Source organism: Schistocerca gregaria, chromosome X (genome assembly GCF_023897955.1).
Source record: "Schistocerca gregaria isolate iqSchGreg1 chromosome X, iqSchGreg1.2, whole genome shotgun sequence".
NCBI lineage: Eukaryota > Metazoa > Arthropoda > Insecta > Orthoptera > Acrididae > Schistocerca > Schistocerca gregaria.
In genome coordinates this window covers 740,262,837-740,334,925 of record NC_064931.1, presented here as the reverse complement: position 1 = coordinate 740,334,925, position 72,089 = coordinate 740,262,837, and positions in this window count along the sequence as shown.

Sequence of the window (72,089 nt, the reverse complement as noted above, 5' to 3'; positions counted from 1 at the left end):
CACAATATACTGTGGAACATTTCATCAGTTACCTATTCATGGCGCCAGCCAGTCGAATGTTTTGAGAAGTTACGGAACTAAGTCAGGAAATTTAAACAAAATACAATACTTGAATCACAACAACGATAACAACAAACTGTACTGCTCGTCTAAGTACAAGGAATGAATTAAGGCACTTTTTTCCTATCTGTACTAACTCTGAAGTTTTCCTGGAGGGAAGTACGCAACTAAGTATTTCACACAAGCGAAGCGAGAGCAAACTTAGAAATGCCTACACCAAGGCTCGGCCTACACAGGGGACTGTCTACTTCAACTGACTTCCTTGAACTAACCTGAAGGATGCGCGTTGCTGCCTTATACAGGGTGTTCCGAAATTCCCGTTACAAACTTCTAGGACTTGTACAGGTGAGTGAGTGCATAATATCTTGAATAAGATCCCACTTCCGGAAACGTACCGTTTCTGCTCTGCAATGGTTTCAATTCACATCTTGAACTCATCCATTTCTGCTCGAGGAATTGAATTACGCCTGATGCAGTACAATTATTAGATAACAGTTCCAAAGGAAACATAACGAAACACCCATTTATTACTTAAGCACATTTGTTTGTGTTAACTCTCATACATTAAGTGTTTACATTATTAAAAAAAAGGCAACCCAGGATACTGTACACACGAACAGTACTGATGCATCACAACAGCGGCTCGATGTACTGAACACTACCTAACGTTGTTACAGACATTGTACCTACGAAACATGTTCTGATATACACTCTGTATCCCACGTGGTGTCTCTTCAGTTTCTAGTGCAGCGGCCAGAACTAGTGCCGACAGATTTTCCTCTGTCTCTACAGGAGTCTCGCAGCAAGGTAGAGGTGAGGTGACATCAGATGACAGTCTGAAATAGTACACCTCATCCTGTGTACCATACTGCATAGCAGGACAAGCAGCTCTGATACTTTTCTCTTTCCCTCAGCAGGCGCGCACGCTTTACACATCTAAATTGAAACCATCGTAGAACAGAAACTGTGCGTTTCTGGACATGAGTCCCTATTCAGAATATTATCACTCACTCACCTCTATAAGTCCTAAAAGTTTGTAGCGGGAATTTCCGAACACCCTGTATGCCGTGCGACTGTCACGTCGCCCTTTTCCACATTGGCTCATCACATGTTCGTAGATGGTCAGTCTTGCCACAGCCATGCCCTGCTTTTCACAGCTGCAAACTAACTTGAGTCCAGTCTTGCTACAGTCATGCCCTACGATGCACAGCCGGATACTAACTTGAGTCCAGTCTTGCCACAGCCTTGTCCTGCCATGCACAGCTGCAAGTTAACTTGAGTCCAGTTTTGCCACACCCATGTCCTGCCGTGGACAGCCACATACTTACTTGAGTCTGCGTAAGTTCCACGTCGGCATTTGGCCAACGCCCTAGGCAATGCCCTTCCTATGGCATCTTCTTTGTATTCTCAAACAAAATCGTTCGCTCTTACTTCTGCTATTTTGCCTTTTAGGCGGTATATTGTTCACATATCTGACACCAGTAAAGTCATAATTGACGAAGTCATTGGGTCAGCACTGGAACATGCAGAGGGTGCCTTCCTCATGCTCAACAATGTGCACTGAGCGGTGTGCTGCAAGACATTTGTGCCTGCACCAGCATCATACTTTGCCGTCAGATCTGCCATGGATCACCACTTATCCTGCTTTATAGAGTGGGCAAGTTTCCTACCACCTGACCCTGTGACAAGACATGTACGTCCAACACCTTTTCGCCAACTCATAGATCCATGTCCAGCCACTTTCCATAGATGCTCACTGTAGCAGCTCGTGACCAGCCGACCATCTTCGCTGTTTCCGAGATGCTCGTTTCCAAGCGCCAGGCCATAACAATCCGTCCTTTTTCAAAGTCACGGAAGTCAGTGAGTTTCCCATTCGTCTCGCCACAAGGCCGCATTCAGTCTCGTAATGGGAAGTGGCTGTAACGTTTTGGCTCATTAGTGTATTTCTCAGTAAATCGACGTTGCTGGTGGTAGAACGTGAATATATGATAATGCTAGCCACTCGTGCTGGCTTGTCATATACTTTAGTTCCTAACAGTTTGTTCTGTATACATGTCATAATTGTCAAACTTGATATCAGACAATACTTTAACCAATTTTAGGGAGTCGACGCTGTGTGGCAGCCTCCTACATGATGCCGTGATGCAACTGGCAGTTACAGTTTCATCATCTGTTACATGTGGAACTGCCATTCATTGATCTATGATATGTGCTGAGTGAGGTAGTTGATTAGGAGGTAACGAAATAATTTTTCCGTCCAAAACAAATTCACTTGATTAAGGGCCTGGGTGCAGCTTTGAATGAGCACAGCACCATACTCTATGTGTAATTAATAGGTCTTCAGTGTGGCACAACAAAGTACCATGGCTCAGAGATCAAGAACCTCTCATGTCATCATAATCGTCACTCAAGGTTTCATTTATCCAATATCCTTGCTTTGTCCACTCATTAAACAAATTCTCTGAGTCCTCCTCCATTGCTGCTGCCCGCCTCTGGAATAAACTACGAGGGTTGTCGGTAAATTAAGGTCTCCAACGAGTTCTCGGCAGGACGGAGCAAGCTAGCTTAAATCTGACAACAGCGCCGTATTCCTTGCTTCCCACACCACTGTTCTTGTCAGTCCCCACCTCTCTGCGGCGCTCATTCTTGGCATAGCAGACATTAATGATGAAAGAGAAAATCGACGTTCCCGCAAAGTCTGAATTGCGTTCTGTGATTACATTTATGTGGTTTAAGGGGTCAGCCCCTATTTAAATCCATCAGCAGTTGACCGATGTGTATGGAGAAAAGTGTATGGACGTAAATAATGTGCGTAAGTGGGGCCGCGAGCGTCCACCAGTCTCGGACGAGACAGTGGCGAAAGTCGAAGAAGTTTTGCTTGAGGATCGGCGTGTGACAGTGCGAGAGATTGCCGAACTTGGTGACGTCTCTAAGACTACCGTGAACAAGATTTTGACGAACATTTGAAGTATCACAAGGTGGGTGCCAGGTGGGTGCCGCGGAGACTCACTGATGAACACAAAAAGTGCATAAGTGCCCGCAAGTTAGTGCGTCGTTACCAGGAAGAGGGTGAGGAATTTATGGATGCAGCTGTAACTGGGGACGAGACTTGGGTCCACTACTTCACGCCAGAGACTAAGGAACAATCAAACCAATGGCGGAATTCCGGTTCTCCAGATGTCAAGAACTTCAAGCAAATGCCGTCAGCAGGGAGGGTGATGGTTTCAGTATTCTAGGAGAGGAAAGACGTTCTGGTCGACTGCCTGGCAAGAAGTGCAACAATCAACGTAGCAAGGTACTGCAAGACCAGACGTCGCCAGCACCACGACAGATCTCATGCCAAGATTCGGGTGGGAAGCCATTGACCATCCCCATACAGCCCTGATTTGGTGCCCAGTGACTACTACTTGCTCCCCAACTTGAAACAACACTTGGAGGGAATGAAATTGTCAAATGACGAAAACCTGAAGGCAGCTGTCCATTCCTTCCTGCACGGCTCAACAGGCGAGTGGTACGACGTGGGTATGAAAAAGCTTCCGGAGCGTCTCCAAAAATGCATCGACCGTACGGGAACTACGTTGAAAAGCAGCTGAAAGTCCACGCTTTCAGGATCTGTAATTGGTTTTACAATAAAATGATGTTTACTATGCGAAAAAGCATTGGAGATCTCGAATAATGCATTGTGGGCACATTCCAGTATTCTCTTGCACGGAAGAAAAGACAGAAGAAGTTCTTTTAGCCAACCTAATAACTTATCCCTCAAGAATTGACATATAGGGCCATTTACCTCTACCAGAAAGAGAAGCAAATGCTTTCTTCTTCTGCTTGTTAACTTCCTTTATATTTTCATTTGCGTCACACAATTTTTTTTATCCTCTCTTCAATATTTGTATTCCACGATGTTGCTGTTTCTCTACCTCTTCTCTCATGTCCAATGCTGCTTCGCCCACAATCTAAATCTACCTCCCTGCAATATATCTTCATTAGTCTACTACTTAATTACGCATATGAGGGCTATTCGGAAAGTAAATAACGATCGGTCACGACATGGAAACAGCAGTGAAAACCAAAACTGTTTTATTTGCAATAGTTAACTACACTTTTCAGGTGTTTCTCTACATAGTCGCCGCTCCGACTTAGACATCTGTTATAGCGTTGTACCAACTTTCCAATGCCATCATTATACAAGGCAGCCTCCTGTGCTTTCCAACAGTTTTCTACGCTGGACTGCAGGTCGTTGTCTGTGCCAAAATGTTGTCTTCATATCCAGCGGTATGGTGGGTGATCAAAAACTTCCCATCGGATTCGCTGCGGCCGAGAACGGTCACGAAGAAGGAACTGCATGACAGTTACAGTACGTGGGGTTGCATGAAATCAGGCGGAATTTCTCGTCAGGCACCCATGCTTGGCCAAAGACACTATTTTCTAGTCATTGTTACGCGCTCACTGTGGCCTCAAAACTGAGAAGAGCGACGTGACGCTATCAATCGGCATGCTAGTTACACTGCCCAACAAATCTGTGCAAATTTTCATCAGACTTTCCCTGTGGTTTCCATTTCACGACCGATCGTTATTTACTTTCCGAACAACCCTCGTATAAACTCTTCTTCTGCTGCCACTATTATTGTATTCACTATGTGCGTCATAATCACTCTAATTGTTAGGTTAATATTGGATATAAGATCCCTTACAGCACGTCTGTCATAATGTACTAAAAATTCAAAGAATGCCTCGTTAGATGTAATACAGGACTTTATGGTCCTGATATTTGTAGAATAAATAAATAAAACAAATAAAAATAATTTCCTGCCTAATATGAGAACTTCCCAGTATACGAAGTAACTGTTTGAACGTATTAAACTAATTGTAATTGCGCAATGATAGTGTGCTAAGAAATAGCAGTACAAATTCTTAAATATAATTAGGACTGAATGCGCCCATGTCGAAAGAGTAGAAACAACACAGTTTTCTGCTCCATGTAGCATCTACCATGAAGTAGATATACCTGAATGTATCAGACACCCACATTGAAGAACCAAAGAAACTGATATAGGCATGCGTATTCAAATACAGAGATATGTAAACAGGCAGAATACGGCGCTGTGTCGGCGTCGCCTATGTAACACAAAAAGTGTCTAGCGCAGTTGTTATATTGGTTACTGCTGCTACAATGGCAGGTTATCAAGATTTAAGTGAGCGATGGGACGCAGCGTCTCCGGGGTAGCGATGAAGTGGGAATTTTCCTGTGCGACCATTACACGAGTGTACCGCGAATATCAGGAATCCGATAAAACATCAGATCTCTGACATCGCTGCGACCGGAAAAAGATCCTGCAAGAACAGGGCCAACGACGCCTGAAGAGAATCGTTCAACGTTACAGAAGTGCAACCCTTCCGCAAATTGCAGCAGATTGCAGTGTTGGGCCATCAACAAGTGTCAGAGTGCGAACCATTCAACGAAACATCATCGATATAGGCTTTCGGATCTGAAGGCCCACTCGTGTACACTTAATGACTGCACGACACAAAGCTTTACGCCTCGCCCGGGCCCATCAACACCGACATTGGATTGTTAATGATTGGAAACACGTTGCCTTGTCGGACGAGTCTCGTTTGAAATTGTATCGAGAGGATGGACGTATACGGTATGGAGACAACCTTGAAACCTTCCCGTCTCCTCTATACCTCTTTTGTTATTGGTAACCTTCCCTTTTACAATAAACTATGAAACCTTTCCTTAGGATTTCTATCTCTTGCTTAATAATAACAAATGAAATCTCCCCTTTGAAATTTATTCTCTTTCTCAATCTTCGCATACAAATTTAACTGCTGTCTTTTTAAAAGTGATTTTCGGATTATTTCGACAAAACATGTGTCGTCGTCGTGTGGCCGTCAGTCGTTATCTGCAAAAACCCAAAACTGTTCCTTACCTTTTTTAATGTTACTGGGTCGCCATCTGACTGCTACATTGAACTGCGACATGAATATGCTTACTCTGTTTTACTATACTCTATTAGCTGCTGGTGGGCTTTCATAATAAGTGGCTGTATTTATTACCAAAGCTGACGTTATTCTGTAATAGCAAAGCTGACGTTATTCTTTAATTAATTTGACTGAAGTTACGTAATTCATAGTTAAACTATACCTTGACAATAATAAAATTTTGCAAAGTTTTACGTTGATGGTTTTTTGGATGGATTATAATGAGAAATGCAATATTGCTGGACAAAGTTAATTATATTCAGAAGAAATGATTTTACAAACGTTCAAATGGGACTCAATTTTTACAATAATCTTACAACTAGCATTGCGCAAACATACCTTCAAGAGTCTTGAGTTTCTCAAAAAAATTAATTCAATAATATTAGTTCCTCTTATTATAATAGTGAGCTGATGTCTCTGTACACCTGTTTACAATCTCTTGTAAATCATAGCTAGTGGCTGGCAGGCACACCGGTCCTCTCAAGCTCTCGCTTCAGACCTGCTACCGACTCGCTTCACTTCTCGCTTACTACTGACTCCTACGAACGCTAAAGTGCGGTCTCTCCTGCCAACAATGATTTCTGGTGCAGACATTCCTTGCTACCACAATTATTTCCAACATGACAAATATTAATTATTCCTACTTAATCCTATTAATAAAATATAAACATCTTTCATAAATTGTGATTTGACAATAAACAATCGAAATATACACGTCTTACAACCTCATGAATCCATGGACCCTGTATGTCAGCAGGGGACTGTTCAAACTGGTGGAGGCTCTGTAATGATGTGGCATTTGTGCAGTTGGAGTGATATGGGACCCCTGATATGTCTAGATACGACTCTGACAGGTGACACGTACGTAAGCATCTTGTCTGACCACCTGCATCCATTCATCTTCATTGCGCTTTCCGACGGCTTTGGGAAATTTCAATAGGACAATGCGGCACCCCACACGTCCATAATTGCTACAGAGTGGCTACAGGAACACTCTTCTGAGTTTAAACACATTCGCTGGCCACGAAACTCCACTGACATGAACATTATTGAGGATATCTGCGATGGCTTGCAACGTGCTGTTCAGAAGAGACCCCCACCGCCTCGTACAGTTACTGTTTTATGAACAGCCTACAGGATCTAGTGTGTCAAATCCCTCCAGCGCTACTTCAGACATTAGTCGAGTCCACGCCACGTCGTGTTGCGGCACTTCTGCGCGGAGGTCATGCACGATATTAGGCAAGGTGTATGAGTTTCTTCGGCTCTTCAGTGTCTATGCGGGACCAACGCTGTGCGTCGTGATTCTGTCAAGCACAGCCAACAACGACTGTACGCGTCTGGTGTGTGTTTGGGACGACTTAAAATAGTATCATTCATGTAGAACTTGACCAAGCCCATTGTGTATGCACACTTTCCTCTCCTATGCACACTTTCCTCGCATTATCATACGCTTTCTCAAGATATTTGACAACTTCCCAACACCATCACTAGAGCTGTCCCCCAATGCAGCATATACACAACATGAAGCGATGGCGTCTATCATTACTATCTACTCCTATTGGTCAGATGTAGCAACAGCATGAAAGCTTAGAACACTGTAGCCCAGGATGTCTCTATGATCTCCTCCATAGGCCACTGCTGGATGCCGCTGTAGCTCGCCGAGGCTACTCAAGGTATTTGTTATTCAGTAAAATCTGTTAAAAAGTTTATTATACTGTAATTTGGTACAGTCTAAAACCTGTATAGTATAGTTCTTCGTGGTGCCAATTCTTCAATTTGCACATTTGTATAACATTCCCTTCAGTGACTGCTGTGAATACGAGACGACGATCACACTGCGTAAAATTAAACTACATTTGTGGCTCCTGGAATAAATGCCAGACAAAAAATCTGATGGCCACACAGATTTTTTTTCCACTTATCGCTTCTTTCACTTCTGTCGATAATTTGTTGGTGTAAGAATTCCAAGTTTCATCGTATCTCGGAGCCGGCGCTAACTGTACGTTTGTCTGTAAGAGGCTGTGTAAGGCAGTTATATGATCGAAGGAATGAAAAGGTGTGGCAGCTGTTATAAGAGCATGACTAGTAAATCTCTGTGCTGTTCAAACCAACCATCGGCTTGACGATAGCTATAATTCCTTTACATAAACTATTTTACTGTCGGCCACATTATTCATCAATTGACCATATCCTGTGCACTCTAAGAGGCAACACGTGTTACGTAGTTTACCATAACCTCTAAGTGACTAATTTTTTAATTAATTAGCGTTTTTGTGCTCTATAAATACAATAGTAACTTATCGACAGGAATCATGCGATGCCATGACAAAGATGGCTGTTTACAGTGTGCACTGTAATAATTAATCAACTTCAAAACAATTCGTATGGTGATGAAATAGGATTACAGTAATAAAGTTATTATTATAAAAGAGTGTTAGTACCATTTACTCAAATAATAGCTGTCCCATATACTGACGACGAGTTAGAGCAGCAGAATATTTTTAGTATCGTTCGATTTGTCTTTCTTTACGATTGCACAGATGCAGTGACACTGTCTAAAGCAATGATGAGGGATCGGCGTCTGTGGGTGACGTCAGCCGCTCACACCAGCATTTGCTGCGTAGCCAGGATAATAGTAGCTCCACATTACAACAGCACTTGGAACGGCTTTCATGAGGTAAGACCGTTGCTACCATTAAAATCAGTTAACACAATGACCTAGGTATACTTATTGTTGGGAGTGTACTGCAGTGCTCATCGAAAATCAATAAACGAAATGAATTTTCTGTGTGAGTCCGTAATCATTGTGAATATTTTGTGAATAAAACCGTCTAGATCGCTTGTTACAGTTTCTTTATTTATTGCGACGTTTCATTTAGATATCTGCAATTAAGATTAAAGGAACATAAAGAGCGACATGCAGAAAAGATGAAAGATCAGAAAATCAAAAAAATTTTAAAAAATTCACCAAAAGACTTAGAACTTGCATAACAAGTGTCTGTATTAAAACTAGTACCTAATCGGGGCGCCAGCTAACAGCTAGCTCAAAAATTCGTACAAAAATGTAAATTCTACATGCCAGGCGGTGGTAGTGTGAGACATAGTATTTAAATTACAAACATTGAGAGTCAGTACATAAAAACACTATTTAAATGAGTATGGTTGCATGCTCAGCAAATTAGCTTTTCAGATGGCGCCTAGTAGCCCCAGTAGAGTTCATTAAACTAGCAGCAAGAATTCATTGAATTAATACACAATAATATCTGTGTAACAGCAGCATGAACTTCAGTATTAAATACATTTTGCATTGACAACATATTGGCATTGCGGGCACGTGACGTGTTAACATAAGTACGTAAGCGGAGTAGACACGGACGGGGGATCACCCAAGCGAATATATGGGTTGCAAGTGGGGAAGTTCATTGAGGTAAGCGACTTTGATAGAGGGCAAATTATTATTACACAGAGCCTGTCTCGAAAACGGCGAAGCTGATCAAATGTTCACGTGCTACTGTCGTGAGCATCTACGGACAAGGACAATGAAACTACCACTAGGTACTAAATGGTTGGACGTCAACGATTCTTCGCAGACCGGGGGGCTCGGAGGATTGTCTGCTCTATAAATTATGATAGATGGTGATCTGTGGCATCTCTGCCGAAAGAGCAGAATGCTAGTGCATGTATAAGTGTTTTGTTGAACATTGAACTCTGCAGCAGACCACCCCTATGTGTTCACATATTGACCCAACGATATCATCAATTACAATTGCTGTGAACACAGGACCATCAGCATTTGAGCGTCGATCAATGGATCATATTTTAGCTATACTAGGTCGCTGGTCGTCTCCACAAACGCCGCCATCGAGGTGAACGGCGGCTCGAAACGGGCAGCGCGCCACGGACGCTGGCTGGTGGAAGAAGTATTGTGCTGTGGGAACATTTTGCTGCGGTTGCATGGAACCTGTGGTAATAATTGAAGAAACGTCGACAGCTGCGAACCACCTGCATCCCTTCGTGCTTGATGTGTTTCCCGACGCCGATGGCATCTTTCAGCAGTATAACTGCCCATGTCTCGTAGCCAGAATCGTCTTGCAATGGTTTGAGGAACATTACTGTGAACTCACGATGACGTCTTGACGACTAAATTCGCCTGACGTAAATCCTATGGAACCCATCACCGCGTGCGCAACTCAGCAGCCCGTTATTTACGCGAATCACGTGACCTTTGCGTAGACATCTAATGTCATATACGTCCACAAATCTACCAACAAACTGTCGGATCTCCGATACGCTGAATCATTGATGGATTTCGTTCCAAAGACGGACAAACAAGCTGTTAAGCAAATGGTCAAAGCCTCAGCAGTGTGCAATGGATTTGAGAGCAGCATTCGCAACCTATATCAGATAAAACGATTAGTTATGCTAGCTGTTGGACTCTACTTAAAGTATACAACAATAACTTTTATTTCCATTCTAACTTGTTTATAATTACATTTTACAAGACATCAGAGACAGATAACATCTCTCCATCACGCGTTAAGATCAAACAGAAAACAAGAATATTTTCTTTGCTTTATCAATTGTCTCAGTGTCACTTTCATAGCCGCTTGTTATTACTTTCAGCCCATCAATGCACTGGCAGGTGGACCTTAACAGGAGTGCTGTAGTGTGTGTCAGTTTGTGGATAGTGTGCTGGTATCGAGTAGTTCACAGTGTGTGAGAAACACGGAAGGCAAAAGCTGTTGTGTGTTCGTGGCCACGAGAACAAAGGACTGGTCCAGACGTTTGCGGCAATGACTCTTACTCATAGTTATTTCGTACACTCATGAAGGCTGTCTTGAACGAATATCCAGCAGACTTTGGAATGCTATACATCGGACCTCAAAGTAAAATGCGTCCTGCGAAATTCTCCCTGGCCGAGTTCTTGCACTTGATTGGTCAGCTTGGACACGTCATCTCACCGGTTGAATTATTTGTTACCAAATTTTGTTGTTTTTGCATAATACCCTCTTTTGCACACTAAAAGAAACACGCACTTGCCAAAATTGAGAGTTCTAATAAGCTTTTATAAGTAATGTTTAATTTAACTATATCTCTAAGTACCTGTAGACTCTGTATCCGGTTATGTGGAACGCCTGCCGGCCAGGGTGGCCGAGCGGTTCTAGGCGCTACAGTCTGGCACCGCGCGACCGCTACGGTCGCAGGTTCGAATCCTGCCTAGGACATGGTTGTGTGTGATGTCCTTAGGTTAGTTAAGTTTATGTAGTTCTAAGTTCTAGGGGACTGATGACCTCAGAAGTTAAGTCCCATAATGTTCAGAGCCATTTGAACCATTTTGTGGAACGTCTGCTAAGGTGCTCTAGGTCACTATCTCCCTACTGTTCATTATCATTGCGCACATGCAGGGGAAACACCAACTATCTCTTCCCACATACAGTGCCTTTGGGAGCCTCACATCTCACGTCAATGTTTGGTAGGATACTTTCTCTGCTGCATTGAGGCTTGACCACCCATCAGCATGCTATAAGGTGTATTTATATTTCAGCTTTCCTTGAATACGCTTCCTCGAAACAAAAGCGAAACACCCAGAAGGGGATATGGAAACTAAATTAAATATTACGTGTTGATACAGTACGTGATATTATTCCAGTGATTACAAAATTGTGTTAAATTTACAGAGAATTTGGTAATACGAACCCACTTATTAGGATGACGTTGTATCCTCCGTGACCTCGATGTATGCACTGATTCGTTTGGGGAAGATGTTATAAAGCCATTGTATCCTCTTCTGAGTCAAACAGGCCCAAAACTATTGTAAATTGTCCTTGATATCGTGGGTAATGGCACTGGGATGGAGTTGACGTCAGAGCTGGTCCCACAGATGTTCTGCTGGGGACAGATCTGGCGAAATCGCTGGCCACGGTAATACCTCACCATCATGCAGACAGTTCGTCCATTTGTGAACGAGCACTGTCATGCTGAAAAGTGGCACCATGAAACTATAGCATGAGAAGTAGCACATATGAAGGCGGGACGCCCGTGACGTACCGTTGTACCTTCAGAGCCCCTCAATATTCCGTAACCGGGACCCGAAGACATACCTAATGGCTACTGACACCTTGACACGAGGAGTGACATTTCTATGCCTCTCCAAACCTCCCCTCAAGTCGCCGCCATACTTAGTGATGGTGGTCATCTGGAATAGTGCACAACATAATGCCACGCCATTCATCAGCTGTCCATGCTTCCCAGCCATGGCTCCACTTCAGATATAGCTATTTGTGTTGTGTTAACGACATCCTGCGCATGTGACGGTAATTCCTTAATCCGTGAGCTGCTAGCCTCTGACCATTGGTGTTGGATGATCCATAATGCAGCGTCCATTACTTGTTCTCGGGTGGCAGATGCAGAAGTAAGTCAGAATGCCTGACGACGAATATGTCGACCCTCATATTCCTATGCAGTCCAACAATGGGGCACTGCCACATCTGAATGCCCCACAAACTTTCACAGTGCACGATTCGACTAGCAACCCAAATGGGGACCCACAATGAGCCCCTTTTCGGACTCTATCGGGTGCTGATTACGTTGCCTCACACGACTACATCCCTCTCAATGTCCTTCACTGTTATCACTCACTATCTGATATTGTTCAGGCCCGTCATATACCTTACCACGCCTGGTAACAAAATTAAACACGAATAACACTAATGCTCTTTGGTGGCCATTCTACCTGACACAGAGAATTGCAGTTCTAATCATTTACGTATCTGCCAATGCAATGTATGTACACTAACGGGAAAATAAACCGTATTACCAAAACATAATTAAAGCAGGGTAATGAAATGTCTGGAATACATTCGACTAGCTAACATATTTAAGTGATTGACATTGGAAGATGACAGGTTAATGTTAGCACGAGATAAGCCACGGCAAATGTGAAATGCCGGTATATTAATAACCAGTGTAACCGCCAAATGTTGCAGACAAGTATGGAAACATGCATGCATTTTGTTGTACAGATGGTGGGTGTCAGTTTGTGTGATGGAGTTCCATGCCGGTTGCTCTTGGTCATTCATTACATGGACGGTCAATGCTGGTTGTAGATGACGCTGGAGTTGCCCGATGATGTCACATATGTTCTAGATTGGAGACAGATCTTGAGATCAAAGGGACCAAGGCAAAAGGTCGACACTCTGTAGAGCATGATGGGTGACAACAACAGTATCTGGGCGAGCGTTCGAATCACCAGATTGACGTACAATTTTGCAGTTATGGTGCGTGACATAGCCACGAGAGCGCTGCTGCTGTAATACGAAATCGCACCCACATCAAACTCCAGGTGTAGGTCCAGTGTCTCTAGCAGGCAGGTAGGTTGTTTGCAGTCCTGCAATTGGCCTCCTCCTAACCACGGCACGACCATCATGGAGCAGAACCAACTTTCACCAAAAAACACAACAGATCTTACCCTGCCCTCCAATAAGCTATCGTTTGACACCACGGAAGTCGCAAATGGCGGTGCTCTGGAGTCAATGGAATGCGTGCTAAAGGGCGTATGGGCCGGAGATGTCCATGAAATAACCGATTTGCAACAGTCCGCTGAGCCACTGTGGTGCCAACTGCTGGTCAGATTGCTGCTGCAGATACAACAGGATGCGCCAGAGGCATAGGCCGAACACGATGGTCTTCCCTCGTAGTAGTGCCACGTCGCCGTTCGGTGCCCGGTCTTCTTGCGACTGCACTAACTCATGATCACCGCTGCCAGCAGTCATGGACAGTGGTTACATTCCTGCCAACGCAGAAGGAACATTCAGCTTCAAGTAGCCCTGTTGCACGATCTCGTTCAAACTCAGCGAGATTTTGATAATGGCGTCTTAGTTGTGTTAAAGGCTTTGTTGATTAACATCGAGTCACCACGTCCAATCTCAACGGTAACTAACGCTCACGACTGTTACAGAGTGTATTAAAATAAATCCGATTTGCATCTTCATTGTGGCGCTACTATCTCCACAATGAGACTGGTGCGAAATTTGAATAAACATCATCTTTCAGATGTAGAAACACGTCCACCAACTTTCGTTTGTGTCACACAACTGCCGGCCGCGGTTGCCGAGCGATTCTAGGCGCTTCAGTCCGTAACCGCGTGACTGCTACGGTCGCAAGCTTGAATCCTGCCTCGGGCATGGATGTGTGTGTTGTCCTTAGGTTAGTTAGATTTAAGTAGTTCTAAGTTCTAGGGCACTGATGACCTCAGATGTTAAGTCCCATAGTGCTCAGAGCCATTTGAACCATTTTGTCACACTACTACTTCTTGGTGTTGCGATTTTTTTCCGTGAGTGAATGTTGTTGTTGTTGTGGTCTTCAGTCCTGAGACTGGTTTGATGCAGTTCTCCATGCTAATCTATCCTGTGCAAGCTCCTTCATCTCCCAGTGACTACTGCAACCTACATCCTTCTGAATCTGCTTAGTGTATTCATCTCTTGGTCTCCCTCTACGATTTTTACCCTCCACACTGCCCTCCAATGCTAAATTTGTCATCCCTTGATGCCTCAGGACATGTCCTACCAACTGATCCCTTCTTCTAGTCAAGTTGTGCCACAAACTTCTCTTCTCCCCAATCCTATTCAATACCTCATTAGTTACGTGATCTACCCACCTAATTTTCAACATTCTTCTGTAGCACCACATTTCAAAAGCTTCTATTCTCTTCTTGTCCAAACTATTTATTGTCCATGTTTCACTTCCATACATGGCTACACTCCATACAAATACTTTCAGAAACGACTTCCTGACACTTAAATCTATACCCGATGTTAACAAATTTCTCTTCTTCAGAAACGCTTTCCTTCCCATTGCCAGTCTACATTTTATATCCTCTCTACTTTGACCATCATCAGTTATTTTGCTCCCCAAATAGCAAAACTCCTTTACTACTTTAAGGCTCTCATTTTCTAATCTAATTCCCTCAGCATCACCCGACTTAATTCGACTACATTCCATTATTCTTTTTTTGCTTTTGTTGATGTTTCATCTTATACCCTCCTTTCAAGACCCTATCAATTCCGTTCAACTGCTCTTCCAAGTCCTTTGCCGTCTCTGACAGAATTACAATGTCATCGGCGAACCTCAAAGTTTTTATTTCTTCTCCCTGGATTTTAATACCTACTCCAAATTTTACTTTTGTTTCCTTTACTGCTTGCTCAATATACAGATTGAATAACATCGGGGATACGATACAACCCTGTCTCACTGCCTTCCCAACCACTGCTTCCCTCTGATGTCCCCCGACTCTTATAACTGCCATCTGGTTTTTGTACAAATTGTAAATAGTCTTTTGCTCCCTGTATTTCACCTCTGCCACCTTTAGAATTTGAAATAGAGTATTCCAGTCAACATTGTCAAAAGCTTTCTCTAAGTCTACAAATGCTAGAAACGTAGGTTTCTCTTTCCTTAATCTATTTTCTAAGACAAGTCGTAGGGTCAGTATTGCCTCACGTGTTCTAACATTTCTACGGAATCCAAACTGATCTTCCCCGAGGTCGGCTTTCTACCAGTTTTTCTACTCGTCTGTAAATAAATTCGCGTTAGTATTTTGCAGCTGTGGCTTATTAAACTGATAGTTCGGTAATTTTCACATCTGTCAACACCTGCTTTCTTTGGGATTGGAATTATTATATTCTTCTTGAAGTCTCAGGGTATTTCGCCTGTCTCGTACCTCTTGCTCACCAGACGGTAGAGTTTTGTCAGGACTGGCTCCCCCAAAGCCGTCAGTAGTTCTAAATGGGATGTTGTCTACTCCTGGGGCCTTGTTTCGACTCAGGTCTTTCAGTGCTCTGTCAAACTCTTCACGCAGTGTTGTATCTCCCATTTCATCTTCATCTACATCATCTTCGATTTCCATAATATTGTCCTCAAGTACATCGCCCTTGTATAGACCCTCTATATACTCCTTCCACCTTTCTGCTTTCCCCTCTTTTGCTTAGAACTGGGTTCCCATCTGAGCTCTTGATATTCATACAAGTGGCTCTCTTTTCTCCAAAGGTCTCTTTGATTTCCCTGTAGGCTGTATCTATCTTACCCCTAGTGAGATAAGCCTCTACATCCTTACATTTGTCCTCTAGCCATGCCTGCTTAGCCATTTTGCACTTCCTGTCGATCTCATTTTTGAGACGTTTGTATTCCTTTTTGCCTGCTTTCATTTACTGCATTTTTATATTTTCTCCTTTCATCAATTAAATTCTATATTTCTTCTGTTACCCAAGGATTTCTACTAGCCCTCGTCTTTTTACCTACTTGATCCCCTGCTACCTTCACTACTTAATCCCTCAGAGCTACCCATTCTTCTTCTACTGTATTTCTTTCCCCCATCCCTGTCAATTGTTCCCTTATGCTCTCCCTGAAACTCTGTACAACCTCTGGTTCTTTCAGTTTATCCAGGTCCCATCTCCTTAAATTGCCACCTTTTTGCAATTTCTTCAGTTTTAATCTATGAAGTTACAAAATTATCCGACCATATCTTCTGGCTGCTTCACTTTTTTTGCCAGGGGGTGTGTATGGAACAAACAGTTGTTCAAACTGGTTGGAGTATATATATAGGAAATAGAAAAAGTAGCATATATCAAATTATATATGATTGTGAGCAAACTTTAAATAAATGTAATTTGTTTGACAAGAAAATATCCTGTAAGTTTGAAAGATCTGCAAATGCAATTCAATAGGGACGTTCAATAAGTAATGCCACAATTTTTTTCTGAAAGCAGGTTGGTTTTATTCAGGATTCCAACACACCACATTATTCCCAATCTTTGGCTACAAAATCCTATTTTCAAAATAATCTCCGTTCAAATGCGATGGCCTTACGCCACCTTATGTGCGTACTTGTATGCTCGCATGCTATCATTCTACTGTTTGACGTCGGAGCCAACGTCTTGCTGCATCAATAACCTCCACGATCAGCTCTTTAACGAGCAAGTAATCCCACACAGATGGTCCTTCGTTGGTCTTTATGGTCTTCTATTAAGCAGCGAGGCACCCAGAAGGCACACATCTTTGAATATTCCAAGTGGGGGACAAGTGTGTCAGCATTACCAAAAGAGACCTGCAATTGTGCAGTGAAGTGCTTGATTGTGGTCTGTGGATCACCTCGAATGAGAATGTCCGCACATTTCAACATTGCAGAAGTCACAGCTGTCTGCGGCTGGCTGACACATGAGAGATCGGACAGGATTGCGCCACCTTGTTGCGATGATGAAAAATTGGAAAATTTGTGGTAAGGTCTTACGGGACGAAACTGCTAAGGTCATCGGTCCGTAAGGTTATGCACTACTTAATCTAACTTAAACTAACTTACGCTAAGGACAACACACACACCCACGCCCGAGCGAGTTGCGATGATGACAGACCTCCGAATTAACGAGTCACCATGCTTTTGTTTATTGCTAGACCTCTGTAGACATTCTGCAAGCATCTATGAATTTCTGTGACGCTCTCGATTTGCGCCAAAAGACAGGTCTCTTCTTCGTTACAGACGCCATTTTGAAGACTACATATAGCGCCGCCACCTTTCGGAGTTTCGTAAAACTTTAGGAACTGAAGGGGGAATATTCCTCTGTGTCCAACAACAAATTCTGCATTTTTCAACCGAAATTAGCCGGGAAAACCATGTGTTGCATTACTTATTGAGCACCCCTTGTATTAAGCCAAGGGTAACAAATTTCTTGTGTGAAAATAAAATAGACGCAGACATCGGATAAAAGGATTTGTATTTTCTTCATCATATTTTACGTTACATCAATGTAAAGCGACAAGTCACTTAAAAAGAACGACCAAAGGTGAACAATACTGTTAATGAGAAGCAGACATATTAATTGCAAAAAAAGGAAAGTAACAGTATAAAAATAACTTCAAATGAAGCTGAGCCTTTCGACAAGTGTTTATCTAGATCACTTTTAAAATTTTCTTGATTTATTACGCCGTATGGGGTCTGGTCCGTTTACATATTTTTGTTACCATTTAACGTGCCTGCACCACCACCAGGTGGCATCCAACGTTATGTTTTGGCTGATAAGAGTATGTAAATAATATAAATTAGCATCTCAAACTGGTAAACGTAATAAATCCATGACTACACATATTAGTTTCTTAACATAACAATTGTCCGCCGCCGGTAGCTGAGTGGTACAGTCGTGTTCCGGCAATCGGACAGTGCACATCGCGCGGTGACGGCCGGTAGCGCGGGCCAGTGTTCACGTCGCGAGCAGTGCTGGGGTGGAGAGCTGAGCAGCGTGTGCGAGCGCTGTTACCGTTTGTTTCTGTATAACTGTTGTAAGTAAGATGTCGACAATTAACAGAGCGAACAGCGTTCAGTGTGTTTTCGATCGCGCTGCCTTGCGACCGACGGCGTTTGAAATTCATGAGTGGATCTTTGAGGATTTGAAATTGCCTGAAGATATAGTCGACACTTTCCAGTTGGACTTTGTGCAGTACTCGTTATTCATCAAATTTATTTCGAGTGACACTTATGAGAAATTCGTTGAGGAGCATGTTGGTGTGAGACCATTCCGTCATAATGATGGCAGTATTAGTAATGTCCAAATCGTGCCTTCGGGATACGGAGTAAGAACCGTCAGGGTATTTAATGTGCCACCTGAGTGTCCTAATGATCTGATTGCACGTTCTCTGTCACTGTACGGCGCTGTTTTGTCAGTTACAAATGAAAAATGGTCGAGTGCCTATCGCTACAAAGTTAACAGCGGGGTGCGAAGTGTACGTGTAGACTTGAAAAAGCATATACCTTCGTATGTTGCCATTGGCGGCTGTCGTGCACAGGTAACTTACATTGGCCACCCCCCTACCTGTTCGATCTGCCATTCAACTAAACATCTGCGGATGAACTGTACACGTAGACGTCCATTTCAACTTCCACAGGAACGTCCTGCAGACGGTAGTGAAAAGCTTGTTCCACTATTGAGTGAGGTGGTCGCGGGGACTGTACCACCACCCCGGCAGCCGAAACATGTTAGCGAGGCGGAGATGCCAGTTCAGGTGGAATGCAGTGCCAAAGACATTAGCGGTAGGACGGACGTCGATTCGGCACCGTCATCCTCACCGGGGCAATTACCGCTGGATACCAACGATGCGCCAGCCACCTCTGAAACTCAAGAGGAAAAGTCGAATGATTTGAGACCCGTACACATGTCAGAAAGTGGCACTGAAACTGAACCTCAAACGTCTTGCTCCGTGCGCTGCGAGGACACCGCGAGGCAAGAACGCTTTCGTGAACAAACCAAACACCTGAAGGCACTACTGAGCGCTGAGAGGGATCAGAGCACCGTAACGGCTAAGACGAAGAGCAGGCAGAGCAGCGAGCAGCTGAAGCAGCGCTCCCGCAGGAACTCGCTGACGTCAGTCGCAGCCCCGCGTGGTGGCCAGGCGGATGCGACCACGTTGACAGACTCAACCGGCGGTGGCGGGCAGGGCGGCGCGCGCACCGCGCAGCACCCCGACATCAATGAGCCGTGGTGGCAGCACAACGAGGAGATGCAGCAGTAGCTGCTCTCGCGCATGACCATCGCGATGCGACCTTCCCCTCCCTGACCCGTTATTGGTTTTGACATTTCGTTTCGTACTCCAAACGTTACCAACGAGTTTGGTTCAAAGCCGGAGAGAAGGACGATCCGAAACTCAGAGCTCATTGTCCTCTGAACCATCATGGGTGACAGCCAAACCTACAACATTACCACACACAACGTCAATAGAATTCAAAGTGCGGTGAAACTCCGTTCGCTAACTGATTTCTTGTATGGTACCAGCGTTGACATTGCCCTCCTACAGGAGGTAGTCACAGCCTTAGAAGTGCCCGGTTACGTTCTTATTGATAACATCAATCTTCAGGATGCTGTAGGCACTGCCATCCTTCTGCGCGACGGTGTACCCTTTACGGATGTGCAGCGGCTGCCCAGTGGTCGTGGCATTTCTCTTCGAGTGAATGGTGTACAGATTGTTAACGTGTACGCCCCCTCAGGTAGCACTCATAAGAGAGATCGTTCAAAATTTTATAAAACCGAGGTTCCCATTCTTCTTAGCGCTTATCGTGAACATCTCATTCTTGGTGGTGACTTCAGTTGTGTGCTCAACAACAGAGACCAAACTCCTAACACGAACAGATGTATCGAACTTGAACATTTAATTCATGGCATGCGTCTTCACGATACATGGGAACAACTGCACGGTGAACGGGTAGCGTACACCTTCGTAACCAGTCATTCTGCCAGTCGGCTGGATAGGATCTATGTGTCCGATGCCCTCCAGCGACACACTGTGAACTGTGACATAGCTCCTTTCAACATCTCCGACCATTGTGCATATCTGTGTTACCTCAACCTACAACGCAAGCCAATTTACCGCGGGAAGGGCTACTGGAAATTGAATGTCAGCTTTTTGCAGGATGCCCAACTTGAAGAGGAGGTGAACTTAACGTGGCAACAGCTCCAGCGGCACCGACGTCGTTACGCTAGCCTTCTACAGTGGTGGATTCAGTGTGCTAAGCCTAAATTACGCCTCACCCTCATGAGCTACGCCCGACAAAAAAGCTTTTGGCAGAAACAGGCTATTGAATTTTATTATCGCTGTTTGAGAGAACTGTACAGTCGCACTAACAATCCTTCTCGCGACATCGACGTAAAGATCAAACGATATAAAGCGAAAATCACGGCGATACAACGCCAACGAATGCATGGCATCATCGTGCGAGCCCACCCCAAGGACGTTGCCGCCGAAGAACGGGCCTCTCTGTACCACATCCTGAGAACGACGAAACGGCGTAAAGCCATGTTGATTGAAGCCGTCGTTGATGACGCTGAGAATGCCATCACGAAGCAACGTGACATCATCTCGCACGTCTACGACTATTATAGTCAACTTTACAAGAAGCAACTCGTTGATGAACACTCGTGCGAGGATTTTCTTAGGACCTTGAGCTGTCGCTTGTCACACCAGGATAATGTAAAGCTGGAATATGTTTTCACAGAGGACGAAATCCGACTGGCGGTCCACAGTGCAAAGAAAGGGAAATCACCAGGACCCGATGGTCCAGCGATACTGGAACCTCCTCGGTCCAACACTCCTCGAGATAGCGAATGAACTCTGGCACCTGGAAGTCATACCCAAGGCATTTACGGAAGGTATCATCCTGCCCTTACCGAAAAAAGGGAGCAGCAGGAAGGTCGAAAACATGCGACCCATCACACTCCTGAATGCCGACTTCAAAATCATCACCAGATCGATTAAGCTAAGGATGCAAACCGTTATGTACAAGGTTTTAGGCAGTTACCAGTACAGTGCAGTGCAAGGTCGAAGTGCAATCTCAGCTGCCTGCGATTTGAGGGACATCATCTGTTCATATGCTGACACTAAAGGACAGGGCGCTCTGATCTTTCTAGATTTTGAGAAGGCTTATGATCGTGTACGTCATGATTTCCTCTTTCAAAGCATGAAGAAACTAGGATTTGGACCTCATCTCATAGAATTAATTCGCAAACTTACTACAAACGCCTCTTCACGGATTCTCATTAATGGCCATTTTACAAAAGAAGTTTCCATTGACAATCCATCCGCCAAGGATATCCTCTGTCAATGATTTTGTACACCATTGCAGTAGAGCCGCTACTGAACAACTTAGCGCATAGCGGGATCGGGCTTAGCGTCGAGTCTGTCACTATCCCATGCATTGCGTATGCTGACGATATATGCGTAACTGTGTCATCATCGCAACAACTTCTGTCAGCAGCAACTCTTCTACAAACATTCACGTTTCTTTCAGGAGCAATACTCAATAGAACTAAAACCACAGTTTTGCAGATCGGTGACAGTATCGGAGACATATCCCATGTTACCTGGTGCAAGGTAAAGGATTCACACACAACCCTCGGTGTTACTTTTGAGGCCAAACCAGACAAATTCCTGACGATGAACTTGTCACACATGCTTAATAAATTAGTGCTGCTTTGATGCTTCACTCCGACCGTGACTTTAACATACTACAGAAAGTTAAGACCATCGAGATCGCCATTACGAGCAAGATGAATTATTTGGCGCAAATTCTTCCAATCTCCGACCACCTAGCCAAGAGTATACAACAAGCGTTATGTTGGTTTATTTTTAGGGGGCATATTTTCAAAGTTCGATTCGATACCTTAACCTTACCTTCGTCCAAAGGTGGCCTTAACCTCATTATAGTACACAAAAAATGTGTCACCCTGCTCCTATATCACATCAGGAAGGAGTTTCGTACCCGGAGGACCAGTCTCATCAGACACCTCATTCAGCGGTGGAAGCCTCCTAGCTTTGACCCACCCGTTAATATCGCCGGCATTCCACTTTCTTACCGACATGTGCGACTGTACTACATGGAAATGAGCTACATTCGACACAACATCGTCGATACCGGAAGCCTGACGAACAGGAAGCTTTATGACCTTCTCATGACAACAAACCACAGGAATCGTCTCGAAGAAAAACATCCACATACACATTGGAGTATAATATGGCGGAATGTGCACAACGACATGTTACGATCACGCGTCATAGCCGACTGGTATCTCACAGTCAACGATAAAGTAGCAACGAATGAAAAGCTACATAAAATAGGCCTTCATCCAACGCCCAACTGTGACGCATGCGGAAGAGTCGTTACGCTCCTTCATAGGTTCACGTGCGGACATGCAGAAGAAATTACAACATTTCTTCGTCAACGATTGTCAGTGATAGACCGTACGACGCCCAGTGGTGTAGACCTTTTAGAGATCACTCAGCCACAAAAACTGAGGTATCCACGAGCAAAAAACAACGCTACGACGTGGATCATGGGCCACACAGCATCATTTATTATGCAGAATAGGCATGCTACTTTCCTAGACTATTATTCTTACATAGAAACTGAACACTTTAAAATAAGCCAACATTGTGACTACAGGAGGATATTTGGAAAAATGCTGAAAATCATAATTAACGGTTAAATGCTTCAAATACAATATTTGGATAGTAGAGGTTGCCAGTTGCCTGTATGTATGAATCCTATTTGCTTCCTGGGACCTTAGTTCTTGCCGGAGTTTTAAGATACTATTCAGATGCTCGCCACTGCAGAAGGCATTTTTTTTTCTTTCCCATTTTCCTCTCAACACTTCTCTCGCAGAGCAGCGGAGCAATTTTCCTTTCGACAATGAAGTGATAGTCTTTTGTGCACCTCAAGAAGGCATTTCCTTCCTTTCTTTCTTATATTGTGCAACGGCAGCCTAGAACTGATATATACTATGTTCATTCTATTCTCATTACAAATCGGAGCACATGTTTATTTTCCCTTCCTAAAAAAAAAAAGGGGAGAGAGAGAGAGAGATGGTAGAGCACTTGCCAGCGAAAGGCAAAGGAAAAAAAAAAGTGGTCAGCGTGACAGAATGTCAATCCTAAGGGCCCGGGTTCGATTCCCGGTTGGGTCGGGGATTTTCTCCGCTCAGGGACTGGGTGTTGTGTTGTCCTAATCATCATCATTTCATCCCCATCGACGCGCAGGTCGCCGAAGTGGCGTGAACTCGAAAGACCTGCACCAGGCGAACAGTCTAACCGACGGGAGGCAATAGCCACACGACATTTCATTTCATTTTCAACATAACAATTTTCTCCTTACAGCTCACAGAGGAAAATCCGTTTGTATGACAAACCACTCATAATCCAGAAATTCAAAGTTTCTTCTAGGTAGACACAATTCGCAGGCTAGCTATGACACCTCTAGTTTTTATACATTCTGGACACAACTGTTCGAAACCTTCATAGCGCCATATGTTGGTCATGGACTACAAGATGCGACAATGGAGTAATGAGACTCATTTTCTTTGCAAGTTGTAGCAACCCTGCAGTCTTGCATAGGCACAATATCTTTTACCTTGGTCAGTAAACTGCTTCTAGTCCAAGTGGCACATCGATGCAACTGCTCAGTTATGAGTTGCGCTCTAATAGGTTATCATGTGTTCGAGTCTCTCGTCATGGAAATGGAACCGTATAATATTGCGTGATAGTATGCCATTTCCTTTTGCGTTAAATTAGGTTAAAACACGACAACAACTTACGGTAAGCTTCAGAAGACTTTTGGAGAGTAGATTATGTCAAGAGCTCAAGTTTTTTGTTGGCATAAAATGTTTAGTGAAGGCAGAACGAATGTTGAAGATGAAGACCGCAATGGACGACCATCAACCTCACGGATGGATGTCAACTTGGCCAAGGTGTGTGAACTCGTACGATCTGCTCGAAGATTATCCGTGAAAATGATTGCAGAAGACCTGAACATCAATCGAGAAACGATTCGTCTAATAATAACAGAAGATTTTGGTATGAGAAAGATTTGTGCAAAAATGTGCCATCCCATACTGCTCTGTCAGTACAGCAATTTTTAACCTCAAAACAAATTTCAGTGCGACCACAGCAACCTTATTCACCAGATATCGCTCCGAGCGACTTTTTTCGATTTCCAAGAGTCAAAACGGCGGTCAAGGGACGCAATTTTCAAGCATCACAAGATGCCCAAGAAACTGTGACGATGGTCTTGGAGGATAATACAGAAGATGAGTTCCCGAAATGTTACCATCAATGCCAAAAGAACTGGAAAAAGGGTGTACAATCAGAAGGGAACTACTTTGAAGGAGACAACACTAAAATTGACTAAAACGGTAAGCAACATTTTTGTTCACATCAGTCTCATAACTGTATTGTTGCAACTCGATTTAAGTTACGGTTCCTTTCATTAATTTTTATGGTACACCACACATTGTGCCCATAAATAAATAATTTCATAAACCAAAACACTAGTATTCAAAATGTTACAGCACAACTTGTTTCTAATTGCAAATATGTATAATCACATTTTTATCCGAATTTAAAATATTTTCATAAATGCAAGGACATCTGTTAACACTCATACCGGAGACCAGTGCCCCTACATCGCGGTGGCATTGGGTTGTTGGGGCCTGAAATAATCAGTTTTGTTCTTGTGACAGAAAAATACTTCGACATTGAATATGGCTGACAGTGGAGGAAAAGAGGCGTACAATTCCTGATTGTTACTTGATAACACATCACTGTCATGGATTTTCTGTTAGCTAAATCTTCCTACAAAAATTAATTAAATTATATTAGTAAACGTTTAGCTGTGCAATGTGGAATGCAAAATTATATCGAGTATGAAAAATTATTTGGAGCACAGTTACATGTGCAACACTGAGAAACTTGAAGTTTCTTTCTGTGTTAGACGTAGTTGTGAAAACTATCCATTACATGACAAATTGAGTGGACTATGGAACATGATGCAAGTATATCATATATTGGTACACTAATGACCAGATAAATTGGACAGATTTTCACAGCAACACATAATAACCTCCTTCATGTAGATATCACTAGTTGCATGTATTGTTATGAACTCGGCGGTTCTAGGTGCTCAGTCCGGAACCGCGGGACTGCTACGGTCGCAGGTTCGAATCCTGTCTCGGGCATTGATGTGTGTTATGTCCTTAGGTTAGTTAGGTTTAAGTAGTTCTAAGTTCTAGGGGACTGATGACCACAGATGTTAAGTCCCATAGTGCTCAGAGCCATTTGAACCATTTTGTTATGAACTCGGATTTTATAACACGTATGTGTTGTCTCACCTGGCAAAAGGGGCCCACTGTCTTGTGTGCTTCATCTTCAGCCGGACTGCGATTAGCATGATTGCTCAAACGTAGCTATTCAACAACAGGATTGTTAGTGATAAGCTACACTGCATAGTCTGCAACAGACAACGCCAACATCTTCCACCCACACGTTTTCTGGTGGCGACAGTTTTGGTCAAATAGAAACTCTTACAGCACGTCATCAACGCATTTCGTTACTCTATCTCTGTTGTTTCTGTCATGAACGCCTATAATGAGAGAAATACGGTATCTTGTCTATCTAGTAGACAATTACCATGGCGAAGTTATTTTGGCAGTACGAAAGGAACTCTAGCTAGCCAACAGAGCCGGCCGTTGTGACCGAGCGGTTCTAAGCGCTTCAGTCCGGAACCGCGCTGCTGCTACGGTCGCTGGTTCGAATCCTGCCTCGGGCATGGATGTGTGTGATGTCCTTCGGGTAGTTAGTTTTAAGTAGTTCTAAGTCTAGGGGACTGCTGACCTCAAAGTTAAGTCCCACAGTGCTTGGAGCCATTTTTTTTTCTTTTAGCCAACAGAGAAGCTGGTATTTATTTAGTTGTAGTTATGTGAGGTAAATCAAGCAATGAAGAAAAGCTGGAAGAGATTTCTGGGCAGGAAATGCCAGAAATCAAACTAAATTAAGCCTAAGTAGACCTATACCTGTTCACATGATACAGTGCACTATGGATCTTCATCTGAATGGAGTAAACAACCATAAGCTGTGTTATTTTAATAATGTCAGATAGTTATGGTCAGGAAACTATGTAGATGACAGAGGTAAGCTTCGAAGGAAGTAGCAGGATTACTTAAGTAAGGACCTTTAATACGAAGGTAAGTCAATTATTATCCGCAAAGCAGTTATAAAATTTTATTGTAATCAAATAGGAAACTTAAAAGAACATCATTTTTTCGAAATAGTCTCCTTGCGTTTCGTTGTACAAGCTTATTGATGCCCTCATAAAAGAAGGTTCTCGGTTGAGCTGCGAGCCAGGAATGTACCGCTTCTTTCACTGCCTTGTCCGAGGCAAATCGATGGCCCCTTAATGCCTGTTTGAGTGGATGAAACAAGTGACAGTCAGAAGCGTCAAGATGGGGACTATATGGAGGATGGTCACGTACTTCAGATTTGAGTTTCTGGAGCGTTTCAGCAGTGTGGGTAGCAGTATGTGGACGGGCATTGTCGTGCAACAACACAACATCTTTTGACAGCAATCCTCGGCGTTTGATTCGAATTGCAGGCTTTTTAGCCTGTCCGTAAGCACCTCACTATAACGGACAGTGTTTATTGTTGTGCCTCTTTCCCCATAATGTTCCAGTACTGGGCCTTGTGCGTTCCAAAAAACCGTAAGCATCAGTTTTCCTGAGGACGTCTCAGACTTGAACTTTTTTTTTGCACGGCGAATTTGTTTCAGTTCCATACCCTGCCGTTTACTCTCCGGTTCGCTCAAATGGCTCTGAGCACTATGTGACTTAACACATGAGGTCATCACTCCCTTAGAACTTAGAACTACTTCTTAAACCTAACTAACCTAAGGACCTCACACACAACCATGCCCGAAGCAGGATTCCAACCTGCGACCGTAGCAGTCACGCGGTTCCGGACTGAAGCGCTTAGAACCGCTCGGCCACCGCGGCCGGCTCTCCGGTTCGTAATGATTGATCCATGTTTCGCCACTAGTGATGATCCTGTCTAAGAAGTTATTCCCTTCGTTACCATAGCGATCCAAATGTTTTTTGCAGATGTCCAAACGAGCTTGTTTATGCAACTGTGTGAGTTGTTTTGGGACCCATCTTACACAAACGTTATCAAACCCAACTCTGTTGTGGATGATTTCGTTGGCACAGCCGTGACTGATTTGCAGACGATGTTCCACTTCGTCAATAGTTAATCGTCTGTCTAAGAGAATCATTTCACGTGAACGCTCAATGGTTCCTTTATTCGTGGCGGTAAACGGTCGTCCGGCTCCTTCATTGTGCGTGACACTTGTGCGACCATTTAGGAATTTTTCAATCCATTCGCAGACACTCCGTTGTGGCAAAACACTGTTCCCGTACTGTACCGAAAGTCTTCGATGAAATTTCGGCTCCTAATACGTCTTCCGACCACTAAAAACGGATTACTGAACGTTGCTCTCTTTTGGTGCAAATAGATAACGGAGCACCCATGATTAACAGAGCGGCAGCGATAACGAAACTAGCCCAACAGCTTGAAAATTACATACATATAACAACACATAAAAAACCATGCGTCATCAACGTAAAACAGTAAAACCAAAATTTACAAAATATAACTAAATTGCGTATAATAATTGACTTAACCTCGTATGAAACTGAAAAACAATGAGCACAGAATTGTTCTTTTACTTGCAATTAAACGATTATTGGAAATATTTTCAATGCCATATCTCATATGGTGCATGCACAGAATAAAAATCAAATCGCAATGTGCTGGAGTTCATTGACGAAACCTATTTTCTATCTGAAAGAACGGAAAGGAATTAATGAAGTACCTTGGTTAGTTATGTTTACAATACATACTATACTATAATACATGATAAAAAAGTTATTTTGTATATTTATATTACCTATAGAGTTATAGAATCATTTTAAGTAAAACTTAACTGAAAGGGATATATTTTCACCGTAAACAAGTATATTATAAGAATTAATCTGGTGTTAGTTCGAGAACAATATGAAATATTCTCTTCACGTACTGCGATAATTGTTTTACACTGTCATTTATCGTCCTGCAGAGGCACGTTCAAGGAACTATGGATATTAATTGTTGCTTTCTAATATACCGATTCCTTGATGAAATCTGAGGAGAGGGAGCAGATTAGTGCTAACATCCCATCGACAACGAGATCATTAGACACACAGCATAAGCATAGATTAGGAAAACGGTCGTGCGCTTTTCCTAGCATTTACCTTAAACGATTTAGGGAAATCACTGGAAACCTAAATGAGGATGGCCAGATGCGGATTTGAACTGTTATCCTTCTGAATGCGATTCCAGCGTGCTAACCACAGCGCTACCCTGCTCAGTTTGATGAAATCATCATAACTAATATATCTGCTTTTCAGAACAATAGCTTAATTCATGGAATCAGTACCAATATTAATAATAACTATCAATATAAAAATTTAAAATACCTTACTTTGATTCACAAAGGTGTTTACTACACACAATCAAACATCTTGAACACTTCCCAGGAACCATTAAAATTTAGCTACTTATAAATTACGATATAAGAGGAGTATAAATGATTTACTGAACGGTATCTCCTGCCATCAAAGACGAATTCCTTACTAGAACCAGTTGACATACATGTAACAATAATAGCAGTACATGTATATGTTTGTGATAAGTATGGTACAGTGACTAAACGAAAATGTACTTCAGATTTGTGACTTATTCTGTACCGGGGAGCACTATCTCATTTTGGAACTGTGGAAAACATTAGTGCATCCTTTTTCTGTGTAAGTGCTATATGTATTATCCATTTCTGTTTTTATGACAATTTACATCGTTAATGAGCTCCTCATGATATGTCTACTGAACGACAAGCCTGTCTCTCTATCTAATATTTCACTTTTTCAAAAAAATAGCCTAAAGACTTCGATGACTTAACAACAATGCAGAATGGAGTCGGTTACATGGGTATACATGCATACAAAAAACTGCCACAACGTATTAAATGTTTTTATAGATAATATGGTGAATTTTAATACTGAATTAAAGAAACTGCTGTTAGACAGTTTCTTCTCCACATAAGGAAGGACTCATAAAATTAATGGTTTACATCTATATGATAATAATTAATACTAACGTGTAGTACAATAATACTGCACAGTGTTATGTTATGTCATTGTACTTGTTGTGGTTGGCAGGAGAGCCAATCGTATGGTAAAAGGAGGCCGAAATGCACGCGTCTCAGCTCACGCAGGCTGGCGTGAGGTCTGGAACATGACAAGGGAATTAGAATTGAGAAAAATGGACGTAGCTGGTGGAATACTTAATTTTAATCCATTAATGGAGAACGTCGCTCTTTATGGTACATGATTCACAATATCAATAGTACGGATAATGGCGCCTTGCTAGGTCGTAGCAAATAACGTAGCTGAAGGCTATGCTAACTATCGACTCGAAAATTAGAGAGCGTAGAAGTCAGTGAACCATCGCTAGCAAATTCGGCTCTACAACTGGGCGAGTGCTAGGAAGTCTCTCTAGACCTGCCATGTGGCGGCGCTTGGTCTGCAATCACTGATAGTGGCGACACGCGGGTCCGACGTATACTAACGGACCGCGGCCGATTTAAAGGCTACCACCTAGCAAGTGTGGTGTCTCGCGGTGACACCACATTCCTCCCCCGCAAATCGGCGTACGGTTGTGGTATAAGGCTTCCGCCCGCCGTGGAGAGGACCGCATGTTGACGTATGCGACGAGGTGGGGAGCCTAACAACAGGCGAGGCTGTGCCACCCGCACCCTGCTATTCGAACCGCGGGGAGCTAAGAAACGCCTGAAAACCTGCTTCAGGGTGCACGCCAACATACGGTGTATGCGCCCGTAGAGAGACAGGAGGGGCCGAAGGGTCGACCTCCATCGGGCCGGGGCACCCGACGGGCGAAGACGACATATGGTCCGGAGCGGGCAAGAGTTCCATGTCGGAGGACAACTGGTCACGGAAAGCGATCGGCGGCGCGTGACCCAGGGAGGCGCCCGGCGTTTGCAGCGTCGCGTCCACTGCGGGCGTCGCCGGCGGGAGAACAGGCGGCGGTGGCGGCGCGTCGCCATGGGGCAAAATGGAAGGCAACGTCGGTAACACCTGGGGCTGAGGCGAGGCAGTAGATGGGTCCCCAGGGCGCTGACCGGACGGCACCGTCGCTGAAAGCAGACGGCGAGCGGCAGATCCCGTGCGACGACAGAGGCACAGCTGATTGAGATGCCGACGCACCTCACCAGAGGCCCCCAAAACCAGATACATAGCACGTCCGAGGCAGCGAAGAATGCGCCCTTCGAGCCAACGCCGTGAACCTCGGTAGTGACGATGGTAGACAACGTCGCCTGGAGCAAAAGCAGGTGTCTGCCGCTGCACAGGAACCTGAAGCGGCGGATGTAGCAAAGACATCAAGGTTCGATGAGGGCGACCGTGTGGCAACTCAGCCGGCGAGCGACCATCTCGGGGCTGAGAGCGATACGAGGACAAAAAGAGCAATAACGCGTCCTCCCGAGAATGCGACTCTTTCAACTCCAACATCTGTTACTTGAAAGTCCTGACCAATCTTTCAGCGGCACCCTTTGACTGTGGCGGAAACGGCGCGGACGTCAGATGTTGAATACCATTGGCCTGGCAGAATGACTGAAATTCTGCGGACATGAATTGTGGGCCATTGTCGGAAACAATAGTCTGTGGAAGACCTTCAATGCAAAAGATAGCGGATAACGCTTGGATGGTGGCAGATGACGTCGTGGAAGACATCCGGACAACAAAAGGAAAATTACTGAAGGCTCAAATGGCTCTGAGCGCTATGGGACTCAACATCTTAGGTCATAAGTCCCCTAGAACTTAGAACTACTTAAACCTAACTAACCTAAGGACGTCACACACACACCCATGCCCGAGGCAGGATTCGAACCTGCGACCGTAGCTGTCCCGCGGTTCCGGACTGCAGCGCCAGAACCGCACAGCCACCGCGGCCGGCAAATTACTGAAGGAATCTACCACCACCAACCATCGAGCATTCCAGAATGGACCAGCAAAATCGATGTGTAAGCGTTGCCAAGGGGAAGTGGCTTTTGGCCTTGCAAAGAATTTCCGCGGTGGTGCTGATTGTTGTTCGGCACACACCATGCAAGAAGAGCACATATTCGTAATCGCGGCATCGATTCCGAACCAAGTACAGTGCTGACGAGCAAGTTGTTTCGTTCTCACTATACCCCAATGTCCTTGGTGGAGAAGCAGTAAGACAGAGGACTGTAACGAACGTGGTACCACGACCCTGGACTGATCATTATCAGAACGCAACAGTAAAACACCACGTCGTACAAAAAGTCTCTCCTTGCGAGCAAAAAATCGGCGAACCAACGGGTCCCCGATCCGTGACTTTGACAAGGGCCATTGCGTCGCAACAAAACGCAGAACGGGATCAAGCACAGGGTCGGCAGCTGTGGCTGTAAATACACGACGAAAATCAATCGGAAACGATTCGACCACGTCATCGGTTTCCGCATCAATGAACATGCAAGCAAGTTCGGAGGAATCGAATGCCCTATCCTCAGCAACAGGCAAGCGGGACAACGCATCGGCGTTTCCGTGCTTAGCAGTGGACCGATGCAGGATATCGTAGCGGTACTGCGAGAGGAAAATAGACCAGGGAATGAATTTCTGCGCTGTACGTGGAGGTACAGGCTTGGTCGGATGAAAAAGCTATGTCAAAGGTTTGTGGTCTGTGATTATGGTAAAGTGACGACCATACAAGAAATCATGAAACTTTGTAACACCAAATAGGAGAGCCAATGATTCTTTCTCGATCTGCGAATAATTTCTTTGAGCAGACGAGCGCAATTTGGACGCAAGGGCAATAGGGCGATCGTGCGATCCATCTTTGTGCACAAGTACAGCACCGATCCTGAAATCCGATGCATCCACCATCAACAAGAGGGGCTTCTGGGGATCGAATGGCGTAAGGCAAGTATTGGAAAGCAACGCCGATTTCAACTGGCGAAAGGCGCATTCGCATTCCGTCGTCCAGACGAACGGAACACCCTTACGGCGTAAGCGATTAGGCGGAGCTGAAATGGAAGAGGCGTGTGGAACATATTTATGATAATAGTTGATTTTTCCTAGCACACTCCGTAGCTAGTTCAAATTCTGCGGCGAAGGCAAGTCTTGTATGGCACGAAGGTGCGTTGGACTGGGATGTATGCCTTGGGCATTGAGTACGTGTCCCAAGTATGTCAAGACCCGAGTAAAAGACACACATTTGTCCTTTCGCAAACGAAGACCATTTTGTCGCAAGACCTGAAATAATGTTCTGAGATTGGCCAAATGTTCTTCTTCCTTCTTTCCGGCGATCACAATATCGTCCAGATAATTTTCTGCAGTAGGGACCGACGCACAAATAGTTTGTAGATATTGCTGAAACAATGCAGGGGCGGATGCACACCCGAATGGCACTCGTTTGAATCGATACAAACCAAGATGCGTGTTAACCACCAAAACGCGCTGGGATTCTTCGTCCACCGGTATTTGCAAGTACGCATCTGCTAGGTCCAACTTCGAAAAATATTTACCCGGGCACAGTTTGTCAAAAAGATCTTCCGGGCGGGGTAAAGGAAAAGTTGCAATCACTAGTTGTGGATTCACTGTTGCCTTGAAGTCCACACAAAGTCTCAATTTTCCGGAAGGTTTTGGCAAAATTACTAACGGTGATGCCCAGAGAGAAGCCTACACACGTTCAATTACATCTTGTGATTCCAAATCGTGTAATGTTTTTGCGACCTCATCACGCAATGCGTGGGGAACATTGCGCGCTCTGAAAAATTTCGGTTGCGCGTTTACTTTCAGTTCCAAGTGTGCTTTATAGTTCTTAGCGCAACCGAGACCCGGTGCAAAAATGTCTGCAAATTCTTGACATAGACGAGAAACACTGTCTGAAGGCACTGTCTGGTTCACTTATAAGACCTGGTTTACTATAGACAAGTTAAACGACTGAAATAAATCGAAACCAAACAAGTTCACTGCAGAAGAACAACGAAGGACGTAAAATGACACAAGTTTTGTTTGTCCTTTGTATGTTGCAAGAAGGCTGCACTGTCCTAACACAGGGATATCCTGACCGGAGTAGCTATTTAGCGTAACATTTGCGGCACGCAGCGGAGGTGTGCCCAGCAGTTTGAAGTGTCTTGATTGATCAGGGAAACTGCAGCTCCGGTATCGAGCTGGAATGGTATCATTTTGCCGTTAATGTCCAAGTCTACAAAAAGTTTACTGTCCTGCTGACGACAAGAGCGATTGTCTCGTGCAACGTGAACTGACACTGGTACATAATCACTTGCGACTTGACGGGAGTTCCGGGGATGTCGACGCACACTATTTTTGGGACGAACACAGTCACTGTTAGAGAGAGTGGCACTGGGCGGAGTGGAATGAACTACATGAATTTCCATGGGCGAAGTTTCGCGAGCCTGAGTATCCTTGGTTCGATTCCGATTCCGGCGCGAAGCAAAGGGCCTGGAACGGTTTTGAGCTTCCGATCTAAGCATTTTCTGGCAAACACTCTGAACATGTCCTTTTTTATTACAATAAAAGCAAATAGCTTGGCGCGACGGGCAATTCTCACGCGAATGTTTAGTAGCACACCGCGGGCATGATTTGATCACTGCATTTGCTTGCCGGCGCGACACACGTGGCTGAGAGCCTGGCGGCAGCGGCGCGGCCGGGCGCGAGGGCTGTTTACAGCTCCGTGCAGCTCGCCCAGCGGGCCGGTTAACCTGACACACTGCTGGCGAAGTTTCAAATGATTCCTGAGTAAAGTCAAGTATGTCCTGCCGATCCAATATGTCCATCACTTGTTGAAGGGAGGGATTTACTAGTTTCAAAATCTGTTCCCTTATATGAACATCAGAAACGTTCTGTGCAATTGCATCACGTACCATAGTATCTGAATAAGGGAGTCCACATTGACACTCAAAAGCACAATCCCTAGTAAGGCCTTGCAAGGTTGCAACCCACTCGCGATTAGTCTGACCTGCCGTACGTTTTGTACGAAAGAAGGTATACCTTTTGGCAACTACACTGACTGATTCTTTGAAATATGCGTCTAATGCAGACAAAATTTCTTCGTAGGACAGAGTTGCTACGTCGCGTAGGGGAAATAATTTGACTATCACACGGTACGTGGTCACCCCTAAGGATGACAGCATGAAAGCCTGCCGCTCGTTACCTTGAATTCTGTAGGCAGCGATATGGAATCCACATTGGCGTGACCACTCCGTCCAGCTTTCCAGTGCAGCTTCAAAAGGTCGAAAAGTTGGTGCAACACCGTGTTGTGGCTGCGTTAGCGGTGAAGCCGCTGCTGCCGCATCGTTTTGCATCGCACGTTGACCCTGGACGAGCTGTCCAAGGGCATCCAGTAAGGCCTGCGTGTGCTGATTCTGTAAGCGATAAAATTCGGACAGTACATCTGGAGATTGTGGCGAAGCCATTACACAAGTAAAACAGGGCAATATCGATAAGAACGCGGTTTTGCCTCGTCGCCAAATGTTGTGGTGGGCAGGAGAGCCAACCGTATGGTTAAAGGAGGCCGAAATGCACGCGTCTCAGCTCATGCAGGCTGGCGTGAGGTCTGGAACATGACAAAGGAATTAGAATTGAGAAAAACGGACGTAGCTGGTGGAATACTTAACTTTAATCCATTAATGGAGAACGTCGTTCTTTATGGTACATGATGCACAATATCAATAGTACGGAGACTGGCGCCTTGCTAGGTCGTAGCAAATAACGTAGCTGAAGGCTATGCTAACTATCGTCTCGGCAAATGAGAGCGTAGAAGTCAGTGAACCATCGCTAGCAAATTCGGCTCTACAACTGGGCGAGTGCTAGGAAGTCTCTCTAGACCTGCCATGTGGCGGCGCTCGGTCTGCAATCACTGATAGTGGCGACACGCGGGTCCGACGTATACTAACGGACCGCGGCCGATTTAAAGGCTACCACCTAGCAAGAGTGGTGTCTGGCTGTGACACCAGAGTACTGTGCTTAAACTGAACATCCTTGTCTTCTTTCCATATACTAGAGACCCTACTCCACACGATACATGGAATAGGACTAATGTAATAAACTTGCAGTTGCTGATCAGTTCCCACTCATCCATTCAGTCTGTGTTGTACAGCGGTCTTTTTTTTAAAAAATCTCATGTATTTTCCCAGTTTCTGTTTCCAGTGTTAAATATAAATTTTGCTGTCACAGCACAGATAAGAAATGGCAAATACAGCGAGAATATGCTGTGCATATATAAGCAGCAGTTAACTTACCTAGTTAACATATGGCCAATGAAATGTACAATCAAGTTTCTGTATTGCTGTTTTTGTAAGATATTCATCTTTATCTGCCCTGTGCAGCGATGCTATTGAAAACAAAGTATATTCAATTGTTATCCCAAATCGTGAGCTATTAAGTGGTTCACTACCAATAACAACAGCAAATACACTGAGGAGCCAAAACATTATCACCACCTGCTTTATAGTCTTTTCGTCCTCCATTGCAATGAAATCCGTCACTGATTCTGCGTGTCAGGGATCTGACAATTTGTTGGTAGGCTTGTGGATGTACGTGACATTAGATATTCGATCACAGGTCACATAATTCGCGTCAATAACGGGCCGCTGATTTGCCTACGCGGTGATGGCGACCGACAGCGACCCAAATGGGTTCCATAGGATTTATATCAGGGGAATTTGATCGCCGAGAAACCAACTTAGTTCACTATAAGGCTCCTCATACCACTGTACCACAGTTCTGGCTACGAGACACGGACAGTTATATGCTGAAAGATGCCATCGCCGTCAGGGAAGACATCAAGCATGAAAGGTTGCAAGTGGTATGGAGCTGTCAGAGTGTCTTCGATTAATACCACAGGTCCCTTGCAAGCGCAGGAGAATGTTCCCATACCGTAATACAGTTCCTACCAGCCTGTGTCTGTGGTGCGCTACACGTTTCGAGAAAAATATGATTTAGCCAAAGAGCCGCCACGTATCCATTGATCGATTGTCGAATCCCCATGGTCCTGTGCCCACTGCAGTCGTAACTGATGATCTCGTTGCGTCAACATGTCAGTAGATAGGGATTGTCTGGTGCAGAGCTCAGTGTTTAACAGTGTACAACCGAGCGAGGTGGCGCAGTGGTTAGCACACTGGACTCGCATTCGGGAGGACGACGGTTCAATCCCGTCTCCGGCCATCCTGATTTAGGTTTTCCGTGATTTCCCTAAATCCTTTCAGGCAAATGCCAAGATGGTTCCTTTGAAAGGGCACGGCCGATTTCCTTCCCAATCCTTCCCTAACCCGAGCTTGCGCTCCGTCTCTAATGACCTCGTTGTCGACGGGACGTTAAACACTAACGACCACCACCACAGTGCACAATGAATGGTGTGCTCTGAAACACTTGTGCGTGCACCAGTATTGTGCTCTTTCGGCAGAGATGCTGCAGATCACCATCTATCCTATTTTACAGAGCACACAAACCTTCGATCCCAGGCTCTGTGAATAGTCGTCGATGTCCAGCTACTTAGCTCCTAGTGGTAGTTTCACTGGCATTCTACATCTGTCCGTACATGCTCACGACAGTAGCACGAGAGTATTCGACCAGCTTCGCCGTTTTCGAGATTCTAGGTCACAGGCTCTGCATAATAATAATCTGCCCTTTGTCCGAGCAGTTTATCTCAATGTATTTCCCCGTTTACAGCCCATATCTTTACTAGGGTGATCCCCCATCCGTGTTTGCTCTGCCTACATACTTCATTTACCACGTCACGTGCCCACAACGCCATCAGGCGGCATTCAACGTCACGGTGCACAATGGTCATAATATTTTAGCCGATCAGTGTATATAGCAATGAGTCGTCAGAGTTCTCATTAGATGCAACATATTCATCAGCTCTTGTGACATTTACCCAAAAATGAAGAATAAATTTCAATTTTTCCAAAGAAATTGGAAGAGTACATTTTTGTTAACAATATAACTACAGTAGAAATCTAAAGTGCATAAGCGGCAGTGATAAATTGCGTAAATGTAGAAGGAATTTACTCTTATTGTTTGTATGTTTACCGAATGTGTTGTTTCCGCTCTGGAACTATATCTTTTTTCAGAGAAGGCAGATATCATGAGAATATTTTGCAGATTACATTTCTACTATCTTCAAGATAACTGTTGAGCTCCTCTGGGCGTATCGCCGTCGTTTTTCGACTATTCTTTCTTCAAGATTTACTTTCTTTATACACATCTAACGCTAATCGTCTCAGTAGTATGTTTCATCTCCAGAAAATTATTGCAGTGTATGCGCCGTTTGCAGGTGATCCGGCGAGAACGCTGGGAGCCGCAGCTGCCGGTGGTAAACATCAGCTACTCAACCCAGATGACATGGCACACAGGAGAGGTCAACAAGAACCTGACTGGCGTCCATTTCAGAGCCATCGTCGTGGTTAGTCAGACAACTGCGATTTTCAAACCATACTGCCCGTACACCTAACAGTACACAATTTAACCAGTGGTAATCTCGCCAGTGTTGAACTCCTGTGCAGCACCGACTCTAACGAAATGTAACATGTCAGTTTTGATACAACTTTGAGGACATCTCAGAAAAGAAAATAGCACTACAAATATTAAGCTAAAATTGTCCTGTCTGTATTCTAGACCTGTACCAAGGAGACGTAAAATTTTTCCTTCAAGTAGAATACGCTTTCATAATGATAAAACTTCATAGTGAAGTAGCTCAATATCTAGATTTTCTCTGGAGATCGTCGAACTTTCGACTTCAGGTGTGGTTGCTGTTTCTTCCTGTGCTTTCAGTAGTGGACTTACTCTTATCTTAATCTTCCACACTAGAGGCGATGGTGAGCTACCTACAAATCAGAGAAGGTAATTTGTTTTGACCATGATAAAGCTGACAGCAATGTAGCAATTCACTTGTTGCAACTCCTGATAGGTGCAAGAAATAATAAAGAATGACTATTCAGGTTTAAAGTCCTGCCAGTGACAACATCATCAGATGCAACGATGGGGAAGTAAATTGGCTGTGTCCTCTTCAAAGGAACCATCACAGCATTTACACTAAATGACTTAATGAGATACAAAATATGGATGGCTGAAAGGTGGTTTGAAACGCCATTCTCTCGAATGCAAGAACAATGACACAATGTGTCAACTCACTTGCTATCACTAATAATGACAATAATACAATAATAATTTCATTGATGGTTACTTAAAGCTGAAAGTCAGTGTACTTAACAAAAGCAGTGCGATTCCAAAGGTTTCCCTATGACGTCAGTAACGAATTTCATTGATGTTATCTACAGCATGATTTGAATTATTATAATAGCTATTTACAAAGATAAGAAGTGACTGATAAATTAGATGCTAGTGGTTATTCAGAAGATAATTTTATAATGTACCTCAAGTATATAAATAAGTATTTAAGAAAATGAAAGCAAATGAAATGCGAAAAAATAAAATAATTTTGTGGTTTAAGAGTAAAAATGCGTGCTCATAAATTTAATAACAAGGAATGGAAAAATCAAAGGGAGTAATGAACACGCTGTTAAAAATTAAATAATTTTACAAGATTATAAATATTGATTATTTAACAATAAAAACAATATAGAGCTATGAATTTAACACATGGCTTTACACACGAAATTTACTCCCTAAAGATAAATAAAATAACTTTAAGCCCTCACAATAATAAAATATGAGTTTTAGAAAATAAAACAAATACATAACTGTATGGACATTATAGAATAAATAATTAAACACTGATACAATTTTTCGCTTTAATATTTAGCAATAAATAAAAAATTAGAATTATAAATTTTGTTAATTTTGTTATATTCTAGAATGCATTTCTTACAATTAAAGGAATATTTGTCCTTACATATTGCATTCTTATATAAACAATTTAAAGCCTAAATTTCTTGACAATTTATACATATTCTGATTCTGTGTTCTGTTCACTTTTGGATTTATATTATCATGAGTTTTACACACTAATAATATTTTCCAGTAGTCTTCAGTAGGAATTCATTTTAAATGTTTGTAAAAAACATATTTTACACACACACACACATACACACTCACACACACACACACACACACACACACACACACGCCGTTAGCTTTTTATTATATACTTTTTATTATATTCATTTAAACATATTTTACACAGTGTTCTATAACCATCTTTTGTATATTTGTGATCAGTGAAATTATTAGTTTTTAAATTGTTAGCTATAGTTTATTTAGAAAAAAATGTAATAGAAAAATTAAAGAGTTAAAAAATAATAACATTAAAATAAAAGAATGTGAAACTAAAAAATTTTCTAATAGATGAACAAATGAATTAATGATAATAATCATGTATATAATAATAAAGAGGTATTTATTTTAATTCATGAAAGTAATAATCCTTAGTTTAAAGCAAAACATACTGCTCAACTATTGGAATACAAGAATACAAATCAACTGATTAAAAAACTAATTAAGATGGTAAAATTACTCATAACAATACAAAGGCCATCTGTCAAATAGGGTTAAAAGGTAAGGAAAAGTACAGTATATTTATTAAAGAATGCGGTTAATAAAAAATTCAGGAGTTCAAAAAGTTACAAAATGGGCTATTAATGACATTTTAACATTTATAAGAAAATGTTATGAATATAAAATTAGAAAAAATATAGTAGGTTCATAAAGAAACCATTTATTGTATATAACAATTTCATAAAATAAATTAAAAGTGAATAATAAATAAAAATAATAAAGAAATAATTAAACTTGGGAGAGATGAATATAAAATTAAAGGGACACAGTTAATATCTCTTCAGAGGTAATAAACGAAAAAATAATGGAATAAATACAATATTGCCACCAACGATTTCTCAAAAAAGTAATGAAGATTCAAGCCAAGATTTCGCATTTAAAGGTTATATGATGATAACTTTAGATACAGTTATGTTATTAAAGCACGAAAAAGACTAGAAAAGTTAATAAATGAAAGTAGAAATAGGCTCCCTATCTGTGATGAAATGTTCAAAGTTAGTTATCACCCCAATTCAGTAAATTTATATCAAAGGATTAAATGCAGTTTAAGAATTGAGTATCAATACAATTATTTTAATATATTATATTACTAGAACAGTTTATTTATGATACAGTACGTTGTATCCTGTATAATATTCCATTTTCATATTATTCATTTCCAAAAATAAATTTGTAATATTATTCAGATTCAAAAAATTTAATTTTAACATTATTCACTTCCAAAAATTAATTTTCAATATTTTTTTGCTGTAACATTACTTTTTGATACACAACTAAAATAAGGACACTAAAACCAAGCCTTTAACAAAAACTTTATCATCTTTCTTTTTTTATAACTTTTTTCTACAAAATAGCTGGAAAAATTGCTTCTTTAGTTCTTTTTCATAAAAATTAGAATTCACATGTTTTAATATATATGTAAGTGGATCTCCTTATTTAATATCTCCAGTTTCAATGTTTTCTGTTGACCAATGAACAATAATTTTTTTTCAAAAATTGCTTTCAATTTATTAATTCAAAATTTATAACCTATTTCACATTTTTTTATTATATATAATGAAAACTATTTGTTAGTGTTTTTATTAACTTGTATTGCTTCCTTTTTTTATTGTTGGATGTTTTCGATTATTATACCTATCAACTAGTTCTGTAACAAAATCAGCTTATTTATTTTACCTTAATGGGTAAATTTTCTCTGACTTTATTAAATCTTTCTACAACTCAAGTCTTTAATTCTGAAAAATCTGACCAACAATTAAATTTATAGTATAAACCATTCTTGAAAATCTGCATTATAAAATTCATTATATTCTATATTTTAAAAATCTTGGCTACCATAGTTTTAAATTTTTTCTAAACCATTTGAACTGTTTTTATTAGATTTATCTTTAACCTGAATAGCCCAAGCAAATTCTGAAAAAACAGCAATTATAGTTAATAAATAATCATATCCTTTATTTCCCAGAATTCGTCTCTACTACATCTGTTTGACATAAATCATCTCTTCCAAAAGAAGCAATATTTCTTCTTTTAAATTATTTTCTATCAGTTTATTAATTATTTCTTATATGAATATTAATAGGATGTGACCCAGCAACTACAACTTTTTTTAAATAATGTACTTTCTTTATTTTTAGACACTGTACAAATATCCTCAATTCATTTTATTCCTTTTTTGTTTTTCTAGTTATATGATGTGTGTCAGTAATTTTTTTAGATTTCGGATGCCAGATATGATTAAGGTTACCCATTTCTGCAAGATTAAATTTCACTAAATAAAAATAATTTTTCATATACTGGAACAGTTAAAATATTTGATATACACAATATTTTTGCTGATTGTTTAGCAGTAACTCATCATATTATCGAAAATACTTAAGGAAATATTAAAATAATAAAATGATATATCTTTATTTATATTTTCAGTGATAACAATAACTTTTTAAAAGATACATACTCAAAATTAAGTGTGTCTTATTCATTTCCACTTATAAACGAAAATTCAAATACATCTTTAACGTATAGTTATTTGTTAACCAATTAAATTCATCTGAAGGTTAAGTTTTTATTTGATGTTATTTATCTTCTGATGTTAATTTTCCTTTTAAGTTTTTATTTGATGTTATTTATCTTCTGATGTTAATTTTCTTTAGCACAACCATAAATTGTATTCCATTTATTGAACTATGTTACAATACTTCTGTGTTCAGATTTTGTAGTTTTTAATTATTTTTCTATATATTTTTAGTAACATAAGTATTAAATTGTGTTAAAATATTTGTATACTTGGCTTTTGCCACATAGTCTACCCTACCTGACACTAATATAATTTCTAATTATTTTTTTGTGACAGCATCATAGCCACTCAATGGATCAGCAAAATAAACAAGTCTTCTAACTTTAAAACCAATTATTGTTTGTAGTTTTTAAATTTTACCTAATTCCTCATTAATTTGTTCCATATGATTTTCGATTTTTTTTACTCTATTTCACATAAAATTATCCTTTATTATAATTATTTATGAATGTTCAATTCTATTTCACCTAAATTTATTTTTTCTACTTCATGTTCATTAATTTTTGATTTGGATTCTTTTTTTCTTCCAATTCTAGAGATATTATTTTTTATATCCAAAAACGTCCTTCATCAAATTTAAAATATCATAAAATCAATAAAACTCTGCTAGTAGTTTTAACAGAAATAAACAACAATGACCACAAATAAATTCATAAAAATTTTGTATGCGTTCAACATTGTAATATAGATCACATTTTATCAAACAACCAATTAATTCTGCTGATATACCACTACTAAAAGACCAAGGACCATTTTTGTATTATTTCTTTTATAATAACAATTGCAGTGACTACCAGAGGTATGTAAATTAACTATACCACATTGTTTAATTTTTTATTTATTCAGTAACTTGTAAATAAAAAATAGTCTCCAAAAAGTATAATTTTTAATTGCTTAACAAAATTTCTTGTATATCAATATTTGATTAAGGATAATTATGTTTTTTTTTTATTCTTTACTCGATTTATTCATTCCAATTTTTCTTCCTGCTGCTCCTTTCTTCTCTTTTGCTTTTTTTCTACCAATTGTATATCACCTTTTCTCTTGTTTACTGCTGCATTAGCAAGAGTAGCTGCCCTAACAACTAGCAAAACAGCAAATACGGTAATGCAGCCAATAATAAAGGAAACAGTCCAGCTTCATGTTTTTTATGTGTTTTTTTTGACATAGTTCCACCTAGTGTTATAAGTATTTTTCCACCAGTTTCTATCTGTCTTTCTTTTTTGAACATCAGTAAAGAAATTATCTATTCTATTTAACTGTTCATTATGTAGTTTACTTTTAACTCGATTAGGTTTCGTTGGCAGCAAAGAATGTTCAATACTAAAAATATTCTTTCATAAAAAATAAAATTTTACAAATATTTTATAAATTAATTCGATATTATTAATTAAATATTTAAAAAAATTTGTAAAATTGTATTGGTTACATAGTTAGGAATGTATCTAATACAAACTTATCTTATTCAAAATTTGTATTTTAAACCATTTTCCTCGTGGCCCATCCCTGATTTTCTTTTACAAAACATTAGTCTTCTTATTTCTGTTGCTGGTGATTTTAGTCGTAATGTCAAATATTCATAATATATAGTCTTTGTTTCACACTTATTTGAAATTCTTTACTTGTTTCGTGCTTTCTTTTCTAATTCTTTGTAATCTCTATAAAGATATCGTGTTTTTACAAGTTTCACTTATTTATTCCTTGATCAAGTATAGGTAATGTTTCTTTTAATTTTGTTTCTGGACTTCAGTAATCATAACCAGGAAGATGTATTTCAAATGGTAATTATTAATTTAAGTATTTAACCAACCTTAGGCATACTTTTCTGATTTTCAAAAAGTATGAGATAAACTAATCAAAATTCTAATGAAATAAGATATACATTTTCAGTTACTAATAATATAATTTGTAAATTTATTAGTTAAGATATGTTGTTCCAGTTTCTTCATTATAATAATTTTCATTAGCATCTAATTTATCTCTATGAATAACAGCTAAGCTATTAATGAAGACTCTAAATTCATTAATCTAAATGCGTTTACAATAGTTTCCTGTAATTTTTATTAAGCCTTTAGTAGTTTTTACATAAACACTTGAGTCTAAATCTGCTGGCCATTTTCGTAATTAAACATCAACACATTCTTTTATCAAATTATTATATTTAATACCTCAACATGTTTTTATTTTCTTTCGTTTATTTCCGAAAAAAATATTACTGAATGATATAATAATTCTTTATAATTTAATGAATTGGTACTATTAAATTTCGGACCAGTATCATCCGTATTAAAAATTTTTTAGTTAAAACATTCATAAAACCATCTACACCCTCATGCATCCATTCACTAACTGTTAATTTACCTCCATCAAATATTACTTCAGGTTTTCAAATTAAAATATTTATTAAACAATTTGTACCCTCATATGTCCATTCACAAACTGTTAATTTATCTCCATCAAATATTACCGGCAATTTAAAAACAATTTAACTGTACCAAAAGGTCCTGATCGAATAACTTGACTTTTGCTATGGTTGATATATTCTAGCATTCTTTCACTTAGGACTATTTGTTTCACATTTTGTTCTTCACCTTAGAACATTTCTTCTATTTTTGATCTCTTTTAAATTTATTGAATGTGTCTTTTATTTCTGATTCACTTTATGTATAACCATATTATTAAGGTAGTGTTATGTCATCAGATTCTCCTAAATATTTATGACAATTATAAGGACCAACTTTTTTCTTTAATTCTCTATCTTCCTCTACAAGTTTTAATACATCATCACCAAATTCTTGTAATCCTTATATAACTTTTTCTATTGCATCTATGACAGGTTAATCTTTTTTTCCTATTTTTCACATTCATTTATAGGTTGCTTCCCCTGCTTTATACATTGTTATTTTATTTCATCCATTCTCTTTCTATCTTGATTAGCATTTTTAAAATTTAGGGTAATATTTTGCCAACAGTCTAAAAGGACAACTATATTAATAATTTATTTTTTAATATTTTATGTTTTTATTTTTTTGTTCTGTGTATTTATATTTTTATATTTTATATTGCTAAAAAATTTTCGGTTTATTTCTGAGTTAACCATCATTAATTTTTCATTTCCAAAGCACATTTAACGAATCCAAATGTAGAATTACTCCAGCATTTACAACATAATTCCTTGAAACCATCAAATTTTATATTACCACCACCTATTCATGGTATATATTATTTCACTTTCTATCATCTTATGTAAAAATATTTTTAAAACATAAATTATCTGTAACTCATTGTTTGGTGTGTCTGAAAACGTTTAAGCTAAATAGAATCAATCTATTCTTTGTGTTCACCTCTAGTAAAATATATTTTATCTATATATTTATTTTCAAGATAAAACAAATACATGGTCTTCACTTTCATCTAATGGTATAATTTTATCATTTTATCAATAAAAGTAATAATATCTCCATCTACATTGATCGAGGTGGCGCAGTGGTTAGACACTGGACTCGCATTCTGGAGGACGACAGTTCAATCCCGCGTCCGGCCATCCTGATTCAGGTTTTCCATGATTTCCCTACATCACTCCAGGCAAATGCCGGGATGGTTCCTCTGAAAGGTCATGGCCAACTTCCTTTCCCATCCTGCCCTGATCGGATGAGACCGATGACCATGCTGTCTGGTCTCCAACCCCAAACCAACCAACCACTCCATCTACATTTCTTTTTATTTTTTTTACATATTGTTATAAATTCTTTGTATTTTTTGTGGACCTGCCATTTAGAATAATTAAATATTGAATAATTATACCAACTGAACTATTCTGGAAGTAAAGTATAGTTATTAGCCATTAATATTGTTTTACCACAACTGATCGTCACTGTCAAGAACAACAAATAGATTTTTTATAAGTTTGCTGCATATATTTGTTACTTATTGTCTGGATTCTTATTTCTGGTTCCCAATTAGTTTTCATTTAATGAAATAATTAAAAAGAAATCTATTAGTTCTCAAAAAGATCATACGTTCCTATAAGAGATAGTTATAAAAATGTTGCAATAGTTGGGTTTTATTCAACTTTTCGAACTCCAATATTATTTAAAAAAATAATAATTTATATTTTGTTGGAAAACTATAATAACTGTTACTGGGCAGTATAGGTAAAAAGTTTATAAATACTAATTATGATAAGCAATTCATCAAGAATTCTGGAATTTAGACCCACCAAATATTGTTTTAAGACTTATGATTCATTTCACAATTTTAAGTGAGTGACACAATTAAAAGGAGATATTGATATAAAACCATATAATTAAAACACTTTTTACCTTATTTACTTTATAAACATGACTAGAAGAAAAAACTGTAATAGCACAAAAATGTACTAAGAAGTTATGTTCTAATTTTAGTGATATAATTTCTAATGATGTTTCAGATTATATAAATTTTTTTGAAAAATGGAATTAAACCTATATTGCTCAGCATACAATAGTATTTGACAATTTTTCAATCAATATGAAAAATGTTATCTAAATACATTCTTTAATTTCTGGATTCATATTTATACATTTGCTTATTGAATGAGAAACTTTTAAAAATTATATATATATATATATATATATATATATATATATATATATATATATATATATATATATAATTTTGTAATACTTTGGTAAATTATTTAGTTATAAATTGTAATTTTGCAATATTTTTACTAAATTATTCAATGTTAAATTAAAGTTTTCCAGTCAATAATAACATTATTCATAAAGGTCATAATTATATAGATTACTATTATCGAAAAGAAAGAGTTTGATTTTCAGTTTATTCCCAAATACTATATCTGTTTCCACATAAGTTGGAAAAATCGATTCAAATAAGGGGAATGCTTACCTATAAATTCGTTTAAACTAATCAAAGCAAACTTTATGCTACCAGCTTCTCAAATTTACTGTAATTAAAAAGATTTAAAATAATTTTGGAAATATTATATTTAGGTTATTTCTCTCTTGATTTGTTACTACACAGAATACAAATATATTTGTTAAATTGAAATTCGTCCCAGACTTTAATCATATTCTATGTGTTCTAATTTAAAAAAGGAAATTTTTTGATATTTTAAAAATGAAAGAAACGAATTTATTTTTCAAATAGCTTCCTAATATTGAAATACTTGATTTTGGACCTAATTTATAAGATAAAATAATTAATAGATGTTTTAAAAGTGGTTTCAGATGTTTTAAAGGTGGTTTCATATTTGGTTAAATTTATAATTTTAGATACTCTTTTCAGTGAAGTTCATTCAAGGAATTTGGTTAAATTTTTTTTCCTAGTAGTAGGTAGAATTTGCGCAGCCCAACTTCAGCACAAAAAATCTTTGATTTTAACTGATTATGATTGAAAATGGAGTGTTGCCACTTAATATCACCTATTACTATGCCAATTATCTATTTATTGAGGGTAATTGTAAGCCCCTTTTCCAGTTTTTATCACTCTAAAATAATAATGATGAATGTCAGTTCATTTGTAAACCACTATTTACAGCTAAATTTTAATCATAGCACCATTACCTGAATGAGAAATTGTCTCATTTGTATGTGCAATGTCATCTAGGACACACAATAGTCATTAAGAAATCTAGATATCATTATTACAGATGTAGACTCATCTCATTATTTTGTATCCTTTATTAATAAAATGCCATATCGTTATCATTGCCATCTGTATGTCGAAATTAATACAGTGGCGTTGGTAGGCAGCAAGTCTTTAAATCTTTTCACATTAGATAAGGGAAAGCAGGGTTGTACTCAACCCATAGAAATTGTTTTCAATATCTGAGTGCTTTATTCTGCATGGAAGGGGAAATCTGAAAGATTTGCAACTTGATATTTTTCAATTATACAAAATATTATCAGAGGTGGCAGAAGTGATCAGCGACAGCTAATGGTCTTGAAACTAGCTGTTGAATCCTGGACCTTTGGATTTAAAGTCTGATTCACACATGCAGCCACAGTGCCATGCTTAGAGTTTAAAACAGGCAATACGTGAGTAAAATTTAGTTTCATAAGGGAAAGGTGAAGTGCCCAGAAAGGGGGGAGAAAACTAAATGACACTTCACAGATCAAGAAGCTATGTGATGTTGTTTCTGTGATTATATAATAAAGTCAGATTTTTGGAGAACTTAGCATTATGAGAGCACTTGTCATTGTGACATTGCACCAACTCTGAGCTGGATGCATTCACTGATTCGGTTGGAAAGGGTCTCATGAAATAGTTTCATCATTTCCTGTGGCAAGCTGGCTCCCAGCTATTGTAAATTATGCTCGATATTGTGCATAATGTCACTGGGATGAAGTTGACACCCAAGGTGGTGTCACAGATGTTCTCTCAAGGACAGATCTGTAAGTCCTACTCGCCATGGGAGTGCCTCATACATGCATACATGGATCATACAAACAGTTGATAGAGATATGCATGATGCGTGAATGTGCATTGCATTGAAAAACTGCAACAGGATATTGCCACATGAGAGGCAACACATGACGATACAAGATGTCTGTGAAGTACCATTATACTGTCAGACTTCCGTCTATCACTACCAGATATAATCTGAAATCATACCATATGGCTCCCCACACTATGATGCCACTAGTAACACCACCATGCCTCACTGAAATATTGGAAGAATGGAAACTCTCTTCAGGACGCCACCATACTCGCCGGCGATTGTTATCTGTGATATTACAAAACCACAATTCATCACTGAATGCTACATCATGTCATTCATCAAAAGCAAGTGCTTCTGTTCATGGCACCACAGCAAACCCAACCATTTGTATTGTGGTGCTAATGGCAGCTTCATAAGTCCTGGCAATGTGTTTCAGAAAGGTGTAGCTCTTACATAAACATTCAGGTTTCTTCTGTCATTTATGAGTAGTGCTGTACATGCAGTGTTGTCATTTATTTATGTGTAATATAACAAGTGTCTCACATATCTGCAACAGCCATTTCCTGTGTTGTCTAGTGTAAACTTTGCAGGCAATGTTCTCAATATGACAATTATTGTTAAGTTTTCTCTTCATTTATATAGATCTAATGTGTCAGACACATGAGTTCACATTTTATAAACTGATAATTCACAATATTTTGAAACTTAATGGGTTCGTAAAATAATAGCCTTCTGTACATACAGACCCACATTCGCTGGTGAAATTATTGTAAGAAGTCACTTACTAGCTTTGTTGTGTTATTTTGAAACACATACTTAATTTCATTATCTGGTAATTAGCTAATTCCATCTCCTTCGGCATTATCAAGCTACAACAAAGTAAAAGTAGTTATGAATGTTGCATGGCATGTATTTACTGGGGAAGCAACATGTGATGGCGTCCCTAATAACAGTTTTGTGTAGTAGGTATGAACATAGCTATTCCTGATGTGAAGTCCATATGTAATTTGGAAAAAATTTGTCACCTTGCCAGCATACAACACCTTAAAATATGTCAGTGTAACACTTAAATGTGTTTTCACTTTGATTGTTACATTCATTCACGTTAATGTGTTGTATGCTGGCACAGTGACATAACCTAAGTGTGGCTTTTTTCCAATCTACATATGGACTTCACAATAGGAATAGCAATATCTGTACCTACAACATGAAACTCATTCTTCTTCCACATATATACACATGCAATATATGTAACTATTTCTGCTATGATGTAGCTTGATAATGCCCAGGGAGGCAAAATTAAATAATTGCTGATAATGAAATGAAGGGTTTATTTCAAAATAGAACTTGAGCTAACACAGCTAACCGACTCGCTTCAAACCTTGTAATTTACCATGACCAGATAATATTTTATCGCCTTAGCCTCTGTAGATGACAGGCTCAAAATTAGAACAGAGCCTCTGAACACTTATGTAAAATAAGAAATATCTGTTCAGATATACTTCACTTTTGTGTTGTTCAAGAGGTGTTTCAGGATTAATCAAATTTTCAATTATTTTCCCGAAACCTAAATTAATTTGTGTACAAGCTCAGGTGTTAATGTGCAGACATCTTATATTTCATGAATTAAAAAACAGAAGATGTACTATGTGAAGTAATAGCTACTACTGCAAACTTAAATGACCTCAATATTTAAATAATATGGTTCCAATTAATCTAGAAACTCACTCATTCAAGATACTCATTAAGCAGTTGTTTCTATGAACAATAAAGAGCAAACCAGGGAAATAATCATTAGAACAGAATAGACATTTCTGCTAAGCATAGTAATACTTAAAGCTTTACTGAGTATTCTTGCGATTATTATTCGGTACAAGGGTATTTTCAAAGCCTACTGTTGACATTTATTCACAAGGGAAGTACTAAGAAAACACATTAGTTTTCAGTTAAGTTTCTCTTCCGAAATTGGTTTCAGTACTGTTATTATGTATGTAAGCTCTAATTGTTACAACTGGTAATTTGTATGACTACTGTATAGGTGATAAATTAGTTTCAATTTCCATTTCTAGATGTTTCTGCATTGGGTACGGTTATGTGCAATGACACAAGTTTGTTGTAGTCTTCAGTCCTGAGACTGATTTGATGCAGCTCTCCATGCTACTCTATCCTGTGCAAGATTCTTCATCTCCCAGTACCTACTGCAACCTAAATGCTTCTGATTCTGCTTAGTGTATTCATCTCTTGGTCTTCCTCTACGATTTTTACCCTCCACACTGCCCTCCAATGCTAAATTTGTCATCCCTTGATGCCTCAAAACATGTCCTACCAACCGGTCCCTTCTTCTAGTCAAGTTGTGCCACAAACTTCTCTTCTCCCCAATCCTCTTCAACACCTCCTCATTACTTATATGATCTACCCATCTAATCTTCAGCATTCTTCTGTAGCACCACATTTCGAAAGCTTCTATTCTCTTCTTGTCTAAACCATTTATCGTCCATGTTTCACTTCCATACATGGCTACACTCCATATAAATACTTTCCGAAACGACTTCCTGACACTTGAATCTATACTCCATGTTAACAAATTTCTCTTCTTCAGAAACGCTTTCCTTCCCATTGCCAGTCTAAATTTTATATCCTCTCTACTTCGACCATCATCAGTTTTTTGCTCCCCAAATAGCAAAACTACTTTACTACTTTAAGTGCCTCATTTCCTAATCTAATACCCTCAGCATCACCCGACTTAATTCGACTACATTCCATTATCCTACACTCCTGGAAATGGAAAAAAGAACACATTGACACCGGTGTGTCAGACCCACCATACTTGCTCCGGACACTGCGAGAGGGCTGTACAAGCAATGATCACACGCACGGCACAGCGGACACACCAGGAACCGCTGTGTTGGCCGTCGAATGGCGCTAGCTGCGCAGCATTTGTGCACCGCCGCCGTCAGTGTCAGCCAGTTTGTCGTGGCATACGGAGCTCCATCGCAGTCTTTAACACTGGTAGCATGCCGCGACAGCGTGGACGTGAACCGTATGTGCAGCTGACGGACTTTGAGCGAGGGCGTATAGTGGGCATGCGGGAGGCCGGGTGGACATACCGCCGAATTGCTCAACACGTAGGGCGTGAGGTCTCCAAAGTACATCGATGTTGTCGCCAGTGGTCGGCGGAAGGTGCACGTGCCCGTCGACCTGGGACCGGACCGCAGCGACGCACGGATGCACGCCAAGACCGTAGGATAATGCGCAGTGTCGTAGGGGACCGTACCGCCACTGCCCAGCAAATTAGGGACACTGTTGCTCCTGGGGTATCGGCGAGGACCATTCGCAACCGTCTCCATGAAGCTGGGCTACGGTCCCGCACACCGTTAGGCCGTCTTCCGCTCACGCCCCAACATCGTGCAGCCCGCCTCCAGTGGTGTCGCGACAGGCGTGAATGGAGGGACGAATGGAGACGTGTCGTCTTCAGCGATGAGAGTCGCTTCTGCCTTGGTGCCAATGATGGTCGTATGCGTGTTTGGCGCCGTGCAGGTGAGCGCCACAATCAGGACTGCATACGATCGAGGCACACAGGGACAACACCCGGCATCATGGTGTGGGGAGCGATCTCCTACACTGGCCGTACACCTCTGGTGATCGTCGAGGGGACACTGAATAGTGCACGGTACATCCAAACCGTCATCGAACCCATCGTTCTACCATTCCTAGACCGGCAAGGGAACTTGCTGTTCCAACAGGACAATGCACGTCCGCATGTATCCCGTGCCACCCAACGTGGTCTAGAGGGTGTAAGTCAACTACCCTGGCCAGCAAGATCTCCGGATCTGTCCCCCATTGAGCATGTTTGGGACTGGATGAAGCGTCCTCTCACGCGGTCTGCACGTCTAGCACGAACACTGGTCCAACTGAGGCGCCAGGTGGAAATGGCATGACAAGCCGTTCCACAGGACTACATCCAGCATCTCTACGATCGTCTCCATGGGAGAATAGCAGCCTGCATTGCTGCGAAAGGTGGATATACACTGTACTAGTGCCGACATTGTGCATGCTCTGTTGCCTGTGTCTATGTGCCTGTGGTTCTGTCAGTGTGATCATGTGATGTATCTGACCCCAGGAATGTGTCAATAAAGTTTCCCCTTCCTGGGACAATGAATTCACGGTGTTCTTATTTCAATTTCCAGGAGTGTAGTTTTACTTTTGTTGATGTTCATCTTATATCCTCCTTTCAAGACACTATCCATTCCATTCAACTGCTCTTACAAGTCCTTTGCTGTCTCTGACAGAATTACAATGTCATCGGTGAACCTCAAAGTTTTTATTTCTTCTCCATGGATTTTAATACCTACTCCGAATTTTTCTGTTGTTTCCTTCACTGCTTGCTCAATATAGAGATTGAATAACATTGGGGATAGGCTACAACCCTTTCTCACTCCCTTCCCAACCACTGCTTCCCTTTCATGCGCCTCAACTCTTATAACTGCCATTTGGTTTCTATACAAATTGTAAGTAGCCTTTCGCTCCCTGTATTTCACCCCTGCCACCTTCAGGATTTGAAAGAGGTGTATTCCAATCAACATTGTCAAAAGCTTTCTCTAAGTCTACAAATGCTAGAAACGTAGGTTTGCCTTTCCTTAATCTAGCTTCTAAGATAAGGCGTAGGGTCAGTACAGCGTCATGTGTTCCAATATTTTTTCGGAATCCAAACTGTTCTTCCCCTAGGTCGGCTTCTACTAGTTTTTTTCACTCGTCTGTAAAGAATTTACGTTAGTATTTTTCATCCATGACTTATTAAACTGATAGTTCGGTAATTTTCACAACTGTCAACGCCTGCTTTCTTTGGGATTGGAATTATTATATTCTTCTTGAAGTCTCAGGGTATTTAACCTGTCTCATACATCTTGCTCACCAGATGGTAGAGTTTTGTCAGGACTGGCTCTCCCAAGGCCGTCAGTAGTTCTAATGGAATGTTGTCTACTCCTGTGGCCTTGTTTCTACTCAGATCTTTAAGTGCTCTGTCAAACTCTTCACGCAGTATCGTATCTCCCATTTCATATTCATCTACATCCTCTTCCATTTCCATAATATTGTCCTCAAGTACATCGCCCTTGTATAGACCCTCTATACACTCCCTCCACCTTTCTGCTTTCCCTTCTTTGCTTAGAACTGGGTTTCCATCTGAACTCTTGATATTTATACAAGTGGTTCTCTTTTCTGCAAAGGTCTCCTAAATTTTCCTGTAGGCAGTATCTATCTTACCCCTAGTGAGATGAGCCTCTACATCCTTACATTTATCCTCTAGCCATCCCTGCTTAGCCATTTTGCACTCCCTGTCGATCTCATTTTTGAGACATTTGTATTCCTTTTTGCCTGCTTCATTTACTGCATTTTTATATTTCCTCCTTTCATCAATTAAATTCAATATTTCTTCTGTTACCCAAGGATTTCTACTAGCCCTCTTCTTTTTACCTACTTCATCCTCTGCTGCCTTCACTACTTCATCCCTCAAAGCTACCCATTCTTCTTCTACTGAATTTCTTTCCCCCATTCGTGTAATTTGTTCCCTTACGCTCTCCCTGAAACTCTGTACAACCTCTGGTTTAGTCAGTTTATCCAGATCCCATCTCCTTAAATTCACAGCTTTTTGCAGTTTCTTCAGTTTTAATCTACAGTTCGTAACCAATAGATTGTGGCCAGAGTCCACATCTGCGCCTGGAAATGTCTTACAATCTAAAACCTGGTTCCTAAATCTCTGTCTAACCATTATAAAATCTATCTGAACTCTGTCGGTATCTCCAGGCTTCTTCCATGTATACAACCTTCTTTCATGATTCTTGAACCAAGTGTTAGCTATGATTAAGTTGTGCTCTGTGCAAAATTCTACCAGGCGGCTTCCTCTTTCATTACTTACCCTTAATCCATATCCACCTACTACGTTTCCTTCTCTCCTTTTTCCTACTACCGAATTCGTCACCCATGACTATTAAATTTTTGTCGCTCTTCATAATCTGAATAATTTCTTTTATTTGGTCATACATTTCTTCAATTTCTTCGTCATCTGCAGAGCTAGTTGGCATATAAACTTGAACTACTGTAGTAGATGTGGGCTTCATGTCTATCTTGGCCACAATAATGCGTTCACTATGCTGTTTGCAGTAGCTGACCCACATTCCTATTATTTTATTCATTATTAAACCTACTCCTGCATTACACATATTTGACTTTGTGTTTATAACCCTGTATTCACCTGACCAAAAGTCTTGTCCCTCCTGCCACCGAACTTCACTAATTCCCACTATATCTAAATTTAACCTATCCATTTTCCTTTTTTAAATTTTCTAACCTACGTGCCCGATTAAGGGATCTGACATTCCACGCTATGATCCGTAGAACGCCAGTTTTCTTTCTCCTGATAGCGACGTCCTCTCGAGTAGTCCCCGCCCAGAGATCAGGAATGGGGGACTATTTTACCTCCTGAATATTTTACCCAAGAGGACGTCATCATCATTAACCATACAGTAAAACTGCATGCCCTCGGGAAAAATTACGGCTGTAGTTTCCCCTTGCTTTCAACCGTTCGAAGTACCAGCACAGCAAGGCTGTTTTGGTTAGCGTTACAAGGCCAGATCAGTCAATCATGCAGACTGTTGCCCCTCCAACTACTGAAAAGCTGCAGCCCCTCTACAGGAACCACACATTTGTCTGGCCTCTTTACAGATACCCCTCTGTTGTGGTTGCACCTATGGTACGGCTATCTGTATCGCTGAGGCACGCAAGCCGCCCCACCAACGGCAAGGTCCATGGTTCATTGGGGGAAAGATATAACAATGAAATAACACAGCATGCGAAAATTACTTAAACAGAGCACTTTGCATCATGTAGCACACACAAATATGTGACCCACTTGTGATATAAGTAATACAAAGTCCTTTTAATCACTTTTTTCAAATGTTCGCCAATATATCTATAGTAATATTGTAAACATACAATGTCACTGTCTTTCACCACGTAAACATAAGAACAAATGTAAAAAGGCAGACCAGTATTAAAATGTCTGTAATGTACAACAGCCATAAAATCAGTACGATCTAGAGAATGGAAAATGTTATATTCACGGATCTATGGGTATCTCTTGTGCAAATGGAAGAAGTAATATCCTGATGAACAGGACTTCTTGGTTACAATCCTTTGTCTCGCCTTATATAAGCTTCTCCTACAGGTCAGAGTACAGTGCTCAGTCCACTACTTAGTGAGTGAACCTACCTTCCATTAGTCCACACTAGATATCTGAATTCTAGATTACCAACATCATGCTCATGGACAGCTTTTGTTGCGAGCGTGAAATTCGGGCATCGTTTCTACTGATAATCTGGCAAGATTGTACATTGAACTCTTCGAAAGGGACAGTTTTTATCACTTTTTCATTAGGTCGCTTTGTTGTGTGTCCATCTGTTCATTAATTTTGCAGTTGATTTTAATCTAACTTCCTGATGAGCTAGACATCTGACATATTCAACATAGCTTAGGGCTGGATGACAGGAGTAATATTAACTCACTTTCTTGTCTGTCTGTCATTTGTTTGGTGGGGGGAAGGGGAGTGAAAAATGTTGGTAACGCCTAACGTCTCAACTAATCTGGAGGACCAGCATGTTGTGTAGGTAGTATTGGACATTCCAAGCAGCATGGGAGCAGACAGGCATGGGTGAGCAGAGACAGGGTGAACAGGAGATAAATATTGCTTTCTTGTCTGTCTGTCTGTCTGTCTCTTCAGTACAAATTTTGCAATTTCTTTTAAACTATATTTCCGATATCCTAAGACTTGAAATTTTAAATATGGCTCAGAACTAGATGCAAATACAATATACCTCGCTTTCTTAACTGGTGTGTGGCAGAAGGTGCTTTATTTTCCACTGTCATTTCCTGAGGAGCTAGTCACTTGAAACTTTCAACATAGTTCACAGCTGGATGAAAGTACAGATATTTACTCGCTTTCTTACCTGGTTTGTGGCAGAGGGTTCTTTGTGTACCCATGCCATCTCCCCTTTTTTTAGATCCAGTTGTGGATAGTTGTTGGAAAGAACAATTGCTGGCAAGCTTCCTTGTGAGCTCAAATACCTCTAATTTTTACTTTCAAGGTCTTTTTGTAAGATGATACATAGGATGGAGCAGTATATCAGTTGAGTCGGGTATAGAAAAACTGAAACATACCTGAAATTTACCACATGTCTCTGCCATAATCTCATCAAAATGCCTGAAATCGATTGAAAAATTTCACACACACAAGACTAAAGAACAGGAAATAATTATTTAAATAAAAATGAATGTTTAATACATCACATTTTTACATGAGACTATAAACTACAAAATAATTTCTCATAGTCCTCATACATACTTCTCACTTCATACAGAGAATATTGAAAATTTGTGATTCTAAATTTTAAATATCTTTGAAAATACTTGTTAGATTCGAAACGAAACATGTGGGGTGCATGCAGTACAAACTGATGTACGAATAGTTCACTTCCTTACTATCTATGAACTAACTGATCCATAAACAGTTCATCTCCTTACTATATAATATCTATTTCATGTGCCCCATGTTTTTCCGCTTTAAATCTTCATAGCTATTAGAAGTTCACAATCATGAAGTTTCAAGTGAGTTTATGGGATTAGAAATCTGTATGTGGGTAGAAAAAATCATTTTATACTTTTTAGTATAATTTAGTAAAATTTTATATTAAAAATTCATTTTATTCAAATATTTATTGATAATGTCATAACATTAAAATAATATATGTAACCCTCTACATAGCAGTTAAAAAGCGTAGCGACAATATATCTCAAGGAATATTTATAGGAACTAGGAGAGGCGAACTCCACATCTGACTTCTATGTATCAGCCGTCTATCCTTAAGTGGTTGCTTGCGTTGCAACTGACAATGCGATGTTTACAACAGTGCCACACCTCGGGACGCCATTCAGTGACATCGTAATGTAAATAGACATCAATGAGGTTATATTTAGGCAGGGCTCCCATCACAACATTTCAGGTTCAGCTCGCCCACTGTATACAAAATGTATGAGCCAGTCACCGCTTCTACCCCCGGGCGCCACCCCACTGCCTATTGCAGGGAGGAATGTTGGGATCACGTCTTACGATGAAACCCCTGTATGAAACTTTGCGAGCTGCTTTATTAATCAGAAGACTAAACAAAATGTGTTGGCTGTGTTAAGCTAGCTTTATTCGTTTGGCATTGCCCAACACAATACTTCCAGTCACCTACCAGCCTTAAACGCTGATGTCGGTGGCCTACTATGTCTTCAGGCCGCTATACCCCTTAGCCCACAAGGCTGAAGACAGACTGTCTACTTGACACACATATCAACCTCTTCGAGATTGCCTCAATGATTATTTTATTTTTATTTATTTATTTATTTATTTATTGCTCCATGGGACCAAATTAAGGAGAAGTCTCCATGGTCATGGAACAAGTCAATACACGAAATTATAACACGATATTAGAAACAGATAAAATGAAATATAAAAAAACATATTCAGATGACAAGTCATAAGTGTAAATAAAGAAAATCAACAATGTAACACTGAAATTTGCTTAATTTTTTACCTCTTCCAGGAGCTCCTCGACAGAACAGAAGGAGTGAGCCATGAGAAAACTCTTCAGTTTAGACTTAAAAGAGTTTGGGCTACTGCTAAGATTTTTGAGTTCATGTGGTAGCTTATTGAAAATGGATGCAGCAGAATACAGCACTCCTTTCTGCACAAGAGTCAAGGAAGTGCATTCCACATGCAGATTGGATTTCTGCCTAGTATTAACTGAGTGAAAACTGCTAACTCTTGGGAATAGGCTAATATTGCCAACAACAAACGACATTAAAGAAAATATATACTGTGATGGCAATGTTAGAATTCCTAGACTATTTAATAGGGGTCGACAAGAGGTTCTCGAACTTACACCACATATAGCTCGAACAGCCCGTTTTTGAGCCAAAAATACCATTTTTGAATCAGAAGAATTACCCCAAAAAATAATACCATACGACATAAGCGTATGAATATATGCAAAGTAGACTACTTTTCGTGTTGAATTGTCACTTATTTCAGATACTGTTCTAATGGTAAATAAAGCAGCATTTAGTTTCTGAACAAGATCCTGGACATGGGCTTTCCACAATGGCTTACTATCTATCTGAACGCCTAGGAACTTGAACTGTTCCGTCTCGCTTATAAAATGCCCATTCTGTCAAATCAAAATATTCGGTTCTTGTTGAACTGTGAGGTAGAAACTGTAAAAACTCAGTCTTACTGTGATTTAGCATCAAATTATTTTCCACAAGCCATGAACTTCTTTCATGAACTACATTATTTGATAATGTTTCAATATTACACACAAGATCCTTCACTACCAAGTTGGTGTCATCAGCAAACATAAATATTTTTGAATCACCTGTAATACTAGAAGGCAAATCATTTATATAAATAAGAAACAGCAGTGGCCCCAGCACCAACCCTTGGGGAACACCCCACTTACCAGTGCCCCATTGGGTCTGAACATCACTACCACTCTCAATATTGGGGAGAATTACCTTCTGCTTTCTGTTCTTAAAGTAAGAGGCGAACCAATTGTAAGCTACTCCCCTTACTCCATAATGGTCCAACTTCTGCAGTAATATTTTGTGGTCAACACAGTCAAAAGCCTTCGTTAAATTAAAGAAAACACCTAGCGTACGCAACCTTTTATTTAATTCGTCGAAAACCTCACAGAGAAAAGAGAATATAGCATTTTCAGTTGTTAAACCATTTCTAAAACCAAACTGAACATTTGACAGCAAATTATGTGAATTTAAGTGCTCCAGTAACCTTGCATATACAACCTTCTCGATAACTTTAGCAAACACTGATGGCATAGAAATAGGTCTATAATTGTCAATATTATCCCTGTCTCCCTTTTTATAAAGTAGCTTCACTACTGTCAGTCAGGAAACCGACCTCTCCTAAAGGAAAAGTTACAGATATGGCTAAGTACTGGGCTAACATAGATAGAACAATACTTTAGTATTCTGCTAGATACACCATCATATCCATGAGAGCTCTTGGTCTTTAGTGATTTAATCATTAACTCAATCTCCCTCTTGTCAGTATCATGGAGGACCATTTCAGGTAACAGTCTCGGAACACTTTTTTCTAAGAGCGCTATCTGATTCCCTGTTGGGACTAGGTTTCTATTTAGTTCACCTGTTATATTCAGAAAGTGATTATTAAATACTGTACATATATGCGACTTATCAGTAACACGGACATTCCCACTGCACACTGATTCTATATCCTCGACCTGTCTCTGCAAACCAGCCACTTCCTTTACGACTAACCATATGGTTTTAATTTTTTCCTGAGACTTTGCTATTCTATCTGCATACCATATACTTTTTGCCTTCCGAATAACATTTTTAAGCACCTTACAATACTGTTTGCAATGGGCTGCTGCATTTAGATTCTGACTGTTTCTAACGTTTTGATATAATTGCCACTTTGTTCTACAGGATATTCTTATCCCTCTAGTCAGCCACCCAGGCTGCCTGTTTGTGCTAGTACCCTGTTTTGAACGTTCTAACGGAAAGCAACTTTCAAAGAGCACGAGAAAAGCCTTGAGAAAAGCATTATATTTATCGTCTACTGTATCAGCACTATAGACATCTTGCCACTCTTGTTCCTTGATAAGGTTTACAAAGGTCTCTACAGCAACTGGATCAGCTTTCCTAAAGAGCTGATGACTATATTTAACACGTGTTGCAGCACAAAAATCTTTTAGAGTTAAAATTTGTGCATCATGATCTGAAAGGCCATTCACCTTTTTGCTAACAGAATGCCCTTCTAGTAACGAGGAATGAACAAAAATGTTGTCTATGGTTGTTCTACTGTTCCCTTGCACTCTCATTGGAAAGAATATGGTTTGCATAAGATTATATGAATTAAGGAGGTCTACCAGCATCCTCTTCCTTGCACAATCACTTATACAATTAATATTGAAGTCACCACATATAACTAACTTTTTGTATTTCCTATAAAGTGAACCAAGAACCTCCTCTAGCTTCAGCAAAAACGTTGTGAAATCGGAGTCTGGGGATCTATAAATAACAACAGTTAGAAGTTTAGCTCCATTAAATTTAGCCACACCTGCACAACATTCAAACACCTTTTCAGTGCAGTACTTTGAAACATCAATTGACTCAAACGGGATGCTATTTTTCACATACATGGCTTCTCCCCCACACTGCAAAGAGCTCCTCGAAAAGCTGCCAGCCAACCTGTATCCTGGTAAAGGAAGCCTCCGAATTATCTCCTTATTTAAGAAATGTTCAGATATACCAATAATTTCACAGTCAACACCTATAAACAATTCACTAACTTTATCTCTAATACCTTGTATATCTTGATGAAATATACTAATTCCCTCATTACTCGGATACCTAAGCTTTGTCAAAAGTGGTTCCTTTGTTAGAAAGACTTCCCTTAAGCAGGAATACCTATCAGCTGACTTCAATCTAATAAAGGTGCAGCTCTAACACACACTACTGCAGGAATTCTCCCATGAGTGATCCCACCAACCCCACCTATGCTGTCACCTATAAGTTTTGCTAACCTCCCCTTCCCATACCTGTTGAGGTGCAGGCCATGTCTAGTGAAACCCGTCCTGCTGATAGACTCCACCGACACCACTGAAATGTGACCCATGCTTTCTGTCATCAGCGCACACCCAAGTCTCATGTTATTATGCCTGACGGCTGTATTAAGATGAGGCCGATCGTGACGCTGAAACAGTTCCATGAAATGCACATTCATGTTGCCAGTCTGAGTGGCTACCAACAAGTCACCATCTATGTCGTACTCCCCATCCCTATGAATACTATTACCAGCCCCACCCACTATCACTACCTGATCCTCTTTAATAAAATCCCTACATAACCCCCCTACGTTAACAGTCACCTGAGCCAATCCTGCATTAACCTTCACAATGCTGGTGACCTGGTACTCACTCCCCAGCACTTCCTGCAACTGCTTGACCTACACCTCTGCATTGAGAACTAACTAACAGCAGAATCTTCTTCTTCCTCTTCAACTTTGCAACTGTTCTAGCCACCATAACTACTGAGGTCTGCTGCATACTTCCTACATCTACAGCTACTAGAGATTCCTCTCCACTAGACTCTGACAGTTGGTCATATCTATTGTAAACACCAATAGTAAAACTATCTGAAAATCTTCTTCTCCTAGCAGATCTCTTGCCAACAGCCAGCTCCCATTCCCCAACCCCCTTCTCCCTCCTCATCCTATATAGCTCCTCCTGTGCGTTTTTCAACTGCACCTGAAGGGCACGGATCTTACGCTCCTGCTCCTCTATTAACTTACTCTTGCTACATAACCTGCAGTTCCAGGATAGGATCTCACCAGAATGCCCACTGGCTTCCCCACTGCATTCCCTCCAGTGAAAATACTTGGAACAAGTCTCACACCGTAATCCACTTCTCACGAACCTATAGCAAAGCCCACACTTCTCACTCATGGTAAAATTTTACTTTTTCTAAGTTCCGCTACTACAATAAGAAGATGTTAAAAACCTGACTACAATAATCACAAACTTACTCTACAAGGGAAATAACTACTATTATTAACAGTATTAATAAACAACAAATGTGAATATAACAAAAGACTAATACAGAAAGAGAATCAAACGTCTAATGACACAGTAAGGAAGCCGAAAACAGTTCCCAAAAGGTTCTTCTGAAATTATTTCACCAGAAAACACAAAAACGCTGGTTGAAGACTAATAAAGTTCCTAAATAAACCACTATACACAAACAATTAATTAGTACTTAGCTTTCGATGCGCCGCTACAGCTGCAACTGGTCAGCGCGGAATGTAAACACAGGTAAGAGGTTACGTTGCTCGATACTAAACACTCACAAATATCAGGTCACAACCAAGAAAGGCAGAGGTGAATGAAGAAACCACTAATAAGTCACTTATATAGTAAATATTATCACAAAAACCGTTAAAATATGTATCTGAAACCTAAAAATATATAAAAAACTTAGAGAGCGATCTCACACGCAGTCACTCGCTTATGACGTCACACCAAAGATTCAAGATTGACTGTATGCGCTAATATCTGCTGGATCGCTTCAGTGATACTAAACGCTATTGTTTTCAGAAGCACCAGAATGAAATTCAGTGTATGGATTCAACACTTTTTTTGGTTAATTACAAGGGTTGGACTTTAATAGTGACAACTATTTATTTAAAGCTCGTACAAAATAGATACGTATTTCCAAGTCTTACTAACTTTCAAAGTAGTCACCAGAATTGTGTACAACCTGTAGCCAGCGATGTGGAAGTCGTAGGATACTCTTACCAGCGCCAGTTGTTTTGACAGTTCGAGTGGCGAGGTCTATTGCCCGACGAATTTGTAGCAGTTCTGAAGCGAATGCCGTGAAGTGTTTCCTTCATTTTAGAAATCGAGTTGAACTCACGAGGGCTTAAGTCAGGGGAGTGCAGGAGGTGATATAGCACTTAGCAGCCCCATCAGTCCAAAAAAATCAGTAACAGCTTGCACTGTACGTGCTTGAGCATTTTCCAGCAAACTGATGGTCAGGTCCTGCAGAAAGTGTCATCACTATCGTATCTAAACTGATCGTAGGTTGTGTTTCAAAAATGAACAGCATAGAGACAGAAGTGATGACACTTTCTGCAGGACCTGACCATCATTTTGCAGGACAATGCTCAAGCACGTACAGTGTAAGCTGTTACTGATTTGTTTGACTGATGGGGCTTACCTACTGCACTTCTCTGACTTGCGCCCTCGTGAGTTCAACTCGATTTCTAAACAGAAGCGGACACTTCACGGCATTCGATTCAGACCTGCTACAAATTCGTCGGGCAATAGACAGAGCCGCTGGAACTGTGAACACAAGTGGCACTGCTAAGAGTATCCTACGACTCCCACATCGCTGGCAACGCGTTATACACAATGCTGGTGACTACTTTGAAGTTCAGTAAAACTCTGAATCATGTATCTATTTTGTGCGAGCTGTAAAAACACTCCTGGAAATTGAAATAAGAACACCGTGAATTCATTGTCCCAGGAAGGGGAAACTTTATTGACACATTCCTGGGGTCAGATACATCACATGATCACACTGACAGAACCACAGGCACATAGACACAGAGCAAGGCACAGAGACACATAGGCAACAGAGCATGCACAATGTCGGCACTAGTACAGTGTATATCCACCTTTCGCAGCAATGCAGGCTGCTATTCTCCCATGGAGACGATCGTAGAGATGCTGGATGTAGTCCTGTGGAACGGCTTGCCATGCCATTTCCACCTGGCGCCTCAGTTGGACCAGCGTTCGTGCTGGACATGCAGACCGCGTGAGACGACGCTTCATCCAGTCCCAAACATACTCAATGGGGGACAGATCTGGAGATCTTGCTGGCCAGGGTAGTTGACTTACACCTTCTAGAGCACGTTGGGTGGCACGGGATACATGCGGACGTGCATTGTCCTGTTGGAACAGCAAGTTCCCTTGCCGGTCTAGGAATGGTAGAACGATGGGTTCGTTGACGGTTTGGATGTACCGTGCACTATTCAGTGTCCCCTCGACGATCACCAGAGGTGTACGGCCAGTGTAGGAGATCGCTCCCCACACCATGATGCCGGGTGTTGTCCCTGTGTGCCTCGATCGTATGCAGTCCTGATTGTGGCGCTCACCTGCACGGCGCCAAACACGCATACGACCATCATTGGCACCAAGGCAGAAGCGACTCTCATCGCTGGAGACGACACGTCTCCATTCGTCCATCCATTCACGCCTGTCGCGACACCCCAGGAGCAACAGTGTCCCTAATTTGCTGGGAAGTGGCGGTGCGGTCCCCTACGGCACTGCGTAGGATCCTAAGGTCTTGGCGTGCATCCGTGCGTCGCTGCGGTCCGGTCCCAGGTCGACGGGCACGTGCACCTTCCGCCGACCACTAGCGACAACATCGATGTGCTGTGGAGACCTCACGCCCCACGTGTTGAGCAATTCGGCGGTACTTCCATCCGGCCTCCCGCATGCCCACTATATGCCCTCGCTCAAAGTCCGTCAACTGCACATACGGTTCACGTCCACGCTGTCGCGGCATGCTACCAGTGTTAAAGACTGCGATGGAGCTCCGTATGCCACGGCAAACTGGCTGACACTGACGGCGGCGGTGCACAAATGCTGCGCAGCTAGCGCCATTCGACGACCAACACCGCGGTTCCTGGTGTGTCCGCTGTGCCGTGCATGTGATCATTGCTTGTACAGCCCTCTCGCAGTGTCCGGAGCAAGTATGGTGGGTCCGACACACCGGTGTCAATGTGTTCTTTTTTCCATTTCCAGGAGTGTATGTTTGCGCATGTATAGGATTGTGTTCTCCTTAGAGTTTTCTTGGTAAGGCCATTAATGTGAACAAGAAGCAGTTTATTTTAAAAATGTTTACATTACTACTTTGATTAAGGTTGGGAAAGTCCTTAACGCTACAGTAATTAAATCACGTAATTTATTCAGAAATGTGAAAAGTTCATTTAGGTGGGACAGATTCAGCAATACAGCTGCTGCAGAGTGTCTTTAAAAACAAACGATAAGGCTAATGAGGAGTAACTTACAGTTCATCTAAAAAGTGCTGTCATACAAAGTAATCTATCAATGAAATTCAGAATGTAATTATAAAAAGAGAACCATATTTTCATACTTTTGTGTCATTAAAGTTGTTAAAAGTATCACATATCACGCAAAAAACTTTTATTTCATAGATATCAGTTACAACGTTTCTATTTTTAAAATTTGCAGGTAACCAGCACTCAAACAGACAAACTACATGAAAGACTCGTCAGCGAAAAAGAGAAACATGTAGACCCACTTGCGAGATTTAACTATGCTCTTTTCTTGCACCTGAGAGAGGTGTACAACTTCACGTGAGTGTAATTTGGATATAAATTATATGTCATTAGCGTTAGACTACAGAAAGAGTTTATTGCGGACATTTGATTATAAATGTGCTCACCTATATTTTCTTCCTCGTAGGATCCTTACATCGGCGCATATCCTTAGAAACTGCTCAAAAAACGTTTTGCACCACTTGTACATCCGCAAAAGTGTTTGGGGTCGTATTCAAGAGGACTAAGGAATGAGAGACTTACGAAACCATAAAATAAATTAATATTAGTGTGCCATAAAATCAAAATTATTACTAAAATAAAGTTAGTCTGTTAGAAAGAGGACATATATAACAAAAGTCTGCTGCTGGGTAACATTCAACATCGTGTTGCCGCACCCCGTGCGTCGTAAAATGCTTGGACCCTTTTTGCATACATTCCACAAAGCGGTCAGGTCGTTGCTGCTCAAGGCCATCTCACTCGCCGACTGGTGCCCTCCTGAGGTCACTCAGCGGGGTGTCTCCGGAGGCACCCTCAAGTTGTAATTGGTCCTACTCAAAAACCAAACGAGGTGGCGCAGTGGTTACACTCTGGACTCGCATAAGGGAGGACGACGGTTCAACCCCGCGTCCGGCCATCCTGATTTAGATTTTCCGTGATTTCCCTAAATCACTCCAGGCAAATGCCGGGATGGTTCCTTTGAAAGGGCACGGCCGACTTCCTTCCCCTTCTTTGCCTAATTCAATGAGACCGATGACCTCACTGTCTGGTCTCCTTTCCCAACCAACCCAACCAACCCCAACCAACCATACTCAAAAGGGTTGATGTAGATGCCACAGGCCAGGCCTGAGTTCTGCTACGTGAAGGGTGTTCACGACGTGGGCGCAGTGTGTTCACTCTTTACCGCCCTGAAAGATACACCTATTGCCGAAACGTTGACTGTAGGGCTGTACAGTGGATGCAAGGATCCTATCCCAATAAAGCACAGCTTTGAAATGACCGTCTAACGAGGACATGCGTCCTACATCCGTAAAAGATACTGGCACGAAACATGACTGCCCACATCGTTCTTCAAGCTGTGGGAGTGCATACCTCAGACGTGTTTTGATAACTGCTCGCTTACTCACTGTTCTGTGAGGATTATCAGTCGTCAGACAAATCCTGCACTTCTCCCTGAAGGTAACGCGAATATACTGAAGCAGATTCAATTCGTAGTGATCACTTGCCCGCCTTCTTCACCCACCGATGGTGGGACTGTTGTTTGTTTGTAACGGACGCCTAAAGACCAGATTGATCGTGCGTTGACTGTTACATACTGTCTGAATACACACAGCGTTGACTGTTACGTACTGTCTGACTACACACAGCCCACCCAAACGTGCCTTTAAAGGCAGTGTACTGCTCTGTTGCAGGCTCCTCGGCGTATCTGCGAGCCATGATTTCGAAGCGGTGGACATCATCTCGCATTTCTGATGGTGGTGGTTGTTGGGGTGTTTAAGGAGGACTAAACAGCTAAGGTCATCAGTCCCCCAAGGCATTTCTGATTGTGGGCGCCTACTACAAGGCAGATCTTCATTGTTTTGTGTCTCACGGTAACGGATGAATGCGCAAATGACTTCGCAGTAGTGTACGACAATTCGGTGGCAGGTTCCGGGGCGGATGACCTTACTTGCCAAAAAATGACAATGAGCGTACGTTCCAAAAAATGTCTCTGAGCACTACGCGACTTAACTTCTGAGTTCATCAGTCGCCTAGAACTTAGAACTAATTAAACCTAACTAACCTAAGGACATCACACACATCCATGCCCGAGGCAGGAGACCGAGCGAGGTGGCGCAGTGGTTAGACACTGGAGTCGCATTCGGGAGGACGACGGTTCAATCCCGCGTCCGGCCATCCTGATTTAGGTTTCCCGTGATTTCCCTAAATCGCTCTAGGCAAATGCTGGGATGGTTCCTTTCAAAAGGGCACGGCCGGCTTCCTTCCCCGTCCTTCCCCAATCCGATGAGACCGACGACCTCGCTGTCTGGTCTCCTTCCACAAACCAACCAACCAACCGAGGCAGGATTCGAACCTGCTACCGGAGCGGTCGCTCGGCTCCAGACTGTAGCGCCTAGAACCGCACGGCCACTCCGCCCGGCGTACCTTCCAAGCTTGAAATGACCCTTCGAGTCATGTTAAAAGACTGAACTGAGTACCCAAGCAGCATTGTCCAGTTCACGATTAGAGGCACAGCATGCTCTAGTTAACTGCACTGAGAACTGCACTAACAATACAGCTTTAATTTCACCTTCACTACATATGTGAATGCACGTAGTGATTTCCTATGATCAAAAGAGTTTTGAGAAAGAGGTTCTCGATTGAAAAAAAAAAAACCTACACCTATCGTGAGGGAAGTTCAAAACTTTCGAGTGGTTGACTATGCTTGTTTACCATATGTTAAGAAAAACTGTATACATCACTCCATTTGAAAGTCTCATCTTAAGCTAATTCACTTTTGGTCATCTAATTAAACTTCCCTTATATAATTTGGAAACGATCATAAAGCTACGTTTTAAAATTACATTTGTGTCGCCAACTATAGACGATGGTTGGAATGCGGACTGAAGGACCAGAGAAATTCTTAAAGACATGAAATTTGACTGCTACTCGGTATTGATGAACTTACTCAGCAACTCACGTTATAGGTCATACATTATGTTTATAACCAGTCGCAGAGCCGCGACGTTCTTGAAGTGGGCTGACATACATCTAGAATTATAGTAGTCGTAGCGATGGACGGCGAGCTCCTCGGGGCCTAGGGAAGTGAAATAACTGCAAAATGAATGACTTACTGCGCGGACGATAGTGTAGGAAACCAACAATGGAGATAACCAGAGAGCTTACTGGGCGTGTTGACCATGGCTAATAGATACGCATATCATGCCTGACATGTCGTCTGGGGCTGTGTTCCAGAGATTCAGCGATTTTCCTGTTTCTCCAGCAGTATGAAAGTTGAGCGTTACAGCTGCTGTTTCTTATACAGGGTGAGTCACCTAACATTACCGCTCGATATATTTCGTAAACCACATCAAGTACTGACGAATCGATTCCACAGACCGAACGTGAGTAGAGGGGCTAGTGTAATTGGTTAATACAAACCATAAAAAAATGCACGGAAGTATGTTTTTTAACACAAACCTACGTTTTTTTAAATGGAGCCTCGTTAGTTTCGTTAGCACATCTGAACATATAAACAAATACGTAATCAGTGCCATTTGTTGCATAGTAAAATGTTAATTACATCCGGAGATATTGTAACCTAAAGTTGACGCTTGGGTACCACTCCTCCGCTGTTCGATCGTGTGTATCGGAGAGCACCGAATTACGTAGGGATCCAAATGGAACGGTGATGGACCTTAGGTACAGAAGAGACTGGAACAGCACATTAAGTCCACATGCTAACACCTTTTTATTGGTCTTTTTCACTGACGCACATGTACATTACCATGAGGGGTGAGGTACACGTACACACGTGGTTTCCGTTTTCAATTACGGAGTGGAATAGAGTGTGTCCCGACATGTCAGGCCAAAAGATGTTCAATGTGGTGGCCATCACTTGCTGCACACAATTGCAATCTCTGGCATAAAGAATGTCGTACACGCCGCAGTACATCTGGTGTAATGTCGCCGCAGGCTGCCACAATAAGTTGTTTCATATCCTCTGTGGTTGTAGGCACATCACGGTACACATTCTCCTTTAACGTACCCCACAGATAGAAGATGTGTAAGATCAGGAGAACGGGCTGGCCAATTTATGCGTCCTCCACGTCCTATGAAACGCCCGTCGAACATCCTATCAAGGGTCAGCCTAGTGTTAATTGCGGAATGTGCAGGTGCACCATCATGCTGATACCACATACGTCGACGCGTTTCCAGTGGGACATTTTCGAGCAACGTTGGCAGGTCATTCTGTAGAAACGCGATGTATGTTGCAGCTGTTTGGGCCCCTGCAATGAAGTGAGGACCAATGAGGTGGTCGCCAGTGATTCCGCACCATACATTTACAGTCCACGGTCGCTGTCGCTCTACCTGTCTGAGCCAGCGAGGATTGTCCACGGACCAGTAATGCATGTTCCGTAGATTCACAGCCCCGTGGTTTGTGAAACCCGCTTCATCGGTAAACAGGTAGAACTGCAACGCATGCTCTGTTAATGCCCATTGACATAATTGCGCTCGATGATTAAAGTCATCACCATGTAATTGCTGATGTAGCGACACATGAAACGGGTGAAAGCGGTGACGATGCAGTATGCGTATGACTATACTTTGACTCAGTCCACCGGCTCTCGCAATGTCCCGTGCACTCATGAGTGGGTTCATGGCAACAGCAGCTAACACACCAACTGCACCCGTTTCTCCTGTGAAGGGCCTGTTACGGATCCGTTTGCGTGCTACGACCATACCTGTTGCATACAGTTGGCGGTAGATGTTTAGCAATGTGCGGCACGTTGGATGCTCTCTGTCCGTGTACCGTTCTGCATACATCCTGCAGGCTTCAGCTGCATTTCGTCGACACTCGCCATAGATGAGTATCATCTCCGCCTCTTCAGAGACCAATACACCATGGTCACAGTTCCTCCAATACTACACTATCATAGACGCCTGGTAACACGGTGTACTACATTTGGTCTGCGTGCGGAGACGAATGCAGAATAACAATAGCAGCAAGCGCTACATGCGGACTCTGCGACAGCTAGACCAAACCACAACAGTGCAATACAGCCCCACTCGTAAACACGGTCGTCATCGTAAACATGTCCCTGCAGATGTTGCTCGCTGACCGTGGCCCGTGTTTGTTACAACACGCAACTGGACGTCGGAGGCTGCAAGCGTCAACTTTAGGTTACCATGTCTCCGGATGTATTTAACATTTTACAATGCAACAAACGGCACTGATTACGTAATTGTTTATATGTTCAGATGTAATAACAAAACTAACGTGGTTCCATTTAAAAAACGTAGGTTTGTGTTAGAAAACATACTTCCATGCATTTTTGTATGGTTTGTATTAAACAGTTACACTAGCCCCTCTCCTCACGTTCAGTCTGTGGAATCGGTTCGTCAGTATTTGATGTGGTTTACGAAATATATCCAGTGGTAACGTTAGGTGACTCACCCTGTATAATGACCACATCTTAGATGAACTATATTGCAGTTCTCACTTAGGGATATTGTGTCTTTTCAGTTTCGGATATCTGTATATTCAATATCTTGGTCTCCTCTTTACAGTTATCGATTTCTGAGCAAAGTAGTGTGCAATGGTAAAGTACGTTTTAGGGTGTCTATTCGAGATGATGATTCCATTTTGCTCAGGATATTTATATGACTGACCTAATCAGCTTCCACTGGAAATCTCCTGTGTACTCGCCGCTTGCACTACCACCAGGCTGTGAAGCATTTTTATAGCCAAGTTCCTCTGCAGCTCCCATGTGCATTGTATCTCGATATATTCAACAAAGAACAAAGGGGTTTGTGGTCAAAAAGGACACTCCATCAGTTGGAGCACAAGATAAGAACCGAGGGGTGTATTTTTCACCATTTATTTTCAATTCACTTTCCTCCTACAGTATGGTCAGAGAAGGAAAAGTCGTGGAATGGCGATGGAGGATCATACCTTTCTGTACTGAAACGGTCTGTTCTCTCAGATGAGGCTGCTGTGGCATTGTGACAACCAGTGTGGGAAAGTTTGTACCCCATAATGCAGATCATCCGCGTTGATGCCACCCATCCCAACGAGGGGCTGTCCTCCATGGGCGCCACCGCACCAGAGCAGTGGTTGCCTGACACGGAAACCATTGCCTGGAGTCCCCGTACTCCAGACTCGTCGGGCACATACATCTCAGCATGCACCCTGAGTTTTCAACTGTGGCACAAATGGCATGTTCCCTGTTTTCGCTCCTCTATACTAAAAACTATTCCACTCGGTCTTCAGGGTTTATCGACACTTCCGCTAACTCTGTTTAGCCCATTTTGTGGTGATTTACTTCTTTTCCAACTCAACTAACTGCAGGCCCCTAATACATCGAAATGTGTTATTCCTAAATAAGAAGCAGTAGTAGCAGTTGGGTTTCTAAGATCCCTGTTATTGTTTTTAGCCAAACTTCGTGTAGCGAGAAGATGACACAGTAGTAGCTGGATTTGATGCAAAACCAAACACATTGCCTGAGTTCTCGGAGTCTACTTTTCCCAAAATTCTTTTAATAGGACCAGAATATCGATGTCCCAGGAACTTTACACGAGGCAGCAGGGCCTCCAACAATCCTACTACCAGCACACTAACTTACACCGGTTTTGACCCATTTTAAATAAATACATCTTTTTCAGTGTTTCCTGGCTACAAAACTAACAATGTACTATCATTTGATCGTGATAATAAGACTTCAGAAATCACATAACTTCACTCTACGACGTTTAATTCATTATGATTGCGTTAGGCTCTTTAAACGTTATGTGGATACAACAGGTGACTTCTTAATTACA